Source organism: Triticum urartu, chromosome 2A (assembly GCF_056163025.1).
Source record: "Triticum urartu cultivar PI428250 chromosome 2A, HENAU_Tu73, whole genome shotgun sequence".
Taxonomy (NCBI): domain Eukaryota; kingdom Viridiplantae; phylum Streptophyta; class Magnoliopsida; order Poales; family Poaceae; genus Triticum; species Triticum urartu.
Window position 1 is genome coordinate 15,429,178 of NC_141874.1, and position 64,271 is coordinate 15,493,448.

General features: G+C 45.4%; 3 protein-coding genes and 1 pseudogene across 3 annotated transcripts; 2 read left to right on the plus strand and 2 right to left on the minus strand.

Moving 5' to 3' along the window:
* Positions 1-10,080: 10,080 nt before the first annotated feature.
* Positions 10,081-15,247, plus strand: LOC125535084 (glutamate receptor 2.7-like). Its single transcript, XM_048698141.2, has 5 exons — positions 10,081-10,415; positions 12,422-13,740; positions 13,838-14,153; positions 14,278-14,684; positions 14,762-15,247. The coding sequence occupies exons 1-5, from the start codon at positions 10,130-10,132 to the stop codon at positions 15,101-15,103; spliced, it is 2,670 nt and encodes an 889-aa protein (XP_048554098.1). The 5' UTR covers positions 10,081-10,129; the 3' UTR covers positions 15,104-15,247.
* Positions 15,248-15,249: 2 nt separating this feature from the next.
* Positions 15,250-19,481, minus strand: LOC125535082 (cysteine-rich receptor-like protein kinase 6; annotated as a pseudogene).
* Positions 19,482-32,960: 13,479 nt separating this feature from the next.
* Positions 32,961-34,639, plus strand: LOC125540655 (GDSL esterase/lipase At5g45910). Its single transcript, XM_048704249.2, is given in 6 exon segments — positions 32,961-33,268; positions 33,360-33,584; positions 33,704-33,849; positions 33,919-34,195; positions 34,268-34,463; positions 34,465-34,639. Coding segments are annotated over 6 exon segments (1,164 nt in total). The 5' UTR covers positions 32,961-33,006; the 3' UTR covers positions 34,523-34,639.
* Positions 34,640-57,994: 23,355 nt separating this feature from the next.
* Positions 57,995-59,621, minus strand: LOC125540653 (cytochrome P450 89A2-like). The gene has a single exon (XM_048704248.2). It carries the CDS (start codon positions 59,593-59,595, stop codon positions 58,174-58,176), a length of 1,422 nt encoding a protein of 473 aa, XP_048560205.2. The 5' UTR covers positions 59,596-59,621; the 3' UTR covers positions 57,995-58,173.
* Between the last annotated feature and the right edge of the window lie 4,650 nt (positions 59,622-64,271).

Below are 64,271 nucleotides of genomic sequence, written 5' to 3' on the forward strand. Positions count from 1 at the left end.
GAACAACGTATGTTGTTATGCGGTCTGACCGATAAAGATCTTCGCAGAATATGTAGGAGCCAATATGGGCATCCAGGTCCCGGTATTGGTTATTGACCGGAGACGTGTCTCGGTCATGTCTACATTGTTCTCGAACCCGTAGGGTCCGCACGCTTAAGGTTACGATGACAGTTACATTATGAGTTTATGCATTTTGATGTACCGAAGGTTGTTCGGAGTCCCGGATGTGATCACGGACATGACGAGGAGTCTTGAAATGGTCGAGACGTAAAGATTGATATATTGGAAGCCTATGTTTGGACATCGGAAGTGTTCCGGGTGAAATCGGGATTTTACCGGGTTACCGGGAGGTTACCGGAACCCCCCGGGAGCCATATGGGCCTTCATGGGCCTTAGTGGAAAGGAGAAAGGGGCATCCCAAGGTGGCTGCGCCACTTCCCCCTCCCCTAGTCCTATTAGGACTAGGAGAGGTGGCCGGCCACCCCTCTCCCTCTTTCCCCCTTTGGGGAATCCTAGTTGGAATAGGATTGGGGGGGAGTCCTACTCCCGGAAGGAGTAGGACTCCTCCTGCGCCTCTCTCCCTGGCCGGCGCCCCCCTCCCCCCTTGGCTCCTTTATATACTGAGGTAGAGGCACCCTAGAACACACAAGTTGATCCACGTGATCTATTCCTTAGCCGTGTGCGGAGCCCCCTGCCACCATATACCTCGATAATACTGTAGCGGAGTTTAGGCGAAGCCCTGCTGCTGTAGTACATCAAGATCGTCACCACGCCGTCGTGCTGACGGAACTCTTCCCGACACTTTGCTGGATCGGAGTCCGGGGATCGTCATTGAGCTGAACGTGTGCTCGAACTCGGAGGTGCCGTAGTTTCGGTGCTTGATCGGTTGGATCGTGAAGACGTACGACTACTTCCTCTACGTCGTGTCATCGCTTCCGCAGTCGGTCTGCGTTGGGTACGTAGACAATACTCTCCCCCTCGTTGCTATGCATCACATAATCTTGCGTGTGCGTAGGAATTTTTTTTGAAATTACTACGAAACCCAACAGTGGCATCCGAGCCAGGTTATTTATGTTGATGTTATATGCACGAGTAGAACACAAGTGAGTTGTGGACGATACAAGTCATATTGCCTACCAGCATGTCATACTTTGGTTCGGCGGTATTGTTGGACGAGATGACCCGGACCAACCTTACGCGTACGCTTACGCGAGACCGGTTCCCTCGACGTGCTTTGCACAGAGATGGCTTGCGGGCGACTGTCTCTCCAACTTTAGTTGAACCAAGTATGGCTACGCCCGGTCCTTGCGAAAGTTAAAACGGAGTCTATTTGACAAACTATCGTTGTGGTTTTGATGCGTAGGTGAGATTGGTTCTTACTTAAGCCCGTAGCAGCCACGTAAAACTTGCAACAACAAAGTAGAGGACGTCTAACTTGTTTTTGCAGGGCATGTTGTGATGTGATATGGTCAAGGCATGATGCTGAATTTTATTGTATGAGATGATCATGTTTTGTAACCGAGTTATCGGCAACTGGCAGGAGCCATATGGTTGTCGCTTTATTGTATGCAATGCAATCGCGATGTAATGCTTTACTTTATTACTAAACGGTTGTGATAGTCGTGGAAGCATAAGATTGGCGAGACGACAACGATGCTACGATGGAGATCAAGGTGTCACGCCGGTGACGATGGTGATCATGACGGTGCTTCGGGGATGGAGATCACAAGCACAAGATGATGATGGCCATATCATATCACTTATATTGATTGCATGTGATGTTTATCTTTTTATGCATCTTATCTTGCTTTGATTGACGGTAGCATTATAAGATGATCTCTCACTAAATTATCAAGAAGTGTTCTCCCTGAGTATGCACCGTTGCCAAAGTTCGTCGTGCCCAGACACCACGTGATGATCGGGTGTGATAAGCTCTACGTCCATCTACAACGGGTGCAAGCCAGTTTTGCACACGCAGAATACTCAGGTTAAACTTGACGAGCCTAGCATATGCAGATATGGCCTCGGAACACGGAGACCGAAAGGTCAAGCGTGAATCATATAGTAGATATGATCAACATAAACGATGTTCACCATTGAAAACTACTCCATCTCACGTGATGATCGGTTATGGTTTAGTTGATTTGGATCACGTAATCACTTAGAAGATTAGAGGGATGTCTATCTAAGTGGGAGTTCTTAAGTAATATGATTAATTGAACTTAAATTTATCATGAACTTAGTACCTGATAGTATCTTGCTTGTTTATGTTGATTGTAGATAGATGGCTCGTGCTGTTGTTCCGTTGAATTTTAATGCGTTCCTTGAGAAAGCAAAGTTGAAAGATGATGGTAGCAATTACACGGACTGGGTCCGTAACTTGAGGATTATCCTCATTGCTGCACAGAAGAATTACGTCCTGGAAGCACCGCTGGGTGCCAGGCCTGCTGCTGGAGCAACACCAGATGTTATGAACGTCTGACAGAGCAAAGCTGATGACTACTCGATAGTTCAGTGTGCCATGCTTTACGGCTTAGAATCGGGACTTCAACGACGTTTTGAACATCATGGAGCATATGAGATGTTCCAGGAGTTGAAGTTAATATTTCAAGCAAATGCCCGAATTGAGAGATATGAAGTCTCCAATAAGTTCTATAGCTGCAAGATGGAGGAGAACAGTTCTGTCAGTGAGCATATACTCAAAATGTCTGGGTATAATAATCACTTGATTCAATTGGGAGTTAATCTTCCGGATGATTGCGTCATTGTCAGAATTCTCCAATCACTGCCACCAAGCTACAAGAGCTTCGTGATGAACTATAATATGCAAGGGATGAACAAGACTATTCCCGAGCTCTTCGCAATGCTGAAAGCTGCGGAGGTAGAAATCAAAAAGGAGCATCAAGTGTTGATGGTTAACAAAACCACTAGTTTCAAGAAAAAGGGCAAAGGGAAGAAGAAGGGGAACTTCAAGAAGAACGGCAAGCAAGTTGCTGCTCAGGAGAAGAAACCCAAGTCTGGACCTAAGCCTGAAACTGAGTGCTTCTACTCCAAGCAGACTGGTCACTGGAAGCGGAACTGCCCCAAGTATTTGGCGGATAAGAAGGATGGCAAGGTGAACAAAGGTATATGTGATATACATGTTATTGATGTGTACCTTACTAGAGCTCGCAGTAGCACCTGGGTATTTGATACTGGTTCTGTTGTTAATATTTGCAACTCAAAACAGGGACTACAAAATAAGCGGGCACTGGCAAAGGACGTGGTGACGATGCGCGTGGGAAACGGTTCCAAAGTCGATGTGATCGCGGTCGGCACGCTACCTCTACATCTACCTTCGGGATTAATATTAGACCTAACTAATTGTTATTTGGTGCCAGCGTTGAGCATGAACATTATATCTGGATCTTGTTTAATGCGAGATGGTTATTCATTTAAATCAGAGAATAATGGTTGTTCTATTTATATGAGTAATATCTTTTATGGTCATGCACCTTTGAAGAGTGGTCTATTCTTATTGAATCTCGATAGTAGTAATACACATATTCATAATGTTGAAGCCAAAAGATGCAGAGTTGATAATGAAAGTGCAACTTATTTGTGGCACTGTCGTTTAGGTCATATCAGTATAAAGCGCATGAAGAAACTCCATACTGATGGACTTTTGGAACCACTTGATTATGAATCACTTGGTACTTGCGAACCGTGCCTCATGGGCAAGATGACTAAAACACCGTTCTCCGGTACTATGGAGAGAGCAACAGATTTGTTGGAAGTCATACATACCGATGTATGTGGTCCGATGAATATTGAGGCTCGTGGCGGATATCGTTATTTTCTCACCTTCACAGATGATTTAAGCAGATATGGGTATATCTACTTAATGAAACATAAGTCTGAAACATTTGAAAAGTTCAAAGAATTTCAGAGTGAAGTTGAAAATCATCGTAACAAGAAAATAAAGTTTCTACGATCTGATCGTGGAGGAGAATATTTGAGTTACGAGTTTGGTGTACATTTGAAAAACTGTGGAATAGTTTCGCAACTCACGCCACCCGGAACACCACAGCGTAATGGTGTGTCCGAACGTCGTAATCGTACTTTACTGGATATGGTGCGATCTATGATGTCTTTTACTGATTTACCGCTATCATTTTGGGGTTATGCTTTAGAGACGGCCGCATTCACGTTAAATAGGGCACCATCAAAATCCGTTAAGACGACGCCTTATGAACTGTGGTTTGGTAAGAAACCAAAGTTGTCGTTTCTTAAAGTTTGGGGCTGCGATGCTTATGTGAAAAAGCTTCAACCTGATAAGCTCGAACCCTAATCGGAGAAATGTGTCTTCATAGGATACCCAAAGGAAACTGTTGGGTACACCTTCTATCACAGATCCGAAGGAAAAACATTCGTTGCCAAGAATGGATCCTTTCTAGAGAAGGAGTTTCTCTCGAAAGAAGTGAGTGGGAGGAAAGTAGAACTTGATGAGGTAACTGTACCTGCTCCCCTTACTGGAAAGTAGTACATCACAGAAAACTGTTTCAGTGTCACCTACACCAGTTAGTGAGGAAGCCAATGATAATGATCATGAAACTTCAGATCAAGATACTACTGAACCTCGTAGATCAACCAGAGTAAGATCCGCACCAGAGTGGTACGGTAATCCTGTTCTGCAAGTCATGCTACTAGATCATGATGAACCTACGAACTATGAAGAAGCGATGGTGAGCCCAGATTCCGCAAAGTGGCTTAAAGCCATGAAATCTGAGATGGGATCCATGTATGAGAACAAAGTATGGACTATGGTTGACTTGCCCGATGATCGGCAAGCAATTGAAAATAAATGGATCTTTAAGAAGAAGACTGACGCTGATGGTAATGTTACTGTCTACAAAGCTCGACTTGTCGCAAAAGGTTTTCGGCAAGTTCAAGGGATTGACTACGATGAGACCTTCTCACCCGTAGCGATGCTTAAGTCCGTCCGAATCATGTTAGCGATTGCCGCATTTTATGATTATGAAATTTGGCAGATGGATGTCAAAACTGCATTCCTGAATGGATTTCTGGAAGAAGAGTTGTATATGATGCAACCGGAAGGTTTTGTCGATCCAAAGGGAGCTAACAAAGTGTGCAAGCTCCAGCGATCCATTTATGGACTGGTGCAAGCCTCTCGGAGTTGGAATAAACGTTTTGATAGTGTGATCAAAGCATTTGGTTTTATACAGACTTTCGGAGAAGCCTGTATTTACAAGAAAGTGAGTGGGAGCTCTGTAGCATTTCTGATATTATATGTGGATGACATATTGCTGATTGGAAATGATATAGAATTTCTGGATAGCATAAAGGGATACTTGAATAAAAGTTTTTCAATGAAAGACCTCGGTGAAGCTGCTTACATATTAGGCATTAAGATCTATAGAGATAGATCAAGACGCTTAATTGGACTTTCACAAAGCACATACCTTGACAAGATTTTGAAGAAATTCAAAATGGATCAAGCAAAGAAAGGATTCTTGCCTGTGTTACAAGGTGTGAAGTTGAGTAAGACTCAATGCCCGACCACTGCAGAAGATAGAGAGAATATGAAAGATGTTCCCTATGCATCAGCCATAGGCTCTATCATGTATGCAATGCTGTGTACCAGACCTGATGTGTGTCTTGCTATAAGTTTAGCAGGGAGGTACCAAAGTAATCCAGGAGTGGATCACTGGACAGCGGTCAAGAACATCCTGAAATACCTGAAAAGGACTAAGGATATGTTTCTCGTATATGGAGGTGACAAAGAGCTCACCGTAAAAGGTTACGTTGATGCAAGCTTTGACACTGATCCGGACGATTCTAAATCGCAAACCGGATACGTGTTTACATTAAACGGTGGAGCTGTCAGTTGGTGCAGTTCTAAACAAAGCGTCGTAGCGGGATCTACATGTGAAGCGGAGTACATAGCTGCTTCGGAAGCAGCGAACGAAGGAGTCTGGATGAAGGAGTTCATATCCGATCTAGGTGTCATACCTAATGCATCGGGTCCAATGAAAATCTTTTGTGACAATACTGGTGCAATTGCCTTGGCAAAGGAATCCAGATTTCACAAAAGGACCAAACACATCAAGAGACGCTTCAACTCCATCCGGGATCTAGTCCAGGTGGGAGACATAGAGATTTGCAAGATACATACGGATCTAAATGTTGCAGACCCGTTGACTAAGCCTCTTCCACGAGCAAAACATGATCAGCACCAAAGCTCCATGGGTGTTAGATTCATTACAGTGTAATCTAGATTATTGACTCTAGTGCAAGTGGGAGACTGATGGAAATATGCCCTAGAGGCAATAATAAAGTTATTATTTATTTCCTTATAATCATGATAAATGTTTATTATTCATGCTAGAATTGTATTAACCGGAAACATAATACATGTGTGAATACATAGACAAACAAAGTGTCACCAGTATGCCTCTACTTGACTAGCTCGTTAATCAAAAGATGGTTATGTTTCCTAACCATGAACAATGAGTTGTTGTTTTATTAACGAGGTCACATCATTAGTTGAATGATCTGATTGACATGACCCATTCCATTAGCTTAGCACCCGATCGTTTAGTATGTTGCTATTGCTTTCTTCATGACTTATACATGTTCCTATGACTATGAGATTATGCAACTCCCGTTTACCGGAGGAACACTTTGGGTGCTACCAAACGTCACAACGTAACTGGGTGATTATAAAGGAGCATTACAGGTGTCTCCAAAGGTAGATGTTGGGTTGGCGTATTTCGAGATTAGGATTTGTCACTCCGATTGTCGGAGAGGTATCTCTGGGCCCTCTCGGTAATACACATCACATAAGCCTTGCAAGCATTACAACTAATATGTTAGTGGTGAGATGATGTATTATGGAACGAGTAAAGAGACTTGCCGGTAACGAGATTGAACTAGGTATTGGATACCGACGATCGAATCTCGGGCAAGTAACATACCGATGACAAAGGGAACAACGTATGTTCTTATGCGGTCTGACCGATAAAGATCTTCGTAGAATATGTAGGAGCCAATATGGGCATCCAGGTCCCGCTATTGGTTATTGACCGGAGACATGTCTCGGTCATGTCTACATTGTTCTCGAACCCGTAGGGTCCGCACGCTTAAGGTTACGATGACAGTTACATTATGAGTTTATGCATTTTGATGTACCGAAGGTTGTTCGGAGTCCCGGATGTGATCACGGACATGACGAGGAGTCTCGAAATGGTCGAGACGTAAAGATTGATATATTGGAAGCCTATGTTTGGACATCGGAAGTGTTCCGGGTGAAATCGGGATTTTACCGGGTTACCGGGAGGTTACCGGAACCCCCGGGAGCCATGTGGGCCTTCATGGGCCTTAGTGGAAAGGAGAAAGGGGCGGCCCAAGGTGGCTGCGCCACTTCCCCCTCCCCTAGTCCTATTAGGACTAGGAGAGGTGGCCGGCCACCCCTCTCCCTCTTTCCCCCTTTGGGGAATCCTAGTTGGAATAGGATTGGGGGGGAGTCCTACTTCCGGAAGGAGTAGGACTCCTCCTGCGCCTCTCTCCCTGGCCGGCGCCCCCCTCCCCCCTTGGCTCCTTTATATACTGAGGTAGAGGCACCCTAGAACACACAAGTTGATCCACGTGATCTATTCCTTAGCCGTGTGCGGTGCCCCCTGCCACCATATACCTCGATAATACTGTAGCGGAGTTTAGGCGAAGCCCTGCTGCTGTAGTACATCAAGATTGTCACCACGCCGTCGTGCTGACGGAACTCTTCCCGACACTTTGCTGGATCGGAGTCCGGGGATCGTCATTGAGCTGAACGTGTGCTCGAACTCGGAGGTGCCGTAGTTTCGGTGCTTGATCGGTTGGATCGTGAAGACGTACGACTACTTCCTCTACGTCGTGTCATCGCTTCCGCAGTCGGTCTGCGTTGGGTACGTAGACAATACTCTCCCCCTCGTTGCTATGCATCACATGATCTTGCGTGTGCGTAGGAAATTTTTTGAAATTACTACGAAACCCAACATTATTTAGTAACACTGATATTCTTGAATAATTATGTAGTAACACTAATATTTTTGAACAAGTAGTTTGACCATAGTTTGACCAGATTTGACCAAAATTCAAAAAAACTGTAATAATTATGTAGTAACACTAGTATTCTTGAATAATTATTTAGTAACGCTAATACTTCTTGAATAAGTAGTTTGACCTGATTTAACCAAAATTCAAACAAAAAAATTGAAATTTGAGCATAACTTTTTTTCCTTTTAGAATTTGAGGATTCTAAAAATTTGCAAACAGGTCGTAGGTTGTCAAAAATCGGATGCGGATTCTCGTGCTGAACATTTTGATATATTATACGTTTTTTTCGACATCGTATGCAAAAGTTATAGCCGTTTTACTTTTTCATGACACTTTTTTGCAAAACATGTCCAAATTTAAGTTTTTTTTATTTTCCTAACTAGTAGATGTAGTAATATAACTACATCTCGAAGAATTTTAGTTTTTGAAGTTTTTATCATTTTCTTTTGCTTTTTACAAAACTGAAAAGGCGATCCACAAGGGGAGGGGGGGTAGAATTTGAAAATGGGACCTTTAGTCCCGGTTTGACACACGAACCGGGACTAAAGGGTGCAACACCCTTTAGTCCCGGTTCGTGTCTCTAACCGGGACTAAAGAGACTGTTGCACCCTTTAGTCTCGGTTCGTGTCTCAAACCGGGACTAAAGGGCTCATTTGAACCGGGACTAATACCTTTAGCCGCATGAACCGGGACCAATGCTCACATTAGTTCCGGTTCGTGACTGAACCGGGACTAATGGGGTTATCTGGCCCGAACGAAAGCCATGTTTTCTACTAATGTGTTCTTAAGAAATGGCCGTGTCTGGTCCATTCATCAAAATATGTTTTTACAAGATCCCTATCCACAACAATTTTTTACTTCTGCTTTCCGCGAACGAATAATCATTAAGTCCTCTTTTCAGACAGACATACAAAGACACCCGCCAACTGTCGAATATCCAATAAGAGGTTCCATTGAATGAATAACGAATCTGAATCCCATACTCGATCTCATAGATCCCTATAGAATTCAGTGGGAAGTCGTATTTGATGAAAGTCGTATGTACTCGGAGGAAGATCTTTCCAATCTTTCGAGATCCACCCTGTAGTATGGGGTGAAAAAGCAAAAAAAAATGATTTCAGCCTTTATAAAAAAAAGGATTCTGGAACCTCTTTCACGCAATTTCGTTAGTCATTTTTCATTTCAGTTGGAAAATGCAGTCGGCTTTATTTATACCTTTAATTCAGGATCTTTAATTTATTGACAATCATGTAAAGATTATTTGGATTTGAAAAGCTACTTGTGCAAGCATCTAGAATTTTTTAAAATCCAAAAACCTTTTCTATTTATCCATTTTAATTTCATCATTAAATAGAAACCCTCCTAGCTGTAAGAAGCTGTGTTGCTGGTTGACGCGGACCGAGGAGAAAGGAGGCTCAGCAGAAGAGGATTGCCATGGTTCGTCCATCGCATTATTGCAAATTCTAAAAATGTAATTTTTTATATTTTTAGTTAAGTATTTACTTAGGGCGACGAAGAATCTACGAGGAGACTACACCACGTGCTTTCCAGCGCTAGCGCTGGGGGCTTGCCCCGGCAATCGAGCGCCCACGTGCATCACGTGAGGCGCATGCAGTGCAGCTGTAGACACAGCCAAGCTGCTACAGTGCACGTTCGTCGGAGCAGCCTGGGAGCTGCTGCGTATATACAGTATATAAACGAAGGAGGCACGAAACGAAAACCTAGGAGTATTCAACATGTCAGACGACCTCGCGTTGAACGGAATGCGCATGCGTGCGTGCGTGCGTGCGTTCCGATCGATGATGGGCCGTCGATTTGATATGAATAGTGCAGCGCCGAGGCATCAGGCTTTACATCTTTCTCTAATACACTAATAATCATGCGCGCCGGTGCAGATGATTAGCTTTGGATAATACTGCTGCGGCATCCTCGTATAGTATAGCGGAACGAGAAACAAGAAGGGAAGAAGATAGGTGATAACGCCAACTCCACACCATACTTTACTACCAACCTTATCCGCCTGCTTGCATGCATAATGGCTTCTTCCCGTAGCTCTCACCGGCTCGCCGGCGTCCTCTTCCTCTTACTCGTGGCGGGTCGCGCCACGGCAGCGACGATGGCACCGCCGCCACCGCCGCTCAAGACCGTTCCGGTCAATGTTGGGGTGATCCTGGACCTGGCGACGGTGCTGGGGAAGAAGAGCCTCCTCAGCATGAGGATGGCGCTGCACGACTTGTACGCCGCGCACCCAGGCTACACCACGAGGGTGAGGCTCCACGTCCGGGACTCCAACCGCGACGTCGTCGCCGCCGCGTCTGCAGGTACGTCCACCCTCCGCTTCCGCTTCCGCTCTAACTCTAGTGTCGCATCCATGCATGAGTTAATACCATGTAAAACAGACATTTCTGCCCTAAAAAAGATATTTCTGGTAAATGAATTTCCAAAAAATGAGAGAAAAGGTATTTCTTGAAAATTCAGGAGCAGGACGTCTGTATACAATTGTACACAATAAAAAAATCATTGGCTATTCTCAAAAGAAAAAAAATCCAGTAGCCGTACATTCTTAGATGGATCTTAAAATTGCTTCTTCTCCTTATTTTTATATAAAAGATCTTGTTGATTTTGCTGTTTTAGTTCCATTTTGTTTTTTTCTCCTAATGTTTTAGGGCATCCCGACAATTATATACTCCACTCTGCCTTACATTGTGTTAGAATGGAGTACATGTTTTTATTTAAGGGCAGGTAATATTTGCACCTCCCTACTTAACCATGAGATTAAACCGCCCGCTAAATCACCACGACCGCACCACTATTGCTGCTCAAGAACCTCGGCGTGGCCCTACGATAACCGCCACGAAATCATCTAGAAATCCCCGTAAACATGGCAAATTCCATAACAACCTCCCAAAATCCTCTATCCCCAACTAGAAAATTGCCCGCTACATAGTTGCCGAGAGAGGCCACCACAAAATCGTTTCTTCTGCAATTTCAAGTGATATGCTCGACTCCACCCCCCGCCACATCCATCCAAAAAATGAAAAGAAGAAACCTCACTTCACCCCATCGATGCAAAAAAAGAACGGAAATGTTACATGGCGAACATTAGATAGGAGGCCAACTATGGCGAACACCTTCCCCGCCTTATTACGAGAATGGCAGTTTTATGAATAACAAGATGGCGATTTTATTATTGGGATGCTGACATTTTTATTATTATTGGCATGGAACTTTTTTTTATTATCAATATGATGTTAGTCTTATAATTTAAGAGGATGGCTATTTTATTTTTATTGGCATGGGAATTTATATTTTTTGCACTGACATGACATTTTTAAAAAAAATTTGCGCGCGGACCACACAAAGGGAAAAAAATACAGCATGGCATTTTGTTTTTGGTACTTGGAAAAAATAAAGAAAAATGTTCTCCAAAATATGGTTTTTTTAACAGTGAAGAATCTCCATGGAAGAATTCATAAATTTATTTATTTTAGACCACACAACACAGTTTTCTTTAATCATGTATTTTTTGTAAATTTATAAAATAGCACGCATTTTTGTAAAGTAGCATGACATTTTTGTTTCATAATATCCATATCATGGAAAATATACATTTTTATGTTTTTCTCTGTGTTTTATAAGAAAATATGTATTTTCTCTCTGTCATGGCATTTTTCGAAGAAAAAAACGGTAAAATGGGCCTCTTGGCCAATGGGGTTCAGCCCCCCAGTTGAGAAGTTTTCCGTCCGTTCTCTATCATGGCAATTATACATTTTTATGGTCGTCCTCGCACGTAGACCTCAACGCCGCTCGCTCGCTCGCCGTGCTCGGCGTGTTGCCCCTGCGTGCGTGCGGCGCCACTATGCAGGCCGGCGATGCTGATCCCCGCCGTGGGAGGCCACCCTTTCACCCACCAAACTACAAGCGATAAGAGGCGAAGCGGCCGGCCATGACCACCTCAGGAAAGGCGGCGGAGCTCCTACACGACGACCTCAGGAAAGCGCTCTTCCTGCCCCCGCTCCGCCAGCTCTTCGTCGTGCTTCCACATTCCGCCAAACACGTTCCGAGCGTTGTGATACGCCCCGGTTTTGGCTGGCTTCCCCTGCTCGTTCCTCTTTGCGCGGCCGCACGCTGGGCTCGGGCAGCCGCATTTGGCCCGCCCGTTCCCTTCTCCTCGTCCACGCGGTGTGCAAGCGCCACTGGCGAGACCGGATGTTAATTATTGTTGACTCCTAATTTCGCGTATTTTTTTCAAGTGGTCTTCTCACCCCATGTACCAGATGTGATGATTGTTTTGCTCAACTGATTTGATCATCCTTTGGTCCTGCAGCAACAGATCTCATCGACAACGAGAAGGTCGGGGTGATCATCGGTCCGCAGAACACTTTACAGGCAGAGTTCTTGACCTACCTAGCCAACAAAACCAAGATTCCTGTCATCACTTCCTCTGCAACAGGTGATTCAGTCAATCAACATCATGTTCCCTACTTCCTCCGGGCTTGTGTCAAGGGCTCCTTCCAGGCAGCTCCAATTGCCGCCTTCATCCAGGCCTATGGCTGGAAAAATGTCGTTCTTGTCTACGAGGACAACACTTATGGCGTCGGCATTCTTCCGTCCATTACTGACGCCCTTGAAGCCGTCGATGTCCGTGTCATTAACCGTTCCGCCATCCCTACTTCTTCCCCCGATTACCGCATTGATGAAGAACTGTACAAGCTCATGACCATGCAGACACGTGTCTTCATCGTCCATATGTTGCCAGCCGATGCTTCCCGCCTCTTCGCTCGGGCTTCAGCAACCAATATGATGACGGAGGGGTATGTCTGGATTGTCACAGATAACATTGGCATTGTCCTTGATGTGCTTCCCCAGGATACCATTGACACCATGCTGGGTGTTGTGGGTTTCCGGCCATATGTAGCAAAATCTGCGAGGGTCAGCGGTTTCACGGCTCGTTTCGTCACTCGATACAGAGCCAAATTCCATCAAGATCCTGATGTTAGGGTGGCAAGACCCACCATCTTCCAATACTGGGCATATGATGTGGTATGGGCAATTGCGTCCGCAACTGAGAAAGCCATAAATCTAAGGTCTACTCCACGCAACTTAGTAGATGACCCGGAAGTATCTCTTGCTGGACAAGAACTTCTCAATTCCATAATGGATGGGGAGTTTGATGGATTGGCTGGGAGATTCAGGTTTGTTGATAGGAAGTTGCCGGTTCCAGCATATGAGATTGTGAATGTGATTGAAGAGAAAACTAGACGCATTGGGTTTTGGAGCCCTGTTTCTGGACTATCACCTTTTCTCAACTCTAGCACTCGCCCAGTCCAAGATAGACCTAGGTTACGCGCTGATCAAGTCCTGAGAACTGTCATTTGGCCAGGAGATTCAACAACAGTGCCCAGAGGCTGGGACTTCCCAGTAAATGGCAAGATACTCCAGATTGCTGTGCCCGTGAGACGTGATTTTAAGTTTTTTGTGAATGTCGAGGCTAGTCCTAACTCCAGTGAACTTGTTGTCAACGGCTACAGCATTGATGTCTTTGAGGCTGCTGTGAAGAAACTACCATATGCGTTGCGCTATAAGTACATTCCCTATGACTGCGCTAATTCTTATGACAAGCTGGTATCGGAGGTTTACTTCAAGGTTAGCCTCAACCAACTTGTTTCCTTGCCTTTGAATGTGAAGCGTTCTTCATTTCACACTTAATAATTTCCTCTCTGTTTTCATGTTTTGGTGGCAGACGTTTGATGCAGCAGTGGGTGACGTGACAATCATTGCCAATCGAACTAGGTATGTGGACTTCACAATGCCATACACAGAGTCTGGTGTGTCGATGCTTGTCCTAGCTAGGAAAGATGAAGATGAACCAACCATGTGGGTCTTCTTAGAGCCGTTAACGAAGGACCTTTGGATGGCTACAGTAGCCTTTATGGTCGTCACTGGGCTATTTGTATGGATGATTGAAAATCCTATAAATGAGGAATTCAAAGGTTCCAAATGGAAACAGTTCAGCACTTCTTTCTACTTTGCATTCTCCACCTGGACTTTCACGCATGGTATGCCATTACGATCAGCCTTGTTTTATACAAAACCGCAAACTCTGCACATCTTTATACTAAGCATTGCGACTTACTGACAATGTTATTTATTTCGCTCTATTGATATGTAATTCCATGACAGATCAAAAGTTCAAAAGCCTTCAGTCAAAAGTTATTGTGGTGTCCTGGTGCTTTGTAATGCTAGTTATAGTGCAGAGCTACACAGCAAGCTTGTCATCAATGTTAACTGCAAAGAGGCTCCAGCCTTCAGTGACTGACCCAAGGCAACTTTTGCACAATGGTCACTATGTTGGATACCAGAATGGCTCATTTGTGCACTCAATGCTGAGGAGGCTTCGATTTGAGGAGCGCTGGATAAAGGTTTGTAGCACGCAGGAGGAATATGCAAAGGCATTGAAGCTGGGATCAAAGAATGGAGGAGTATCTGCCATCTTTGACGAGACACCATACATAAATTCTTTCCTCTTGAAGTACGGCAAAGGGTTCCAGAAGGTCGGTCCCATTGACAGGACAGTCGGTTTTGGTTTTGTAAGTTCCTTGAACCTAAGCCCAAGTCTTGGAGCGTGCTGACTTGGCTTCACCTAAGATGTCATACCCTTGTGCAGGTTTTCCCTAAAGGCTCTCCGTTGGTGGAGGATCTTTCCAAGGCCATGCTGAATTTGATAGAGGGGCCTGAAGGTTCTCATATTGAGAAGAAGTGGTTCAGTGATCCGATTCTGTCACTGGATTATGGCAGTCTGGACACAGACTCCTTGCGCCTCAGCTCACGGAACTTTGAAGGTCTATTCATCATCAATGGATGCGTTTTAGGTTTGATGATTCTCATAAACTTGTCGAGGCGCGCTTATGCAAAATTCACTGCCAAAAGAAACACTGTTTCTGCTAGTGATGACGAGGCTCAACCTTCGCCGAATGGCAACGGCGTGCCTGCTATCCAGTCCCTCTAGACTGGTGGAGAGTTTCCAAAAAGAAGTTATTTGTGGGTTTGAGTAAGCATATCTTTAATAGTATTAAGTATTACCAGAGAGGTTAGAATTTGCAGTTTAAATCATAAGAAAGGAACACAAAATTATCACAGTTTGTAACCGACTTACTATGACCCCACCACATTTTATTTGTTCATCTGTGTCTGTGTTCTTGACCAAAGAGTCTCAAGAGACAAAAATCCGCTATTTTTTGTAACATATTAACATCCAGCAGTGTGTTTTCGGGCTTAAGATCCATATGCACAACAGGAATGCTGCGTAAAAAGAGTAAACCATCGCAGATCCCCTTAATTATGTTGAATCGTGTGTCCCAGTCCAATGGGATATCTACTTCTGAAGAAGAGATACTGAACTACTGAAGTACTACAAGATAATGACTTGAATATCATTTATTTGTAAGCATGCTAATAGCAAAAATATGATCACAAAAACAAATTGCTTTTTTTTCGAAAAGGGGGAGTTCCCCGGCCTCTGCATCAGAGTGTTGCATACGACCATTTTATTAACCAAATAAAAGTTCGAACAAGGTTCCAAAGTCTCCAACTGACAGAACAAAAAAAAGAAAGCTCACACAGAGCTAAAAAGGCTAGAAACACCAACTAGCCAAGAAAGAAAAGTCACAACCGGCTGGCTAAAGAAAGATAGGTAAACTAATTGCCTATCCTATTACATGACCGCCATCCAAACTGGTTGAAGATATCCCGAGCTACCATCTCCCAGTGGACAGATCCAGTAACCAAATGCTCCCTGGCCTCCGTCAGAGTGAGTAGCGACCACGAGCGGATCAGTGTGGTGGCTCGGAAAATAACCTGGAAAAAGTGAATACGTGATATTCTGTTAAACACCAAATCATTTCTTCAATTCCAGATAGTCCACAGCAAGGCGCAAACTCCAACACGAATATGTCTCGCTAAGTCTGGCTCAATCCCATTAAGCCATATCCCAAATAACGCATTGACAGAGTTCGGTGGAATAATCTTAAAAGCAACGTGGACCGTCCGCCATAGAACTTTGGCTAACGGGCAATCAAAAAAGAGGTGTTGAATCGTCTCATCCCGATCACAGAAACTACACCTAGTAGGTCCTGTACAATTACACTTTATCAAGTTGTCCTTGGTTAAAATAACTTGCTTATGGACAAACCACATAAACACTTTTATTTTCAAAGGCACTTTAACCTCCCAAACATGCTTAGAGGTAGGAATGGAGAACGAATTAATAACATCAATATACATTGATTTAACTATGAAAACTCCAGACCTAGCCAGCTTCTAGCATAATTCATCGGGTTGTTGAAAAAGCTGAACCTCCATCAGTCTCCTAACTAGACGGAGCCAAGCTTCCCAACGATTGCCCGCTAGCGACCGTCTGAATTGAATATTAAGGGGGATAGATTGAAATACCGTTGCAACGAACACCTCACGTCGTTGAACAATACGATATAAAGACGGATATTGAATGGCCAAGGGTGTCTCTCCGAGCCAAGTATCCTCCCAAAAAACGCGTACTAGCACCGTTGCCAATAATGAACTTTGTCCTATTAAGAAAGGACTGTTTGACTTTCATCAGTCCTCTCCAAAAAGGCGAGTCGGTCGGCCTGACTGTAACCTGGGACAAAGTTTTTGTGTGGAGGTACTAAAATTGGGAGCTGCTCTGACCCATCGATTCGAACAAGGTCCGCCAGAAACTCCGGTTTAAGCTCGGGATGTGCGGCACCATAAACTGCCACCAAAACCCAGTTGAAACCATCTACTTTAGACCTGACTCGAAACCTAACCCCGAAGTCGCCCATCACTACACTTCGGACTTCAAGCGAATCGCATCTCACACCCAGCAAGATACCACCCGATCTTCCTCCCGGGGAGAGACAATGCCAATCGAAATCAACACCACCCACAAGAGAGGAAAGAAACTGGGGCGCAAAGTTAGCTCGTCCAGTTTCCGAAAGAGCAACAAAATCTAAACGTTGCTCCAAAGATGCCTCAGCCAGAAACCTTCTTTTAGCCAAGTCCTTCAGACCTCTACTATTCCAGAAGATTCCTTTCATCGATCATCATAGAATTTTTTGGTGGTTCGAATCCTAGCACTCCTATGTACTGCAGAATCAGGATAAATCTTCCGTTTCCAGTTGCGCTTTGGTTTACTAGGTTCAGTTTTCCGGTCCTCATAACCGGGTTCAACGGTACTAACAACTGCATCATCTATGGGCACATCATCATCCCTAGACTCATGGTTGGATGGTGCTAGATCCACACACAGATTATCCAGCACCCTGACCCCTAACGCATCAATCTCATCATCATTCATTGGTTTTACCGCTGCGAGATTACGAATTGTCTCTAAGGCACACTCCGCCTCCAAATCTAAAAGATCATTCACCGACTTGGAAATCTCACTATCCGTAGCCCATAGTGAAACTCCTAATTGGTTTGCATTATTTATAATGTCTTCATTAGAAAAAATGCAATAAAGAATTAGATATGTTGACGGACATACCAGTAGAGATCGCAGCATCATGAAGCTTGGCCGCCCTCATAGCGCACCTCTGCTGCATGTCATCCACCTCCGGGAGCTCCTGAATGCGAGCACTCATCCGTCTCTTGCTAGGTACAATTGTAACTTCTTTTGATCATGTCCAGTGTTGTACCTGAATATAGTGTGACGTAGATTTATGGCCAACCTCCAGTTCACAGTGTTATCATATAGGAGTATTAGAATCTTGAACATGGATGCAATTTGAAACGGGTAGTATGATATACCAAAAATATTATTCATAAGGCTTCCCTGTGGTAAATATTCATAGCATATTGCACTTTGAACAACGTCAGCAATAGTATATCTTCAATTGTTCTGCACCACTTTCTTTAGACTTCCATGACAGTAGCCAACCAATCTTACAGCATTTTCATGTTGGAGGGCCATAATACTTTGGACCTCATTATTGAATGTTTTGTCTTGTGGAAAGGGCGAATTTTCGACAAGTTTCTTCGCAGCAATGGTTTCCCCATCTGGCACAGTTACCAGTTCAACCTCGGACTCTTTGGGTGACATTTTTGAGCAACTTTTAGAAAGACAGAAACTGTTAAAGCACAATCACACCTCATGAATGGTTCTTAAAGCGCCTTTACGAATTTTACGATTCTCTGAGAAATGATCTGCGATATTTATTCAGAAAGTCTAACGGCAGATCCTTTCGCAGTGTGCTCAGCGCTCGGCCTGCTCTCTTCAGCTCTACCTCTGCTGGCACTAGCTAGTAGGTGTTTCTGATGATTTAAGAAACTTCGATGTGAGTTCTCATTTACCAGAGCAAAGAAAAATTTCTACAAGCTATGGGTTGTCAAAATTCTCGTATAGCAGAGCAAAGATAGATATATATTTTTTCATTTTTTGGCGAGACAGCAAAGACAGATTAACAATACACAAGACTAAACATACATGAATTGTTTGTAGGCTAAGTCATAAACATGTTTTTTTCCTCTGAAATAGGAGCTCTTATTGATTCGTTCATTAACATAGGGCAATAAAATAAAAGTATTTACAAGTTGAAAAGAAAATAAATCACAAACGTGTGTTGTAGAATGTAGTACATTTTTGACAGAACACATGTATGGAACCGATAAAAGACCAAATACGTGTACATAATGTTACAAAAACCAACCAGGTTTTGCAAACACATTAATGGGCTAGTGGCGGGTAGAATTGAATCCAAGGAACAATCAGAAAAAATAGCCTTTCGGCACAAAAGTGGTAATTCCTCCATCTTCAAGACAGGTTTCTTTGGGTGTTTGCCAAGTTTGTTCGTCTGTTCAGTCATGAATGTACCATCCTTGCTACCAATAAACGAGACTTCTTTGAGTTCAGATAGAAAATCCAGGCCATCAAGAGCATATGTTGTCCCACTGGAACAGTCAAGCTTGAGCAGCTCAAGATTTTTCATTGTCTCTGATCCAAATTCCACTGATAATGAGCTGGAGTTGCAACCAATCTCGAGGATCTTGACCTTTTTGTAGGCGGCCAACACGCTTGCATCTATCATGAGGATAAAATTGAGGCGGGTGATGTTCTCTGGCAGGGTGACTATGGAGGTGCCTCTGACATCCAAAGTCTGCAGTTGCCTCAGATGATCCATATTGCCTGGCAGATGGTGGACCTCACACCGTCCTCGTAATGAGAGGAACTTGAGGCGCCGCAGCCATTTTACTATTTTTCCAAGATCATCATAATCTAAACCAGATGCATCCTCTAGATCAAGCACCCGAAGAAGAATCATATTTTCAGGGATGAAGAAAGATTCCCACTTCCCAAACACTGTTAGTGACCTTAGCCGCGAGAAATTCATGCTCTCAAACACAATTCTGTCTCTATTCCAGTCGTGTAATATGATAAGGTGACGTCCTGTGCGCCAAGTGGTTAGGGCACAATTAGGCCCCAGCTCAAGAGGATTCTCTCTGGAAAAAGAGGATGTTGACTATTTTGTTAGACCCTTTACACGAGGGGGCAGGTGGTAGGTGATGAGTTACACGTGTCCCACAATTCATATATATTTATGTACTAGTCATAAACCTTTGCTTGAGCTATAAATTATACAAACATCATATAATTTCAGAAAGTTTGTGCGTTACTACTTTATTTGATAAAAACTCCAAATATCCGGTCACATGATAGCTAGATAGAGGGTCATTAGATTCTTCACTAGAGTGAAGACATGTTATTCTACAAATCCTTGAGGAATTTTACGAGACAAAACTGAAAAGGTCAGCAATTAATAGTTTTCTAGCTTCATATTTTCAAAGATGTGCATTACATATTCATAATAAATCATTAGTAAATACTTTAACTTGTGAGCTAGACAAAAATAACAAGTGTTTAGGTCTATAATAGCAAATAGTTCATCATTGCAGCTCCATGTTTTATCAATTTACGTGGCCTATACAAATAAAAATACTTGTTAGTGAAATTTTCAAGGTGTGCAGTGAACATCTAAATATACTTGTGGAAACCTATTCCGAATTTTCTGCAGACCTAAACATGTTTTTAGATTAGAAAACGAAACCGATTTTCCATTTCTATATTTGAGGCACCTTACCTTCTTGCAGAGGGCACAACCAGAGTGCTCGGGCGACAACTGCTTGAGCTCTAGTATCTAGTACGGGCCCCGATGCAGGAGCTTTCTACTTCGGGTTGCTGCGCGGACACGATGATCTAGCTGCCTTTCATCCTGTCCGGAAGGAAAGTCCTCAAAGCATGCCAATTGGCCATGTTTGGCAGGTCTTCCACGACGACGAGGTACCTCCCATGTTCGACTAGCTCCTGGAAGTCCCTGAAGAGAACTTCCTGGGTTCCCTGCATCATTCTTAGCACGTCTGTACCTATGGCTGCACAGAACTGAAGCATCAAGCTCCGGATGAAATCTTGGGGACTGAATGGAGGCATTGGCTTCGCCCAGGCGCGGTGGGTGAAGGCTTTGGTAGATCTCTGGGTCAATGTAGCTCTTGGTTATGAATCTTGATTTGATGTGATCGATCCTGTGGATGGAGTTCGAACAATTGTATCAGAGCTAGGTCGATTTGAAGATGCGCTTGCCCCGGGGAGGCGACCCCTACTAGCTCCTCGTGGTGGGTGATACAGTTGCTGGTGTAGCGACGAGGAGGAGCGGGTGATATAGTTGCTGAGTGATGCAACGAAGAGGAGGAACAAGTGATCGTCGTTCGTTCGACCGACAAGGAGGGAGACGGCAGGTTGTCGTCGGGAAGACGATGGAAGGAGATCGTTGATGTGAGAGGTAGTGCCAAGGTGCGGCGCTGGAGCTCATCAAGATCGTCGTCCGGGGAAGTCGAATGAGTCAAGGAGTCATGCGAGTTGTGTGGCAATCTCAACCCAATTTTCATGAAGAATATAGTAAGAATGACCTCCCAGCTTGCATCCAGAGTTGTGTGGCAATCTCAATGCATTTTTGACCATGGAAATAAGTTCTCCCTCCCCTCGTTTGTGAGAGTGAGGGTCAAGGGAATGCCAGTTTTTAATAGCTTCATGTCGAACTGAATCGTCCAGTTCTCATTGATGGCCAGGTTGGCCACACGCATGAAATCCTCCCTTCCCCAACAAGGGATGCATTGAGCATGATAAAAAGAAAACATAAATTAGGTGAACTTATCATGTAGCATACCGTCCATCCCATGAAAGCATAAAAAGAAAAAACATGAAGTAAACGGAATGTTAACATACCGCCAACTCCACGAAGTCGTCGTGAAGATCAACACAAATCTCATTGGAAGTTAGGTGATCTTCGTGACAGTCACCAAGCCTCGTGTCGCCACAAATGTGGCATGCATCGTTCATTGCCTACATTCATGTTATGAAATAATTCTAAATGTTACTCCGCAAACATTCAGAATTATTTGCGGCTAAAATGTTACTCCACAAACATTCATGTTATGAACTAATTCTAAATGTTACTCCGCAAATATTTTAGCCGCAATGTTTGCGGCTAAAATGTTTGCGGAGTAAATCAGAAACTTTTTAGCCGCAAACATTCTAACTATAAATAGAAGGAACTAATTAATAGCCGCAAACATTCTCACTATATTATATATAGGTAGATTTTGCTTTGATTTATTACGATTTAGAAATTTGATATGCTATGTGGAGCACACTGACAATCCATTCATCTATATCTCATACATGTTCTGATTTATTTTACAATTTGCTATGCCTGATATCGAATAGGATAAATGCAGGGTAATTAGGTACTAGCTAAAACAATGATATATATTAGGAGTTGGCTCTGAGTAAAACATGGATTACAATGATTCATATTTCTTTCTAGAATATATATGTTCTACATCAACCAATAATATAGGGTATGCACGGACAGCAAATTTGGGCATGACTTATGCTACAAAATCAAAACATTAAGTATCCAAATTGTTGCGAAACGGAAATTAATCAACGTTTCACAATATTGCAAACACTTCTTTTAAGCCCCGTTAATCTACAATCTATATTGACGGGCATATAATCACCAACATTAATCTACAATGTAACTTGAATCAAATATAATGACCTGCACACTGCTTGATCACGAGGTGGACGAGGGATTGGTGGCCTCGGCTAAGGAGGAGGTTGGTTGCCGGCGGCGATGTCCGCCCCCGCTGCTGGAGGAGGCCACGACCGCGGCAAGGGGGGCGCGACGGAGGACAGGGACCCCGTGGACAAGGGGAAGCCTCGGCGAGGAGGCGGGCGGGCCGCGATGGAGGACGAGGGATGCCGCGGTTAGGGGGACGGGCCGCGCGAGGGGGGCGGATGTGGTGTAGGACGGGGGCGGCGATGGGGGATGGACCGAGGTGGAGGACGTCGGCGTCGTAGGGCGGGCGTGGGGCGCAACGGAGGAGGACATACGTTGTGCTTGGATCCAGATCTGTTTTAGGTATGTAACTGGCAGTAGTCTACCAACGGCGGGTGCCGACCAAGTATAGTTAAAGTTGCTGTGGCGAGCAGCACTTAGCACCCGCCAGCCCAAACTTGTGAATAAATAAGCACCGGGAATAACCCGCCACTAAGCACTGTCGGGTCGTGGGCACACCCGCGGAAACATACTTGTGGCAGGTCGGCCATTCCGCTCGCCACTGCTTTAGCTTTTGTAGTGGCGAGCAATTACGGACACCCACCACTAGTTAGGGTTCACTTATAAGCCCTTTCCCAGTAGTGAAATGAGTAAAAAGGTAAACGGAAAATATTTTTGTATTTTTGTTAAAACGTTTTAGAAATGGAGGAGATGAAAATGAGAGGCAAATGGGAAATAATGTAAATGCAAGGAGATAAAAGTTTATGTGATGGTACTTGTTAGATGTTGATGATGTCTCGCCGGCAACTGAGCAAGAAATTCTTTCTGCTACTTGTGATCTGCGTTAGGATTTCCCCGAAGAGGAGAGAATGATGCAATACAATAGAGATAGGTATTTTCCTCAGTTAAGAACTAAGGTTATCAATCCAGTAGGAGAACCAAGCAACAACTCGTTAACAGCACCTGCACACAAACAACAAATCCTTACAAGCCAACGTGAACAAGGGGTTGTCAATCCCTTGACGGTTAAGAGCAAGATTAAATTGTGTAGTTTTTGATATATAGATCAGACAAAAATACAAAAATACGCAGTAAGGTATTTTTAATTTTAGTATATGATAAAAGATAGACCCGGGGGCCATAGTTTTGCTAGAGGCATCTCTCTTAAAAATAGCATATGGTGAGTAAACAAATTACTGTTGGGCAGTTGATAAGAAGAAAATAATTATGAAGATATCCAAGGCAATGATCATATATAGGCATCACGTCGGAGACAAGTAGACCAAAACGATTATGCACCCACTACTATTACTCCACACATCGATCTCTATTCAACATGCATCTAGTGTATTAAGTTTATGAAAAAATTAAGTAAGATGATATGATGTAGACAAGATAAACTCACATATAAATAAACCCAATCTTTTTACCCTTAATAGCAATGATACATACGTGTCATGTCCCCTTCTGTCACTGAGATTGAGCATCGCAAGATCGAACCCATTACAAAACACATCTCCCATTACAAGAAAAATCAATCTAGTTGACCAAACCAAATCAATAGTTCGAATAGAAATACGAAGCTATAGTAATCATGCATAAAAGAGTCCAGAGAAAACTCAAATAATAATCATGGATAGATCTGATCATAAACTCACAATTCATTGGATCCCAACAAACACACCGTAAAAATTCATTACATCGAATAGATCTCCAAGAACATCAAGGAGAACATTGTATTGAAGATCAAAGAGAGAGAAGAAGCCACCTAGCTAATAATTATGGACCCGTAGGTCTGTCGTAAACTACTCACCCATCATCAAAAGGGCAGCAAGGTTGATGTAGAGCTCCTCCATGATCGACTCCCTCTCTGGTAGAGTACCAGAGAAGGCCTCCAGACATGATCTCGTGGTTCTGGACTTGCGGCGGGGGGAAAAGTCTTTTGGGTGTATCTCTGATTTCAGGGGAATATGTGAGTATTTATAGATGTGGAAATAGGGTTTGATGTGCCACGAGAGGCCCACAAGCCTGGCCCCTAGGGTCTGTCGCTCCCTCCTGGCTCTTCTGGCCATCTCCTGAACCTTCTAGGGTCTTTTTTGGTTTAGAAAAAATCAATTCAAAGTGTTTTTTCCGTTTTGACTTCGTTTGATATTGATTTTCTGAAAAGCCAAAAATGTGTAAAAAACAACAACTGGCACTGGGCAATATGTTAATAGGTTAGTCCCAAAAAATGATATATAATTGCATATAATGACATGTACAACATTCAAAATTGATAATACAATAGCATGAAACAATAAAAAATTATCGATACGTTGGAGATGTATCAGTCATCTCCACTCTACAATGTCAAAGCAAGCACTATAAACCCTCACTACCGATCACGAACAATCACTATCGAATTCCAACAGGACACGAGTTTTTTTTACCTTACTGGCATTTCATCGAGGATTTAGCGGCCGTGTTTTTTGCTGCCGCCGCTTGCGCCGGAGCAGTCGCCATAGGGGCAGCCGGAGTTGCCCATGAGGCGTATGCCTTGCATGAGCCGGCGCTGCGATCTTCTTCGTCTTTTTCTTGGTGGCCGCCTCGACGAGCGCCGCCGCTGCCATTGGCTTTTGGTAGGTGCGGCGGGAAGGCGGCCTGCCGTTGCCGAAGACGCGGTGGCCACGCCGGACACCATTGGCGTGGTTGGAGCCGGCGCTTGGACGTGGTGGTTCTTTGTCATCCCCAAGCTTTTTTTCGCCAACGGCGACGGCGTGTGGGTGGATTCCGGTTGCGATTCACCGGCGCCGGCGGCCGGCGGAGTAAGCGGGGGGTGTTGGCTATCCATTCCGTCCGGCTCAGAGGTCATCGGTGGCGGCATGGAGGCCGGCGGCAGCGGCGGTGAGAGGTAGTGCGGCGTGGGAGGGAGAGACTCAGTTTTACTTGGCTGCCTAAAGTTGGAGTAATTTAGGGATTTTTTTAGGGTAATAGGAAGTTGGAGTAAAAAAATTATTTTGTTAACTCTTTTAGAGGATCGGCTAGGTCCGGTTTAAGGGACTAAAAGTTTGGTACTCCCTTACGGCCTTTTAGGGGATCGATTAGAAATGCCGTCACACTCTAAACCTATTTTTTTGGCGGCCACTACAAATCAGTCGGTTGATTTTAGAAAAAGATCAACAGCCTAGATAGCCGTCCGATCTAGAGCGCCTAGTCGTTCGATGCATGCTCGCAGAAATACATAGCGTGTCTTCATCCTCTTGATGTCTACTACACAACCTTCTTCTTGTAGACATTGTTGGACCTCAAAGTGCAGAGGTTTGTAGGACAGTAGCAAATTTCCCTCAAGTGAATGACCTAAGGTTTATCAATCCGTAGGAGGCGTAGGATGAAGATGGTCTCTCTCAAGCAACCCTGCAACCAAATAACAAAGAGTCTCTTGTATCCCCAACACACCCAATACAATGGTAAATTGTATAGGTGCACTAGTTCGGCGAAGAGATGGTGATACAAGTGCAAAATAGATAGTAGATGTAGGTTTTTGTAATCTGAAATAATAAAAACAGCAAGTTAAGAAGTGGTAAAAGTGAGCGTAAACGGTATTGCAATGATAGGAAACAAGGCCTAGGGTTCATACTTTCACTAGTGCAAGTTCTCTCAACAATAATAACATAGATAGAACATATGACAATCCCTCAACATGCGACAAAGAGTCACTCCAAAGCCACTAATAGCGGAGAACAAACGTAGAGATTATGGTCGGGTACGAAACCACCACAAAGCTATTCTTTCGGATCAATCTATAAAAGAGTTCGTACTAGAATAACACCTTAAGATACAAATCAACCAAAACCCTAATGTCACCTAGATACTCCATTGTCACCTCAAGTATCCATGGGCATGATTATACGATATGCATCACACAATCTCAGATTCATCTAACCAACATAAAAGTACTTCAAAGAGTGCCCCAAAGTTTCTACCGGAGAGTCAAGAACGTGTGCCAACCCCTATGCATAGGTTTCCAATGTCACGAAACCCGCAAGTTGATCACCAAGACATACATCAAGTGTTCTCATAAAAGACTCAATCCGATAAGATAACTTCAAAGGGGAAACTTGATTCATCACAAGAGAGTAGAGGGGGAGAAATATCATAAGATCCAACTACAATAGCAAAGCTCGGGATACATCAAGATCGTGCCATAGAGGGAACACGAGAGAGAACATGAGAGAGAGAGAGATCAAACACATAGCTACTGGTACATACCCTCAGCCCCGAGGGAAAACTACTCCCTCCTTGTCATGGATAGCGCCAGGATGATGAAGATGGCCACTGGAGATGGATCCCCCCCCCTCCGGTAGGGTACCGGAAAGGGGCCCCGATTGGTTTTTGGTGGTTCTGGAGGCTTGCGGCGGCGGAACTCCCGATCTATCTTGCCCTCTGATGTTTTTAGGGTATATGGAGATATATAGGCGGAAGAAGCACGTCGGTGGAGCTCCGAGGGGCCCACGAGGCAGGGGGCGCGCCCAGGGGGGGCCCTCCACCCTCGTGACCTCCCCGGAAACTTCTTGGAGTAGGGTCCAAGTCTCCTGGATCACGTTCGGTGAGAAGATCACGTTCCCGAAGGTTTCATTCCGTTTGGACTCCGTTTGATATTCTGTTTCCTCGAAATACTGAAATAGGCAAAAAACAACAATTCTGGGCTGGGCCTCCGGTTAATAGGTTAGTCCCAAAAATAATATAAAAGTGGAAAATAAAGCCCAATATAGTCCAAAACAGTAGATACAGTAGCATGGAGCAATCAAAAATTATAGATACGTTGAAGACGTATCAGGCATCCCCAAGCTTAATTCCTGCTCGTCCTCGAATAGGTAAATGATAAAAAGAGAATTTTTGATGCGGAGTGATACTTTGGCATAATTTCAATGTAAATCTTCTTAATCCTGGTATGAATATTCAGATCCGAAAGGTTCAAGACAAAAGTTCATATTGACATAAAAATGATAATACTTCAAGCATACTAATCAAACAATTATGTCATCTCAAAATAACATGGCCAAAGGAAGTTCATCCCTACAAAATCATATAGTTAGGCTAAGCTTCATTTTCGTCACACAAAGATGTTCCCAACTTCTATACCCCCGATGACAAGCCAAGCAATTGTTTCATACTCAAATAATCTCAAACTTTTTCAACCTTCACGCAATACATGAGCGCGAGCCATGGACATAGCACTATGGGTGGTATAGAATATGATGATGGGGATTGTGTGGAGAAGACAAAAAAGGAGAAAATCTCACATCAACGAGGCTAATCAATGAGCTATGAAGATGCCCATCAATTGATGTTAATGCAAGGAGTAGGGATTGCCATGCAACGGATGCACTAGAGCTAAGAATGCTCAACAAAAGAAAACTAGTGGGTGTGCATCCAACTTGCTTTCTCATGAAGACCTAGAGCATTTTGAGGAAGCCCATCGTTGGAATATACAAGCTAAGTTCTATAATGAAAAATTCGCACTAGTATGAACAAGACAACTTATGAGACTCACTATATGAAAATCATGGTGCTACTTTGAAGCACAATATATGAGACTCACTACATGAAGAACAAGGTGCTACTTTGAAGCACAAGTGTGGAAAAAGAGATAGTAGCATTGCCCTTTTTATTTTCTCTTTTTTTGGGCCTTTCTTTTTTTTCTTTTTGGCATTTCTCTCTTTTTTTTGACTGGGAAATGCTCTAATAATGATGATCATCACACTTCTATTGATTACAACATAATGATTACAACTCGATACTAGAACAAGATATGACTCTATATGAATGCCTCCGGCGGTGTACCGGTATGGTGCAATAAATCAAGAGTGACATGTATGAAAAATAATGCATGGTGGCTTTGCCACAAATACGATGTCAACTACAAGATCATGCAATGGCAATATGACAAAAGTAAAGCATGTCATGATGATGATGATGGTGGTGGAAGCTGCATGGCAATATATCTCGGAATGGCTATGGAAATGCCATGATAGGTAGGTATGGTGGATGTTTTGAGGAAGATATAGAGAGGTTTATGTGTGAAAGAGCGTATCATATCACGGGGTTTGGATGCACCGGCGAAGTTTGCACCAACTCTCAATGTGAGAAAGGGCAATGCACGGTACCGAAGAGGCTAGCAAATGGCGGAAAGGTAAAAGTGCGTATAATCCATGGACTCAACATTAGTCAAAAGAACTCATATACTTATTGCAAAAATTTAGAAGTCATCAAAAATCAAGTACTACGCGCATGCTCCTAGGGGGATGGATTTGTAGGAAAAGACCATCGCTCGTCCCCGACCGCCACTCATAAGGATGCACAAGCCAGGTACACTTCATGCTTCAAATTTGTTACACAACTTTAACCATACGTGCATGCTACGGGACTTGCTAACTTCAACACAAGTATTTCTCAAATTCACAACTACTCAACTAGCATGACTATGATATTATCACCTCCATATCTCAAAACAATTATCAAGCATCAAACTTATCTTAGTATTCAACCCACTAAAAAGAAAGTTTCACATATCTTGAATACCAAGTATATTAACATTAAGCAAATTACCATGCTATTAACGACTCTCAGAATAATCTAAGTGAAGTATGAGAGATCAAGTTTCTTTAAAACAAACCACCACCGTGCTCTAAAAGATCTAAGTGAAGCACTAGAGCAAAAATTATCACGCTCAAAAAGATATAAGTGAAGCACATAGAGTATATCAAGCTCAAAAGATATAAGTGAAGCACATAGAGTATTCTAACAAATTTCAATTCATACATGGCTCTCTCAAAAGGTGTGTACAGCAAGGATGATTGTGGTAGACTAACAAGCAAAGACACAAATAATACAAGACGCTCCAAGCAAAACACATATCATGTGGTGAATAAAAATACAGCTCCAAGTAAATTACCGATGGAAGTGGACGAAAGAGGGGATGCCTTCCGGGGCATCCCCAAGCTTTGAATTTTTGGTGTCCTTGGATTATCTTGGGGATGTCATGGGCATCCCCAAGCTTAGGCTCTTGCCACTCCTTGTTTCATAATCCATCAAAAGAATTCACCCAAAACTTGAAAACTTCACAACACAAAACTCAATAGAAATCTCGTGAGCTCCGTTAGAGAAAGAAAACAAAAGACTACTTTAAGGTACTGTAGTGAACTTGTTCTTTATTTGTATTGGTGTTAAACCTACTGTATTCCAACTTCTCTATGGTTTATAAACTATTTTACTAGCCATAGATTCATCAAAATAAGCAAACAACACACGCAAAACAGAATCTGTCAAAAACAGAACAGTCTGTAGTAATCTGTTACTAACGCAAACTTCTGGAACCCAAAAAATTCTACCAAAATTAGACGACCTGGAAAATTTGTTTATTGATCAGCAGAAATTGGAATCACTATTTTATCACGTTCTGGTGATTTTTGACAATTCGGGCACTGAGTGCAAAGATTCTGGAAATTACAGCAAGATCAAATAACTATCTTCCAAGAAGTTCTAATAGGTTTAACTTGGCACAAACACTAATTAAAAGATAAAACCACATCTAAACAGAATCTAGATGGATTATTTATTCCTAAACAGAACCAAAAACAAAAAACACAAAATAAAATTGGGTTGCCTCCCAACAAGCGCTATCGTTTAACGCCCCTAGCTAGGCATGATGATTTCAATGATGCTCACATAAAAGATAAGAATTGAAACATAAAGAGAGCATGATGAAGAATATGACTAGCACATTTAAGTCTAACATGCTTCCTATGCATAGGGATTTTGTGAGCAAACAACTTATGGAAACAATAATCAACTAGCATAGGAAGGCAAAACAAGCATAACTTCAAAACCTTAAGCACATAGAGAGGAAACTTGATATTATTGCAATTCCTACAAGCATATATTCCTCCCGCATAATAATTTTCAGTAGCATCATGAATGAATTCAACAATATAACCAGCACCTAAAGCATTCCTTTCATGATCTACAAGCATAGAAATTTTATTACTCTCCACATAAGCAAAATTCTTCTCATTCGGAATAGTGGGAGTATCATAGGAAAGTCGAATACTATAAATTGTTTCCATATTAAAAGAGTAATGTTCAGAGAAGGGGTAATCATAATCATGACAAGTTTTATAAATATAATCATCACTACTTTTTATAGCATAAGTTTCATCACAATAATCATCATAAGTAACAACTTTGTTCTCATCATAATCACTTTGCATATCAAAACATGCAAGGCTAAAAATATCATCATTATTAAACATAGAATCCCCAAGCTTGGGACAGACATTAATTGCAGAAAATATATTCTCAAATATGTCATCCTCATCAAACATAGCTTCCCCGAGCTTGGGCCTTTTCGTATCATAAGCATAATCACTCTCATCATTAATAGCATGGATAGCACCAATAGTATAGCAATTATTATATTCTTCCAAGCGTGTGCCAAAAAGATTTTTAAGATCATAAGAAGTATCATTATCTTCCCAATCATAATCATCACAACAAGCAATAGGCATAACGAGATCATCATCAAGTGTATCATCTTCATTTTCATGAGGCACAACAATAATAGGAGCAACTTTATTTGGGAGAGATACCTTTTTACCTCTTTTCCTTTTTATTTTCTTCTTCTTTACCACATCGTGTGTGGGTTCAATCCTCTTTTTGGAGCTCCTTATTAATGAGATTGGTTGAATAGGAGGCTCCTCCTCGTTGCCTGATTCATCATAAGAGATAATAGGAGGATATTGGGAAGTCTCTTCCCTTTCATTAGTATTCTCTTCATCTTCTATTTGTTTCCTTTTCTTTATGTAGTTGGCAATATAAGGATTTTTAATGCAATTCACCGCACAATACATATAAATATTCTCTAGATCAAAATCAAGAACTCTATCAAGATTAAACTTTGGAATACCCTCAGTTATACGTTTCATTTCTTCATAACCCAAAAGAAGGCTAAGCTCTTTATGATGCTCAAGGGTAATCAAACTATCACAATGTTTGGACACGACTTGATCATGAAACAAATAGCATTGGAGCTTTAAATGACCATGTTCATTGCAAAGTTCACAAGGGGCATGAAAAATATTGAATCTTTCAGCACATTCATCCAGACTTTCTTGCAACAATTTAGTTTCTAAGTACTTACTTACAATATCTATCTTCCCTATTCAGTGTGTACTTGCAAACCCAATCTACTCCACAAAAATTGACATGTTTATAGGAGGTATTTTCATCATAATTAGTGCAATCATCATTAGCATCATGGATATTCAAAGAATTCGTACTAACAACATTGCAATCATGCTCATCATTCAAAGATTTAGTGCCAAACATTTTGTAGATTTCTTCTTCTAGCACTTGAGCACAATTATCCTTTCCATCATACTCACGAAAGATATTAAAAAGGTGAAGCGTATGAGACAAACTCAATTCCATTTTTTTGTAATTTTCTTTTATAAACTAAACTAGTGATAAAACAAGAAACTAAAAGACTCGATTGAAAGATCTAAAGATATACCTTCAAGCACTCACCTCCCCGGCAACGGCGCCAGAAAAGACCTCTCAATTGTACTACCTCTCCTCCCGCCTGGCAGTGCTCACTTCGTCGGAGTAGTAGCCCCGGTAGCAGGCTAGCATCGCCCATTTGCCGGAGTGTTGATCCTCGGTCACAACAACCCATCCGGAGCCGCCAGCGACCACTGCTCGCAGCACCGGGAGCCATCTAACTACTGCTCATAAAAATGGCAACGATGACCGCGCCAAAAAAGCTCCAACACAGCAGCTTCCATGGCAGCACAACGCGGCGTGAAGCATCGACGACGCTCCATTGCAGCTCCGGGTGGCGCTCCATTGCAATCCCCGACGGCGCTCCATTGCAACCCCTGACGAGCTTCAACGACCCCATGCGTGCTTCAATGCATCTCTGGCGTGCTTCATTGCAGCCCTGTCGGAGCTCAGCGACACCCGCGCGGCGCCCCATTGCAGCCTCCCGCAGTGCTCCATTGCAACCCCGTGCACTTTACTGCAGCACCGCGAGCGGAGTACGCCGCGTCGGGACGCCGGTGAAGCCCCATGAGCACGTCGCACCACGAGCGTCGACGCCCCCGGCGAGATCCACGGCCAACCGGTGCTGCAAGGCCAGCTGCGACCTGCCTGCTACAAGGGGTCAGCTCACTGGTGCATCGGGGCCGCCGCCGCCACCGCTCCAGCGGGAAGAAGATAGAGAGAGGGGACTCTTTGAAGGTAGGGGGTGAGAGTAAGGTGCGAGAAGCAGAGGCGATTTAGCAGAGAAGAGAAGGGGATGGGGATCAGCTGATTTGGTGGAGGAGAGAAGAAGACACCCCGAGAAGAAAGGATAAGGTGTGGGCGGTGGGTGGTCCCGTTAAAGACGCGTGGCGCGCGACGGGCACGGCTTAAATCGCGAGAAAATCAGTCAGTAGATTTTAATTGTTTTCCTTTTTTTTCTATTTCTAGTGGCCTCTTTTACGAACGCATCAGTGGATGATTAGGACTGCGGTTTGACAAACAAACACGTTGGTCAGCACCACCGCTGCTGTGCCCACGTTGTGCCAGTCGGTGGATCCAGCTACGAGATGCGGCATTGGCGGGCGAGAGGCATATGCAATCCTCATAGTTTAACTCCAAACTCAGGTAGAGATAAGCAGAGTAGCTGTTTGTTTACTTGTAATAAGCCAACTTGAACATCGTCTTAATTACGTCTGTCTTCTTCTGCCCATGTTTCAACGTCGTTCACCCTTAAACGGTCAGGATGCACAAGCTAGTATGCGCCGGTTGGCTCCTGCTCCTGTCCCTCTCGTGGTCCAAGCCGGTGGTCTCTTCCCGCTCCGGTGGCCCTCGCTACCAGACCATCTTCAGCTTCGGCGACTCCTTCGCCGACACGGGCAACAACCCCGTCGTCTTCGGATGGTACTCCGTCTTCGACCCCGTCACGCGGCCTCCCTACGGCACCACCTTCTTCGGCCGCCACACTGGCCGCAACGGGGACGGCCGGCTCATCATCGACTTCATCGGTATGTTCGTGCACCTCCGTTGATTTCCGGCCGGCCGGTCACCAGAATATGTACCAGTCGATGACTGTAGGCTCTTTGTGGGACCGATTAGCTGAAAACCTGGGCCTGCCGTATGTGCCGCCCACCCTAGCGCACAACGGCAGCTTCCGCCGAGGTGCCAATTTCGCCATTGGAGCCGCCACCACCCTCGACGCCGGTTTCTTCCACGAGAGGGACATTCCCGGTGGCTCCAGCAAGTTCCCCCTCAACACCAGCCTTGGCGTGCAGCTGGAGTGGTTCGAGTCCATGAAGCCTACATTGTGCCGCACAGCTCGAGGTTACAATTATACACATTAATAATTTCATATGCATCGTTGTTTCATATACATTCGTAACTATCATTCTAGCCAAGTCAACGCTTGATGGGAACTCAAATGATATGCATCTTGCATCCAGAGTGCAAGAAATTCTTGGGCAGATCCCTCTTCTTGGTGGGCGAGTTCGGAGTCAACGACTATCACTTCTCTTTCCAACGGAAAACGGTGCAGGAAGTCAGATCCTTCGTGCCAGATGTTGTCGCCAACATCTCCATCGCCGTTGAGGTACTCTCTCTCTCTACTCTAGCTCCTACAACTACGAGCACCATGCTAAACCATTGTTGGTGTCAACAGAGGCTGATCAAGCATGGGGCGAGGAGCCTGGTGGTTCCCGGCGTGATCCCGTCCGGATGCTCGCCGCCGATACTGACCAAGTTCGCCAATGCCCCACCGGCAGCATACGACTCCAAAACCGGCTGTCTGACAGCGCACAACGAGCTGGGGCTGTACCACAACGCGCTGCTGCAGGCGGCTCTCGGGAAGCTCCGGGCCAAGCACCGCAACGTCAAGATCATCTACGCTGATTTCTTCGGCCCAATCATGGAGATGGTGGAGTCGCCGCACAAGTTCGGTTAGCACCGCCAACTCAACTGAAAGAATCTTCGTTAGTTGCTTAGCACATAGCGTTGATGGATGATTGCAGGTTTTGAAGAGGACGTACTCATGGTGTGCTGTGGAGGGCCTGGAAGGTACGGAATGAACGCGACGGTTCTATGCGGCGATGCAGCCGCGACGACGTGCCGGGATCCCTCTGCTCGGCTGTACTGGGACGGCGTCCACCTGACAGAGGCGGCTAACCGGCACGTCGCCGATGTCTGGCTGGGCGAGATCAACTCGTCCAGTCAGCCGCAAGCAGGGCCCAAAGGGGCCATGTCGACTGGGCCGTCACAAAATATAGGGGCGGGAACAGTGATGAACTAAGTGAGCTGAAAGATAATTTGTCCAGTTCATTGTTTGATACACGGCATCGCCATGTAATTTGTTATCCGAAGGGATGAAGCTGCAGGGTCAATCAGCCTCCTGTTACGTTTCTTTTACGGTATTTTTTTATGCGAAATCTATGTTCAGCTTCATGTTTGTGTTCAGGTCAAAATCTTATTCTCGGTACATGGTGAGATTTCTTTCGAGCTCTGTTCGTGAGTCTCTGGGGCCACCTGGGAAGCCTTGACAGGGTTTCTTCAAACCCGTGCTAACTAGATGGGGGAGACGTCTCTTCTGACTTGTGTTCGCAGCGCTTGCTTGCACCCTGTGAACCATGCGTAGGATGGTTATTGAGCATGTCTTTCTTACGCAGGCCTTTGACTCTATCTTCAAATTTCTTACATTTTTGTAGCACTGACACCCGCTCTATAGACAAGGGGGTCGCGGCGTGATGACTGCTAACGCATGTCGTCACACTTCGCAGCAGATTTTCTGTTCTACCGGCGACTTGGACACTTAGTGGTCTTTTTTTCACTTTCTTTTATAGTTGTTTTATGGACATGTTTATGTTGATGCCCAGTAGAATATTTATGTTTTCGCTGCGTCATGTGAACTTGTTATATGGAGGTGGCGATTGCTTTACTTACAAAAAAAGTAGGTGGAAAGCCTGTTTCAGGGAGTATTCTGTTTTCATGTGTGTCTTTCTTAGGCGGATAATCTTAGAACACTAACTTATCATACAATTTTATTCCCGAGAAAAAGTATAGCCCATTTTTAAGATGTTAATGTATTTAACCGACCGCATTGCAGTTGAGTGATCTGTCAAGCACAATTCTTAATGCTTCTCTATTGCACAATGCTGATCTAATTGTTAATATGTTTTCTTCTTCCACATGTAACCAAAGGAATAGTAGGTGTCTTCGCAGATTACCAAAAGCAAGCCATTTATTGCTTTGTCTGAATAGAATGAGAGAGGAAGCTCTCAGCAATTTGTAAGATATGTTGGTACATGTTGAAACATAATTTACTTTTTTGTGAAATGTATAAGAAATCATGAAATTAGAATAAAATAATACAAAGTTGTGGTAATATTGAATGTTTCTAAAATGAATCATTATATGACTGAATGTTTCTGAAATTGATTTGAACAACGACTGAAGCACAACTGAAAAGGTGAAATATTTGTGAATGATTCATGGACCATGATTGAAATAGGGGTAAACATGTTTGAAATCCATTGGTATTAACGTACATTCACCGAAATATTTCAAAAAAAGTGGGATTTACCAAAACATTTGAAATATTTATGAATGGTGTCTGGAACTTGACTGAAATAGGTGCAACTATTTTTTGAATCCATTGATTTTAAGAATGTCCACTCAAACATGGTTGAAAAAAACAAAATCTTAACTGCAACATGTTGAAAAGACTTGTTGTCCATTTTCATCATATTAGAAATCAATGTAGTTCTTAACAGGTGACATGGGAATTTTCATCATATTTGAAGTTGACATACATGGGAATTTGAGAGTGATGTTAGGTTTCTCGTGTTAGAAGTATAATTATGTTTAAGTTACAGATTAGGAGTTGGAGATAGAATAGGATTAAATCGTGTATGACTTGCCCTCTACTCCAAGTCTCTCTCCCTCATGTTGTACTCTATATATACCCCTACGAGGGCCAGATCAATGACACAACACAATATCCGTCCAGCCTACAATTTCCACATGATATTAGAGAGGTTTGTCCAACGACATCGATCCTCGGGCCTTCCACAACTTTCGCAGCGCGCCGCCCCCGGGAAGGCGCGGCACCCGATTTAATCAATGATTAGATCGATTCTTTAGATTAGTATAGGCCAAAATTTCCTTTAGCCACGAAATAAATTTGATCAGACCCCATCCGGTGAAAAAAATATCCAGGAAAATCGATGAGCGGCTGCCGACCTCCACCTACAACTCTGATGAGCGGCGCGCCATCTACTTCAACGTGCAGGCTCCGATGTGGACAAACAGGTGCTTGCAATGTCGTAGAGATCGGCAGCCCGGGGATACATGACTCCGCGGCTCCGGCTATATGTACGGCACGCATGACGCATCTGCCTTATCCAGCCGGACTGCAGGCCCAACGCGAACTTCATCGACTCCATCTGATCAGCGCGTACATGAACAGCGAGCACGGCGGCTTGCGTCTACACCAGCACACGCCATCTTCATCGATGCATCATGCACGTAATCTGTGGGGTTCCATCTGATCCATGCACCACGCTCCACGCACACGCACTACGTGCATCCACGCACATCCTGATTTGCATCGCCAGCCGATCACGGGAGGGCGAAGTTCCGCGCACACGGCATCGACCTCACAGCGCAGCACTGCGCATCGACGGGTCTTCTGCATCGAAGCTTCTTCAGCATCTCCATCGTGCCATCAGCCCTAAAATCCCCGGCTCGCCCCGAGCATGCCTGACGAACAGATCGATAGATCCATCTATCTCGCCACCAGAGCGTATCTCCCCTCTCGTTAGGGTTTCGTGTTTCTCTCGGGGCGATCTGGTCGCGGCCGTTGAGTCTTGTCCCTTCCCTGCCGCTGGTTCCCGTCCCGTCTCCCTGCTAGGAGTGACCAAGGGGCGCCCTGGGGTCGCCGCTCGCTCTTGGCCTGGTTCGGGACGCAGCGAGGTTTTAGGGTTCCACCTCAGAAACCCGATCTGTACGTCATCGGGTCAGTGATCTAGATGGCTGCTGAGGGAGCTTCGAGCTCCTCGGGGCTCAGCGATGTTGAGAAGATGATGCAGGAGCTAGGCCTCTGGGAGGAGGATCTGGACGACGTCGTCTTCGACGAGAAGGATGCTCCGTCGGAATTGCCAAGGTGGGTAGCGTTGATAAAGGTCAATACAAGCAAAACCTACAGCCAGACCTGGTTCTACAGGAATATGCGGGCGGCCTGGGACGTGGCCCAAGAAGCGAAGTTCAAATCATTGGAGGACAATCTGTACACTGTCCAGTTCACATGTTTGGGGGATTGGGAACGCGTTATGCATGAAGGCCCGTGGAATTTTAGGGGAGATGCGGTGCTGCTAGCTCCCTATGATGGTATTACAAAACCCTCGACGATCAAACTCGAGAGTATTGATATTTGGATCCAAATCCATGATGTGCCGGATCTTTATGCTCATCTAATCCAGCCCCTGGCTTCTAAGGTTGGTGAGGTTCTCTTTGCTGAAACCCAGTCCCATGACTTCACCGGGAATTTTTATCGTGTCTGGGTACGAATCAATGTGCACAAACCTCTCAAGAATGCGGTATCCATGGTTAGAGAGGGGAAAAGGCAGATTTACAAAGTAAAGTACGAGCGGCTCCTTGACTGGTGCGCCGTCTGTGGGATGCTTGGTCACTTATACAAAGAACATGGTAACGGGATCCACCCACCATCTGCATTAGTGTTCAAGGAACTCAGGGCTGATTGGTTTATGAGATCGGGTAGAGGCCCTGGAGAGGGCCGCGGTCGTCGTGGCGGTCGCCGGTGGCCGATCCGGAGGCAGATCAAACGGAGGCCGATCACAAGATCGGGAGGATTTTGTCAGCGTGTATGGTTCTGGAGCAGGGCGTGGGTATCAATCATACGAACCAGCAGAAGTGGCTAGTGAGATGGACACTGATGACTTAACCAGGAAGAGACAAGACAGACAGGAGAAACACAAGAGTGGCTTAGCTTCTGTTGGTATGCCACCTGACACCGCTAGTGGCATGCATCTAGCGATTGTTCCTATTGGAAGCAATCTGTCGAGTCCTCCTCCCCAGAGAGACCCGAAGAGGTCTCAGGTAGATGATGATGGTTCAGATGGATCGATTTCGGCCGTGAAGAATTTGGCGGGCTCCTTCGAGGAGCGCCGCCGAGCCCAATGAGTGCCCTATGTTGGAACTGCCGTGGCGCTGGCAAACCGGCGGCAGTTCGAGAACTTCGCGAGTTCGCGAGGAAGTTTGCCCCTGATGTGTTATGCATTGTTGAAACACAGATAAGTGGTGTGCGGGTTGAAGCTTTTGCAAACACGTTGGGATATGATCATGCATATGCTATTGATAGCCAAGGGAGAAGTGGAGGTATGGGTATTTTCTGGAATAACACTATAGATGTTCAGATTTTAGGTGACTCCGTCTATCACATTGATGCTAGAATTCAGGAGGCTGGCCAAGATCCTTGGAGGTTGACCTTTGTATATGGTGAGGCTCAAAATCATTTGAGGAGCCAAACTTGGGATCTGATGAAAGGTTTATCATTTTTGAATGACCTTCCATGGCTCTGCATGGGGGATTTCAACGAAGTTCTACGTCCGGAAGAACATCAAGGTGCTGCTAATCGTAGTAATGCACAAATTCAAGCCTTCCGAGATACTGTTGATATTTGCATGTTGATGGATCTGGGCTATCAGGGCTGCTTTTGGACGTTTGAGAAGAAGGTGAGGGGTGGCTCATACACGCGCGTTCGCCTTGATCGCGCACTAGCAACGCCGAGTTGGATGGCAAGGTTCTCGCTAGCACACGTTAGCCATATCACGTCCGCGTCTTCAGATCATGGGCCTATCTTGCTGGAGACGGACTCGCAACAGCAACGATCAAACCAACAGTTCCGGTACGAAGTGATGTGGGAATCACATGAGGAGTGGCGAGACACGATCATCTCAAGATGGAATGCGGTGACGCCGGGGTATGGAGTTGGAGATTTTTGGGACAAGCTTCTCTCAATCTCGAAGGATCTCGCTGTTTGGGGTAAGGATACTTTTGGGAGCGTGCGAAAGCAAATTAAAGAAGCTAAATGCCAGTTAGAGCAGCTCCGGAGTGACCCGGCACGGACAGGGCCGACTCACATTGAGTTGAAGATTAATGAGAAGCTGGTGGAGCTTTATCATCGAGAGGAATTAATGTGGCGTCAGAGGTCGCGGTTGCAGTGGTTGTCATCGGGAGATAGAAATACAAAATTCTTCCATATGAGATCCAGCATGAGGCGGAAACGAAATATGATCAAGGCCTTGCAAAACTCCCTAGGAGTGCTCACAGATGATCCGGCTGAACTGAGAATTATGGTGACAGATTTCTACAAGTCCCTATACACCACAGAGGGTGTGGCCGGGATGGAGGAGGTTCTTATGCATGTCCCTGCGAGGGTAACGCCGGCTATGAATGAGGAGTTGTGTGCTCCGTATACCAGTAATGAGGTCAAGGCAGCGCTCTTCCAAATGTTCCCAACGAAGGCACCCGGTCCGGATGGTTTCCCCGCACATTTTTACCAGCGCCATTGGGAGATCTGTGGGGACGAGGTGACAAAATTGGTTCTCAGGATTATAAAGGGAGAGGAGAGTGCAGAGGCAATTAATGACACTGTCTTAGTTCTGATCCCAAAGGTAACAAGTCCGACCCACCTCTCTCAATTCAGACATTTTAGCCTTTGTAACGTGCTCTATAAAATTGCCTCAAAAGTCATAGCTAATAGGCTGAAGCTCATACTACCTGACATTATTTCTGAAGAACAGTCAACATTCGTTCCCGACAGATTGATATCCGATAACATTATATGTGCGTACGAGTGCTTGCATTTCATGAAGAGGAACCGATCAAAAACCAATAGCAGTTGTGCACTGAAACTTGATATGATGAAAGCATATGATCGCTTGGAGTGGGATTATCTTCAGGCCATAATGCTCAAGCTAGGTTTCTCGTCTGCTTGGGTGGACATTATCATGGGGATGGTGAAATCAGTATCATTTTCTGTGTTGTTGAATGGGGAAAAGCTAGAGCAGTTTAAACCCCTCAAGGGGTATTTGACAGGGAGATCCGATCTCCCCCTGCCTTTTCTTACTTGCAGCAGAGGGCCTGTCGTGCCTTTTAAAGTCCAGTTCTCAGTCGTCTGCGTTTGGTGGCATCAAGGTGGCCCCTACAGCCCCAACTGTTAGCCATCTATTGTTCGCAGACGATAGCTTGTTGCTTTTTAAGTCAAGTGTGGAGGGAGCAGAGTTGGTATCAAACCTACTGGGTACTTATTGTGGAGCCTCGGGACAGAGAATAAATCATGAAAAATCTTCTGTTTTCTTTAGCAGAGGTTGTCCAGATTCTCTTAAGCAAGGTGTCATGCAAAGACTAAATGTCCATAATGAATCTTTGAGTGACAGATATTTAGGTCTGCCAACGGAGGTCGGTCACTCAAAAAATGGCACGTTCAAGTACCTTCGAGACAGAGTGTGGGAGAAAGTAAGAGGATGGATGCAGAAAATGCTTTCGGTTGGTGGAAAGCAAGTCCTCATCAAGTCGGTCGCACAAGCGATCCCAGTGTTTTCAATGTCTTGCTTTAGACATCCTAGAGGAGTTTGCGAGAGTGTAACATCCATCATACGGCAGTTTTGGTGGGGCAGCAAACAAGGAAGAAGGAAGCCATGTTGGGTCTCGTGGGATGTCATGACAAGGCCAAAGGACTAAGGGGGGCTGGGTTTTAGGGATCTTGAGATCTTCAACGTTGCCCTACTGTCAAGACAGGCTTGGCGTCTTTTACAAGAACCGGACTCCCTAAGTGCTCGCATTCTCAAGGCAGTCTACTACCCATTGACGACCTTATTGGAGGCGGAGTTAGGCCCCCATCCATCGCAAGTCTGGCGAGCTATTATTGATGGAAGAAATGTATTGAACCATGGGATCATCAGGCGTATTGGCGATGGAGCAACGACCAGAATTTGGCATCATAACTGGCTTCCGAGAAGTGGCCTAATGAAACCTTTTCCGCCTCGGGTAGCTGATCCACCGCAAATGGTAAGCGATCTGATCGAACCAACCATGGCATGCTGGAGAGAGGAGGTAGTACGCCAAGTCTTTGTTCCCGTTGATGCGGAGGCAATCACTATTGGAATCTGGCACTTTGCCATCTGCCATGGCAGATGGCAAAGGCATGGTCGGCGGATGGCAAAGGCTTTGCCATCACCCAGCAGATGGCAAACAGTTTGTCTGAAACCCTACCGACAAAGGCTTCTTTGCCATCTGCTGGCTAATGGCAAAGAGCCTGTGGCTTTGCCATCAGCTGGCAGATGGCAAAGCCTCTTAACGGGGTTAGCCCCGTTAGAAGGCTAACGGCATACTTTGCCGTCAGCCAGCAGATGGCAAAGGCTGCAGGCTCTTTGCCGTCTGCCAGCAGATGGCAAAGTATGCAGGCTCTTTGCCATGCGCCAGCAGATGGCAAAGGCTACATGCTTTGCCGTCCGCCAGCAGATGGCAAAGTATGCAGGCTCTTTGCCGTGAGCCAGCAGATGACAAAGGCTGCATGCTTTGCCGTCTGCCAGCACATGGCAAAGAGCTTTGCCATCTGCTGGCAGATGGCAAAGAGCCCAAATAGGCCAGACCAAATTTTACGTGTAGATGACACGTGGCCTCTTTGCCATCTGCCATCTGTCAGCAGATGGCAAAGTGATTATATTGCCCCATTTAATTTTGTTTTTTCTTATATCAATTCATTTTCACAGAATATCAAACACAAATATATTTATATGACCAATATAGCATATTCAACACATATTACCAATAGTCATGAACACATATATCCAATACATGTTACCAATAGTAGCAAGTTTCATCCATACATATACATATTTTCATCAATATTACACAGTTTCATCCATAGGTAACAAGTTTCGCAAGGTCAAAACAAAAACTAAATACAAGCACTCCATCAACCCAAGCTTCCGTGATCTTAAGCAAATCTGTAAAATGGGAAAGAAGAAAGTTAGAAGAAGAAGACTGGAAGAAGAAGATTATTATGAGACGCTTGTAAGCTTCTAACGTCTCTACGTCTCATCCATAAGCTAAGCATATGAAGTCATTTAGGACCTAAAATATGTCATTTCTTAAGCATATTATATCATTTTAGAGCTAGCTAAGCATATTAAGTCATTTTGGAGGAAAAGATGCTAAGTATAGGTCATTTTAGAGCTATCCTAGGTTAAATATGTCATTTTTAAGCTAGCTAAGCATATTAAGTCATTTTGGACGAAAAATGCTAAGTATAGGTCATTTTAGAGCTATCCTGGGTTAAATATGTCATTTTGGAGCTAATTAAGCTTATTATGTCATTTTTGAGCTAGCTAAGCATATTGAGTCATTTTGGAGGAAAAAAAATGCTAAGTATATGATTATGTCGCTAGTATCCATATGGCAGAGAACCCAGGCCGACATGACTAGTCATAGAACCAAGGTGGCACAAACGTACAGGGACAGGCATACATGACCCAGCAATGCATGTGTCGGTCATCAGCGAGTGCAACCAAGTCATAGCAAGCTACAAGGACTTCGGTGATACACCGCGTGACATTTCCCCGTAGGGACAGACACAGGAGCAAAGAAGGACACATGTCGGTCAATCCATGTGTTCCGGAGCAGTAGCGAACTACCATGGCTCAGTGGAAGCACCAGGAGGCATTTCCCTGTATGGAAGGCTACCAAAGGCACACGACTAGGTGTCGAATCCCACACATACAATGCATTTCAAACATACACACATTATGCACGATATGTGTAGATACAACATGGCATCACAACAAAACCCTATTAAGCAAAACACTTGGGAAACTTACCGTCATCACGGAGGTGTAGGTGTAGGTGTAGGTGTAGGACCGATCGCGCCAGTGGCAGACGGAGAAGGATCGGTCGATGCTTGTCGGGAGTTACGCTGCACCAAAGATTATTTCCAATGTATCGTTAGCATGATGCAACTCAAATGTGAAGACTAGTAACTAATGACTGTTCAAATGAAACTCACCGTGCCCGCCGGAGCAATGACTGGCATCGGCGGAGGGGTCTGGCCGTTCTTCTCGCACATGAACTGCACATTTGGTTTTGACGAGTCAATCATATTAGTTACTAATGAAAGGAACATTGCGTGCATGATTTAGCTAATATGCAGAAGAAACTTACCACGAAGAGCTCGTACATGGCCCGGTTAGCCAAGTCGTTCCGGTTCCTCTCCTCCTCCAATAGCCTAGCCGTCCTCTCCTCATTCTCCCGGTCCCTCTCCGCCAACTACCGGTCCCTCTCCTCAAAAGCAACCTGGGTCTTCGCTCTCTCTGCCTCAATAGCAGCCTGCAACACCACTCGTTAGCATTGTAATCATTGACGGCCGCAAACACAATGTAATGGAGGAAAGGCTACTGAGTCCGTATAACAAACCTGGAATTCAATTTCCACTGGTCGTAAACGAGGCGGTATTTCAGGATCAGAGCTGGTCTGGCGCTTCTTGATCTGCGGGAGAGTGCTACTACAACGTATCAGTCCATTACCAATGGCTAACGATCCATGGGACCTCCCGCCACCAGATATCATCACCAGCTATGGATCAAGAGGCCGGCTCAGGTTAAAGTCCGGCCCTTTCCTCGCCTTCCCCTGCTTAACGTACTGCACCATCTTGTGGTGGGAGGCCTTGTTGCTGAAGTTCTCTGCATTTTCGAGGTCAGACTCAAAGAATGCCTTGGCCTTCTTGTACGGTGCAATATTGGACATGCCATAAAGGTCGAACAGCTCTGGCACTGGAGCCTTGTTGTGTTTTGACTAAAAGAGAGGAACAGAGTATTAGTTAAGGACTCAAACTAGCACAAAGAATGAATTTGCATGAATCATCAAGCAAACCACACATACCCAGTTTTTCCCGTACCCATGTAGGTTGACGCTGCCTAGATGGTGTGGCACACCTTTCATTTTGAGACGCTTCTCCTTTGCAATGTTGTGGGCGACGCGCCATTGGGGAGAGCACCACTCATCCACCAACGCCTCCCAGCAGTCCATCTTGTCCGCACACCATCTCGGGGGCACCTAAGTTAAGCAAGAGAAATTTGAGCGCTACGCCTACGAATCAAATCTTGGAAACTAAGTACAAGGCCTTAAGAATAGGTAATTACCTTCATGTACTTCTCCTTACTCAGATACTTGTCCCGGCACTTCTCTTTTCTCCTCCTAATACCAGTCTGTGCTAAGTAGTATCGAACAGCCTGCGTCCGAGCCTCGTGCCGAAAGTTTCCAAGTAGGCGCCTGCACTCGGCGTCGATAACCCGAGCCGCGGCCTCCTCCTATCCCTCAGCACACCTGTAGAAGGTCTGCAATCAAACAAGAAAACACGGATTAGAAGGTCTGCAATCAAACAAAAAAACACATGTAGAAGGTATGCAATCAAAGAAGAAAACACAACGTAAATGGCAAAGGAGAAATTACCCAAAACGTGGCGATCACAATGTCGGCCACCGTGTCGCACTCGACATCGCCGACCCTATGCTCCGGCGAGGCCGGGGCAGCCAAGTAGTGCTCCCAGGTCATTCCTAGCTCTGGAACCCGGCCCTCACCGGGCAACGTGACCCACCCCGGGAAGCACTGGCGACAAATCACACCAAGGACAGTGTTGGGCCTGCGTACACCATCTTCGTGTGTCCAAGAACTACAGTATGACAAGGCCAATGCATTAGATATTCGAAGAAACGTCAAGGCAAAAGGTTAAAAAAGAGTAAATGCACTTACTTCTCCCCGTTAGGCGCAATCAACCACCTCTGGTCGGGGGTCGCCGGGGTGGGCGGGAGCTTTGTATGACCACGCTGGTAGACTTTGCACCCCTCAACCCACTCACCCTCGCTATAGCTATCAGGACTATAGTCTGCACCCTGAACACGACCATGTGCACTCGACTCCGTCCAGTCCTCCGATGGGCTCGGCTCCGACTCAGCGTGACCCCGTCTGAGCTCCGGAGTCTCGTGGGGCGAAGACTCGGTGGCCCGAGGCTCGTCGGCCGTAGGCGCGCCTGCCATAGGCTCGTCGGCCGGAGGCTCGTGGAGTGGAGTCCGAGACGGGTCCACCTCAGATGGCTCGATCTCAGACGGAGCAGTCCTGTGGTCGGGTGACTCAGCTAGGGGTGGCGGCGAGGAAGGCGTAGCAGCCTTCCTACCTCTCCCGCCGCCACGTCCACCTCTAGCAGCCTTCTCCTTCTTCTTACCCCCCCTGGACCTCTCCCGGCCGAAGAAGAAGCGACAGTCGCTGGACTCTGCAAACTAAGATCTAGCGCTCTCCGGAGGCTATGGGGGGGGGGGGGAATGGAACTACCCCTCCCACCACGCGCCGAGGTAGGAGCCTCGGAGCGCTCTCGACCCGCGCCCACCATCTGTCAACACCTGAAATGACAAAGAGTAAACGAAATTAGTACAATATAAAAAAATGAATACCTGACATGAATAATAATATATATATATATAAATTCATTTTAGAGGAATAAATGCTAAGTATAGCTCATTTTAGAGCTATCCTAGGTTAAATAGGTCATTTTTGAGCTAATTAAGGTTGTTATGTCATTTTTGAGCTAGCTAAGCATATAAATTCATTTTGGAGGAATAAATGCTAAGTATAGCTCATTTTAGAGCTATCCTATGTTAAATAGGTCATTTTTGAGCTAGCTAGGTTAAAACTTGAACTAATTAATAATATATATGTATATAATAATAATGGAATACCTGACATGAACTATAATATTAATCTTCATCGTCATCATTAATAAATGCATCATCATCGTCTATATATGCTTCGGGGTCAATAAATGCATCATCCTCATCACTATCAGTAATGACGTGCTCATCATCATCATCAATAAATTCATCAACATCTGGAAGGCCTCCTGTATGTAATCAGTCAAGCATTGACAGGTCATCCGCAGCAGTAACCTCTTCTTGTTCCGGCTCTTCTTGTTCCTGCTCAGGCTCGGATTCACTGCCGCTGTCTACTTGAATGTTCTGAGGTGAGCGGTTCTTGAAACGTTTTTTGGAAAGACGTGTTTCTTGGAAAAATTCTCCTTCATATGTGTCTGGATTAATGTGAGGTTCATAATCCTCTTCATTGGGGGGAGGTGGTCTAACACGTGGCGGCACTTCATAAACGACATCCCAACCATCGAGATTTGGATCACTTTGGCAGGCCAACGGTAGATAGAAAACTTGGGTTGCCTGTTGAGCCGTAATATAGACATCGGGAACATCCAAATGGGTGCTTTGTTTGATTTCGACTAGCCCTAGATGTTCATGAGTCCTTCTAGTCTCTTTCGGCTGGAACCAATGACATTTGAAGACTACGACGTTCGGTGGGTTTGCACCATAGAATAGAAGTTCATAAATTGCTTCAACTCTTCCATAATACTCGGTATCTCCTTCGCCGATAGCAGAGACACAACAATTTGTAGACTTTCAGTCGGCCATAGATAGCTCTTTGCCATAGGTACGAAAGGGATACCCGTTGATGTCGTATTTGTCAAATGAATGGACCTTATAGTGAAAACCATTAGCGACTTGTCTCAATTCGGCGTCCATAGACTCTGAACTAGCCTACAAGTTCAGTACGAAAGGATTGTTGCATTAGCCAGAAATTAGAAGAAGAAATGAAATGTTCTAATGGAAATTACCGTTTGTTTGAACCAAGAGATGAAACCGGGATAGCCGCCTCCATGCATTGCTAGAAGCTCATACTCTTTGACGGAATCCTTTTGGATAACCGCTCCATACGAGAATTTGGCGACGTATCGACTGTATCAAATATCCGGGAATAAGAGCAGTTCAAATGAAGTAGAGGTTGTGAACCAATGTACCGAGAACTTACTCGATGTACGGCCGCACTTCTGTTAGATTGTTGAAGATATACAACGTAATGGTCCGCCATTCGTCGTTATCCAACAATAAGGGAGTATAAGCACCGGCTGGTGCGAGCTTCCCTTTGAATAGGCTGAGGTTGGATCCACCCTTTTTAGGGTCGCCAACATTGTACCGAGGCTTCGGATTATGCAAATGACGATTTTTGGCTTTGTAGTGTGCTGTCACGAAGTTTGCCGCCTCCTCAGTAATGAATGCCTCGGCCATCGATGCTTCAATTCGATGTTTATTTTTACATTTTGCTCGAAGCGTCTTCTGCATCCTCTCAGTTGCGTAGCACCAACGATTCTGCACGGGCCCCCCCAATCGTGCCTCGGTCGGGAGATGCAAAATCAAATGCTGCATTGGATTAAAGAAGCCAGGTGGAAAGATCATCTCCAACTTGCAGATCAACTCCGGCGCCAAATCTTCCATTTCTTCTATCAAGCCAGGCGATAATTCTTTCGCACATAGAACACGGAAGAAATAGCTCAGTTCTGCCAGTACTAGCCATTCATCCTCAGGGATAAAGCCACGCAACATCACCGGCATTACCCGCTCAAGCCATATGTGCCAATCATGACTCTTGAGACCAAATATTTTCAATTTTTCAAGGCTCGCCCCCCTCTTTAGATTCGATGCATACCCATCGGGGAACATGAACTCCTTTTTCACCCACAGGAGTATTTCCCTCATAACCGGCCTTCCAAGATTGAACCATGCCTTTGGCTTCGCCTAGTTCTTCTTTCCTTTTGGTTGTTTCATGTTTTGTAGCGGTCTATCACATAGAGCCTCCTGATCGACTCTGGCCTTAGGATTATCCTTCGTTTTCCCCTCTATGCCGAACAATGTACCAAAGATGGCCTCGCCGACATTCTTTTCAGTGTGCATCACGTCGATGTTGTGTGGGCAAAGGAGGTCTTTGAAGTACGGCAGATCCCACAAGCATATCTTGTGGGTCCAGGCGTGTTCCGTATTATACCCCTTGAAATACCCTGGACGCTCTGGATCCGGCTCGAGAGTGTTTAACTGATCCAGGGTCTGTTGGCCTGTCAACGCAGGTGGTGCAGAGTTTTTGACATCTCTACCTTTGATGAAGTTCTTCTTGTCTTTTCTGAACTTATGGTGAGGATCCAGGAACTGTCTATGCATGTCGAAGCAAGAAAACTTGCCACCCGCCTGCAGCCGACGAAACTCAAGAGCTGCCTTGCATGTGGGGCACGGGAACCTTCCATGCACACACCAACCAACGAATAGCGCATATGCCGGCAAGTCATGCATCGAGTACATGTACCACACACGCATTAGGAAGTTTTTTTTGTAGCGGCGTCGTATGTCTTGATCCCATTATCCCAAGCTTCTTGTAGTCATGCATCGAAGACTCCAACATATCATTGAAGGCCTTTGCAGATTCCTCCATCTCATCGTCCGAATCCCGAGCATCATCAAAGTCTTGCACCATGTCTTCCATCCCGGTACCATGCTCGTCAGTGCGACGACGGCCCTCCTCAGCTCTGGAACGTTGGGCAGACTCACCATGAAATGTCCACATCGTATAACCGGGCGTAAAACCCCACTTCTGCAGGTGTTTGATCATTTCAAACTCTGACATCTTACGATAGTTGTCGCACTTGACACAGGGGCACCAGGTTGTTTCCTGTCCATTTGCAAATGCGGCTCTGATAAACCCCTTGGTTTTTGTCATCCATTCAGGGGTCATGTCTTTCTGACTAGGGTGACCGGTGTACATCCACGCACGATCACTCATCTTGCCTGGCTACTGGACACACAAGAAATACATACATAATTCAGCAAACCATATATTCATCAGTTAATAGAGTTTCTCAGTTTTATTACATCCATGCAACCTAGACGCTAATAGGTAAAGATAGGTCCTAATCCCACCCGAGTATGTGTAGATTGGGTTCGTTTTCCCATGCTCTGCTCCGGATCCGACACAAAATTTTGGCAGCACCTCCCCGTTGTTCTCCTGATACACGTCTCGGCAATAAGCAGAGAGGATGTGTACCCGGAGAACAACAGGGAGGCACTGACGAAATTCTGCATCGGATCCGGAGCAGAGCATATGGGAAAACGAACCCAATCTACACATACTCGGGCTGTCCATGGATAACGTTGGACAATTCGAAAGAATCACGGTTATAAATATGCAAATGCATGCATATTTATAGATGTAACCCTTTCGAACGGGAGACGCATAGTGGTCACGCATACTGATGATTCAATCTACCTATAGCTAGCATGTTTCATCGGCACGAAGACCGGAACATAGAAAATGATTGGGGGAGGAGGAGATGTCATTTGTGCTCACCCACGAACGTCGGGGCAGAGCTCGTTGAACGCACGGGGAGGTCGTCAAACACCAGACCCTCGCAGCGACGAAACAACTGCACATTTAAATCCACCCGATCAACACAAATATACATGCCTTTCAGCGTGCACTTAAATAGTCTGTCCACTGTACAATGTGATTTTTTTCAGTAGGGGTATAGGCAAGAACTCATAGACATCTTACCTTGGGCAAGAAGTGCTCAAGCGAGGAAACGAGAGTGACCAAGGCTGGATCAAGCCCAATCTCCTCCTTTACCTCCCTTAATGTTGTTGCTGCATCATCAGCATCACCCTCCTATGACTTTCCTCCGGGCAATGCAACCTCCCCTGCAAATCTCAAGTGGAGAAAACAAAATCAGATAGGGTTTATCCAGCTCGTGTCTAGGTTGGTATCTATTTGTGAACCTGATTGTTCAAATATAAAAGCTAAGTAAGCCAAACCAGCACTAAACAGAAAAAGCTAGGTTAAAAATCCTCTTAAAATTATAGGCCAGCCTCTTAAAATTTCTTTCTCAGATAAATTCATGGGATAACTTATATTCAGATTTTATCTGAATTCATGACGAATGCGTAACTAGGCACGTAAAGTTTGAACAAACAAGTATGAAATGAGTAATTTGGAATCTGCGGAGTAGCACATAGCAGTGCCAAACAGGTCAAAATGCTTTCTGCCACCAATTTATTATCTAAAACGGAAAAACAAAGTGGACATGAAATAAATTAGACGGCATGCACACCCGCTATTGTGTAAAGCATGCGTGTGTATCTCTCCTTTCCCCTCTGATATATCTCATATGAAACTGTACCCGGAGTGGATGAATTAGCTTTCTATATATGCGACATAAGAGAGCGAGGAAACATAAGGAAGCACTCTCTTAAAGAGGATTTCAAGGAATCAAGGAAATATGAGCCAAAAAGATAAGGCTAAATTAACCTTCTATATATGCGAAATAAGAGAGCGAGGAAATATAAGGAATGAAAAAGAGGCTAAAAAAAAGATGTTGCATGTATAATTTATAAGGAGGAGAGGGACATGCACGTTGAATCATCTTTCATGATCAAGAATGAAATATAGTAGAAATAGAATGCAAGTATGGCGGTAATGCAAGTAGAAACAGATTCCAAACTGCATTACAACTATGGTGTTGATTGGGACCTAATCCGTTGAGCAACGGTCTTGATTTCGGTATCATGGCGGAAGAAGCCGTGCTCTCAGCCTACTAATGGAACCAAGTATGATACTTATATTCTTACCAACAGAAATATAGAGATACACATTCTGTGCTATACCCAGGTAATGGTTTTGGTTGGGGCTTAAGCTTTGGGAGAGATGAGAGCAAGATACGTGATAAAGGCAAGGTGGTTGCTTTTCTATTTCCTGCTTAACTTCCATACATAGGTACATCTCTTTTTATAAGCCAAGGATATAAGCGTGGTGATCAAATCCTGCCTTTAATTCTAGATTCTCTATGGAGTTCCATACAGAAAAATAATGTATGCAAGGGGGTTGCTTCCAAAGAGCTGACCAAGATTTATATTTATGAGGTTTGCAAATTTTAAATCTTTGAGAAACCACAAGGTAATGGGATTTCAGAATAACATACATATTTTTGAATTTTGAAAAATATAAGTCTTTTGTTGGCAGCTAATTAATATTTCGGATTTACAATTTAGCTTGTGTAGGTGCATTTCCCTTCCAAAAAAGTTTCAGAGTTTTTTTATTTGTTTTGAAATTAGTAAATTATTTTGTGCATATAGGGTGCGCTGGCTTCACTCACTACTTTATTCAAAACTTGTAATCAAGCAAATACGTAAGACAATTCAAACTTCGGATCACAAGGCACAAAAAAATCCCACTTGCACTAGTGTCATGCATATCTTTTTTTTTGCGAATATATCTGATTTGGTTGGGTTCTGAAAAAGATAGCCTTCTTAGACTGTAGTCATTACTCCAACAGGTAAACTTGTACATGAAAACAAGTTCTTGTAGTTAGGGGTTTAAGCAAATCTTTAGCAGTTTCTACAAGAACGCTTTCACTACACATTCCATGCATATCACGTGGTCATTTCCATGCATAGAAAATAACATATACTAGTATAGACAGATTTATGGACCGATTTAATACAAGAGGCCAAGTTACTGCATTGGATCGCACACGTCATTCAGGAGAGCCACACCATCTTTGATGCCGTATAGGGAACCGATGGAGCATGGCCCCAAGAGATTGGAATGACTTGCAAAGGAGGTTATGGCCCTGTTTATTTGGGCTTTTACTTCTGCTTTTGCAGCTTTTCTATTTTGGTAAAAAAGACACAAAAGCTCCTAAATATGGGTTTTTTTGCTTCAGATTGTGGCTTATAAATCAATATTGTTATATGATGGTATAAGCCAAAAGCCGAAGCAAAAGGCACCCATTTAGAAGCTTTTTTACTTTTTTACCAAAGCGAAAAGCTGCAAAAGTAGAAGCAAAAGCCCAAACAAACGGGGCCTATGTCCCGGCTTGGGTGACATCCATGTAACTTGATTTTTAACCATTGATTTCATGCTCAGTATCTCACTGTTTAGATAGGCCCTCATTGATTTCAATGATGCAACAAACAGTTCTAGTAAATATGTAATGTAGGTTTATATATTTATGATACGGTGGTCGGGGAGCTAATGCAAGTAGGGAATCCACTTTGTAGCTAATTAGATCAGTGAGCTAGCTGCTCAATGACTACATATTGATCACATCACCGGCTACCTCCACCCATAATATATCCATCTCTAGATGCTTTAGAAATGGATTTAGTTGAGAACGATACAATAGTCGATCTACTCAAAAGAACGTAAAATAGAGCAACACTAATCTTGGCCAGCTAAAATTAAACAAGAAAAACACATTAAGGGTGCAAGGGAGATAACATTTAAGAGAGAAGGGAAGAGATCCTGCTGGGGATTCAGTTAGACTTGAGAGAGGGGAGACGGTTGCTCACAGGAGGATGGCGCGGTGGCGGGAAGGGGGCGGCGCCGCGGCCTGGCTCGGTGGAGGGGCGGGCGAAGGGGCGGACTAAGGTGGCGGGGAGGGCCGCGGGGCACGCCGCGGTGGCCGGGAGGGCCGCGAGGAGAGGGCGGCGCTGCGGCCTGGAACAGTGGAGGGGCGGGCGCATGGGTAGGCTGCCGTGGAGGGGAGGGGCGGGGGAGGGGCGGGCTGCGGTGGCGGGGGAGGGGCGGGCTGCGGTGGCGTGGAGCGGCGGGCCAGCGTCGGGAACGTGGGGCGGGGGCGCACGGTGGTGGGCGGGTGAGGTGGGGAGAGAGAGAGGGTGGGTCGGGCTGGGAGAGAGAGGGGTGGGGCCGGGCTGGGAGAGAGGGGAGGAGATTTTTTTTGAGAGATGGGAGAGGAGATAGTCCCACCTCTTTGCCATCAGCCAGCGGATGGCAAAAGCCCACTTCTTTGCCATCAGCCAGCGGATGGCAAAGCCCCACCTCTTTGCCATCAGCCAGCTGATGGCAAAGAATCTTTGCCGCCAGCTGGCAGATGGTAAAGAGGTGGGGCTAGTGGGCCGTTATAGCGTCGTTATCCACTGGGCCCACCCACTTCTTTGCCATCTGCCAGCGGACGGCAAAGATTCTTTGCCATCCGCTGGCAGATGGCAAAGAACTGGCTGATGGCAACCAGGTTCTTTGCCATCCGTCAGTTCTTTGCCATCTGTTTTTTGTAAGCGGATGGCAAAGACGTTCTTTGCCATCCGCTGGCAGACGACAAAGAGATGACTGATGGAAAATTCCCTGTTTTCAGTAGTGAATCCTGAAGATCCCCCTCTGTACTAGACAAGTGGACGATTTTTGGGCATGGTCGGGCAATCCGAGGGGCCGTTTCTTAGTAAAATCAGCTTACAAATTGATCCATAAGTTGAAGATGAGAAGGGAGGACTGGCTAGATGAGGCCGAGGATATGTCCAGCAGAGAATCCAAAGGATGGTCATCTATTTGGGGATTGCAAGTTCCTTCAAAACTGAAAATATTCACATGGAGTCTGGCTCGTCACTCACTTCCTACCGGTGATGTTGTGCACCGTCGAAACATGTCATCATCGCATGTGTGTGCGTTATGCGGAGCAGATAACAACTGGCGCCATTCTCTTCTCGACTGTAACTACGCCCGATGCGTGTGGGCTCTATCAAATAAGGATATGGTGCAGCATATGTGTATGCAGAGAGACGAACAGGCAAAGAGATGGCTCTTTCTGATGAGCGAATCGCTTCCTCAAGAGGAATTCACTACCATGATTGTCACATTATGGGCGATTTGGGCAGCAAGGAGAAAGATAATCCATGAAGGAATTTACAAACCTCCATTCGCTACTCATGGTTTTGTCACTAGCTACTTGGCTGATTTGAAGCACATACAGAAACCTATTGACAGGTCACCGGCAACTCCAAGGGCTCGCCCTACTGCTTGGCAGCCACCACCGGATGATCATGTTAAGATTAATGTCGATGCGGCTGTGCCGCGTGCTGGTGGAAGGGGGGCTGTGGGAGCCGTTTGCCGCGATGCATCGGGTGTGTATTTGGGGGCCTCGGCAGTTGTTTTCAACAACATAGAGGCATCGGGTGTGTATTTGAGGGCCTCGGCAGTTGTTTTCAACAACATAGAGGACCCGGAGGTGCTTGAAGTTCTAGCTACCAGGGAAGCGCTGGCACTTGCCGAGGATTTGTACGAGCAGAAAGTTTTCATCGCCTCGGATTGCATGGCAGTGGTGGAGGCGATCAAAGGAGGAACGGCAGCAACATATGGAGCAGTGGTACATGAAATAACGGATAGAGCTCGTTTTTTCTCATCGTGTTCTTTTAGTCATGAATTTAGATCCTCGAACTTTGAGGCTCACAACCTCGCGAAGCATGCATTAACGTTGGGGACTGGCCGCCATGTCTGGTTAGGCCACCCCGGCGATCTTTTGTTCGTCCCTGTAAACATTGTGACGGTTGAATAAAAGTTTCGCGAGTTTGTCTAAAAAAAAAAGCTATTCTTCATCGAGCTGAGCGACAAAACTGCACCGAGCGATCTTCATCGACCCCGCGCCGCGACACCGAGTTGTACGACTACATCAAGCCTAATTTTTTTTCTTCGTCGAGCATATATAAGAGAAGCTACCATGGCATGCATCATCCACACGTCAGGCCCGTGTGGAAAGCGATGCAATTCTTCATCAACTTCTCCAGCACGACACGGCATTGACACCCCGTCGCCACGAGGGACGCCTTCAAGCGACACATCATCGTCGACACGCCGCTGCAACGCCATCACCGACACTTCATCGCCAAGGTCTTCATTAAAGTGGTCTTCATCAACATCTTCGTCAACACACCGCCACTGCCTTGTCCACAAGATAGACACCTAGCGTTCTCTGACAGACTTTTCTACAAGACACGACCATGACGACGGCATCGACCGCGTCATCCACGACAGCACGCCTGCATCGACACGGCATCACTACAGTAACGACCCTACACGGCCACACGGTTCTGGCAAAACTGTTGTGTGCTCGATGAGCTTCCTTCGGTCTTGGCAAAACTGGCGGACTCGTCGCTGACGGCACCCTCTGACACCCGCCAGGTGCATCGTCCACGTCTGGAGCTCCGTCATATTGCATTTTTTTGCGCCTCCGGCTTTGTGCGGCTTCATCATCTACGACGACCACACCCTCGACCACGGCTACATCACCATAATCGGCTACCACTACATTAATGGCTACGTCTACAGCAACTCATCGGTAACAACTCCAGTCAACAGCGTCCGCCTCGTCACTTGCGTCCACGATACTCTCGCTGTGACTGCTTCACTCTCTCCAGAAGGGGACGCAGTCACAGCCATAGGTGCCGACCCATCAGCCATCAGAGACGTAGTTGATGATGAAATTTAGTCGCAATCGTCAGCTTCACTCCTGCTACGACTGAGGGGAAATGTTAGAAGTATAATTATGTTTAAGTTACAGATTAGGAGTTGGAGATAGAATAGGATTAAATCGTATACAACTTGCCCTCTACTCCACTCTCTCCCTCATGTTGCACTCTATATATACCCCTACGAGGATCAGATCAATAACACAACACAATATCCATCCATCCTACAATTTTCACATCTCGGGACCACTTTCGCGAGCTACCTACCGCGTGCTGCCTCGCCCATGTGTCGCACGGCCACGAGGATTCGTCTGCCTCAAGTTGGGGAAACAGGTGATAGAGGCGGAGCGGCACCTCCGGTCGCCAGTAGCCGGCGACGTGGTGGTGGCACAGCCCATGGTGAGATGCGGTGGCCGAGGCTCGAGCGGCGGCCGCCGTCAATCTTGTTTTTAAAGTGGGTAGATTTCAGCACACATGACGCTAGAGCCCAGCCATGCTCCCATCCTGTCTCCTGCCCATCTGTTGTATACTGTTCGAATCTCTCTTGCCTGAATTGACATCAAGCATCTTAGTTAGTACCGTACAGTATGAAGACACGATCTAATTTGGAGGAAATGTTTCGGTAATCTCTGAATTGTGTTATTTGCATTCATGCATTGTCGGAACCAAATATCCTGGACAACGTCCTACTTACCTAAGCCACCTATGAGACGCATGCATGCATGCACGCACGCACGCAGAGAAGCTAACGAGTGGCAAGTCATGCATACAACGATGGTAGCCGAGTCAGCATATCTTAGCGGCCAGGAGCAGAAGCCAAGATATATGGCGGTTCCCTGAAACGCCACCCAAGAAGTTTGGCGTTTTCATCATGCCACATCGGCGCAAACTAGACAAGTGTGGGCTTGGGTGGATACACCGTTAGACAATTTGACTGTCAAATTTTTTTTAAGATAGCTTACCAAGTTGACCGCTTGGTGATACACCGTTGACCATGACGTCTCCCGTATAACCAAAACGCTAGAAAAGTTGTCATGACCTAAAAAGGTCAAATCCGTTTTTTTTCTAACAAGGTCAAATTATGTTAATCTTTGCGTGAAAAGTGAAAACAGTGATCCTGTCCGCGTGAGGGAGTTGGGCCAAGACACGACGTGAGTGTATGGGAATAGAATCTCCAGTCATGTGCGGTGGAATCATCACGGATCTCAGCAAACGACTCTTGGAGTGGTCGATTCGCCTTGTAGCTAGAGAAATTATTACGCATGCAAATCAAGCTGCTACTCGGTGCAGTGTGGAGCTACAGTCCCGGCCATGATCTCGAGTTATCGCTACGATGCATGCACATGCAAATCAAGCTGCTGCTACTCGGTGCAGTGCGGTTGGGCCAAGCAGGTGCAGGGCACCGAGTCCCGCACGTACTTTTTCTTTTGGTTTCCAATTTTTATTTTTTCGTATCTCTTGATTGAAAAGTTTAAATTAAATAATGTTGCAATATCCATGTTTCTTGTGACAAGGGCTTTGAAAAATAGATCCATTTGAAGTACATTTTGAGGATCTAATAAAAATGTGTTCAATTTCAACCTTTAAAACATAGTACCAGCGACCGACAGAATAACAACTTTAGTACAAAAAAATCGCTTAAAGTTTTACCTCTGAAACTTGATACAAGCGACCGAGAAAATCGATAGTTTCAGACAAAATCATAAGTTTCAAAGATTAAAACCTTTAATTTACCGTGTTCTCATGCATGATCAAACTACTTTTGCAGACCGCGAGACAATTAGGTGGCCGGGAAGGGCTGGGCAGGCGCGTGCTCCCGCAGCTGCGTACCCCTGCGAATTTCCGAGCTTCACGTACGGTGTATGATGCTTAGAGAAGTGCAAGCACAACAATAAAATACCATAAAATTCTAACAACCCGTTACCATCACGAAAGGAGAAGCATCTTATTTGTGAACTGCTACTACGTTCCAAAACAGATAGGTTTTCCCATTAAAAAAAGGAGGGCTTTTCAATGTTGCACCGCTTCCAATAAGTAACTTTGATTGATGATCCTCAACCTTCATACTAGGAAACTAGGAATATGCAAGTAAAGATCGGAAATCCAACTCGTTGCCTAAATTCATCTGCTTCCGCTTAGAAAAAAATATATTAAATTTTTTTTAAAAAAAATCTATTTTTTTGTGTGGTAGATAATTTGACGTGTGAGGTCCACTTCAAATTTCAACTCATTTGAACATCTGAGTAGCTCTCGGTAAAAAAGACAAATCAGGTCAGAACAGTGCGTGAACAGTGAACTTTTTTACAGACTCTGATTTTGTCTTTTTTGCCGAGAGCTGCTCAGTTGTCCAAATGAGTCAAAATTTGGAGCGGACTTCACGCATCAAATTATCTACCACACACAAAAACATAAGATTTTTTTGGAATTTATCTAGTTTTTTGTTTTGATTTTTTTCTGAGAGCGGGTGCAGATGAGCCCGGAAGCAGAAAAATCCAACTCAATAAAGATATGTTTCTTTGAAAGCGGGTGCAGATGAGCCCGGAAGAAGCAAGAAGCACACGATTTCTTATTACTGGATGCGAATATCACACACACAACATGGTCTGTGTGGTAAGCAATCTCAAACAAACTTCAACAGAAAATTAGAACCACACGTGCATGAAAAATAGAACCAGGCTTTCAGAAACCGGACACAAGTTTGTCAAAGATTTAAAAAGAAATCAAGTGCGTCTAGTGACACGCGCGGAGAGCGGCTTCTTCATTATTTTTATGAAGCCATCCTGCTCCGTCATGTCGACACCGCTGCTGCAGTCTTCCGCCGACAGCGCCCAGTCGAAGTTGTGCACGAGCGCCGCCAAGAAGCACTTGATGTGCAACATTCCCATGTTCACGCCAGGGCAGTGCCGATGTCCCGCACCGAACGGCATCATCCTGATCTCCTTGGGGCCCGGCGCCGGCCCGATGTCCTCGGCCTCGCCTCCGGCAAGGAACCGCTCCGGCCTGAACTTATCAGGGTCAGTCCACCTCTTGGCATCTCTTCCGATGTCGGCTAAATTGAACCGCACGTTCAGGCCGTCCACCGGCACAGCGGTCATGCCGCTGATCGCTTTGGCGCCCTCGCCGTGGGCGCTGCGTAAGACGACCGGTACCGGCGGGTGCATGCGAAGGCATTCGAGGACCACAGCGTTCAGGTACGGCATGCCGCCGCGAAGGCTCTTGCTGGAGAGTATCCCGCCGGCGTCAGCCTCTTCGTCGATCTCGACGCGCAGCTTGTCCAGGGTCTCTGGCTGGTCGATGAGGTGGGCGAGGGTCCACTCGAGGCAGGCTGCGGTTGATCCCGTGGCTGCTCCAAGGAACTCGAACACAAGGCCCACCAGCTCGCCGTCTCGAAGAGGACGCCCGGGGCCGGAGGCATCACCATTGTCCTCTGGGACACGAAGATCAAGGAGCGAGTCGACGTAAGGATGGACAATGCCACCACAGAGCTGAGACTGCGACTGACTCCGTGCCGCGATCAGAGGGAGGTACAGCTTGGTCTGCCGTTTGAGCACGGCGGAGATCCGGCGAAACCCCCTCCAGTTCGCGAGCTTGGATAGCATCGAGCCATCGAACCCGGGGCTGAGCTTACCTGCGGTGACAATGGAGTCGCGTATCACGCGTCCAATGGCATGTCTCTGGCTGTCGTCCACAATATCGCCGAAGCACAGGCGTGTGGCCAGCGTGAACACAGCTTTGGTGATGGGCTCACGCACGGCCACGTCGCCTCCGCCGCCGCAACGGGCAGAGAGGTCTGCGACAAGGGCCTGGGCGGCCTCCTCATGCAGCGGGGCCAACGAGCCGAGGCGTGAGAGGATCTCAGCTGTGAGGTTGCACCGGAGCACTCGCCACTGCGGGCCGTAGCTCACAGTGGCTATGTTGTCGTTGCGTTCGCCATGGCGCCAGGTGGCCAGGGAGGTGGGGAAGCTCGCTGCCGGCCGGTTTAAGAATTCGTCGGCGTTCCCAATGAGCGCTCGATGAGCAACAGCTGGGTCGCCGACGTGGTATATGGTGGCCTGAGCATGGGCTCGCCTGGTGTAACTTCGCAGAATGACCATTCCGGCTAGGAGGCACAAGAGAACGGCCAGGAGCATAACGAACTCCATTGTTGAGTGAATGGTTTGGTGTGGAGTGCTGTGGCCTGTGGGTACGTAATACTTAGAAGCATGTGTCTTATATAGATCGATGCGTTCAAGTGAATGATTAGAATGTGGGTGCGGACAGCTGCACATTTACCTTTTGTGAGTGCGGACATCCTACACTGCATCCTCTAAATGGAGCTCATGTTCTTGGAGGCCGATATTTTTTTAAGTATGAAAATAAATACACATATACACAGAGACATAATGTAAACATGTGTAAATTTTCACAGTGAAATACATTAAAAGAGACATGCACAATAAAAGCAAATCCTACACTTCATTCTCAAAGTGCAGAAATTTTTTTGTGCATCTCGCAATCAAGGTATTTCATTGTGAAATTTTACACACATATATATTACGTCCATGTATATTTGTTTTCAGATTTTTTTAACGGAAAAGTTGAAATTTTGAACTTTTTACAATAACAGGTTTTTCAATAGGATGCGTTTCCATCGATAGCAACATGGTAATAATTATAGTTGAGCAACAACAGCGTGATCGATGTGGTGGGTGGTGGCCTGTGTTTTGGCTTTCGGTTTGTGAATTTTCTCGGCCATGACCGAGATGGCCGAAATTCGGTCATTTCAAATATTCCGGTAAAATCTCGGACGAAATTGTTAAACCAAAATTTGAATTTTGATTGAAATTTAACCAAAAAATTGAAATCAACTGATACCAAAGATAGAAGTCCAACATAAATCTGGGAAGTAGAAAATATAATGATTAGCAGACTAGCACCGGGGATTAAAATCAGCATAAAAAGTTCCCTGTACACAGTCCACAACAACAGGTTTCGCAAACAAAGACGTGCAGATCGCCATGGAGCAGCCTTCAAGAACAAACGGAAAGGAGAAGGTTTGTTAATTGCGTCGACCATCGAGCGAACAAGGCCTCACAGAAAAGACATGCACGTACCTCAGTCTTTAGCAGAGTTAGGGAGGAGTTGCGGACGGCTTCAGCGGCAGCCGGCAGAGGCGTGTGGCAGGGGTCGCGGAGGAGCGAACGATGCAGGAGCAGCAGGCGTGAGTTGGGGGGCCGACGGGGACGAGACATGGACGCGCGGCTGCTGTGCCCAGTGCGCAGCGCCGCCGCCGCACAACACAGGAGGAGAAAATAAGATTGTTTAGGGTTTGGGTGTTCGTTTCGATCGTTTTGGCTGAGGCAAGCGTAATGGGAAGCCTCCGGAAGCTGGGCTGGGCCAAAAAAATTCAAACTGGGCCGAAAAATTCAGCTGACAAAGACTTTTACCGGGCCCAAGCGAGACGGCCGAATTTCGGCCGAAATATGATTTTCTCGGCCGAAAATCAAAACCGTGGTGGTGGCCTGGGATCGCTTAGTTTACCTTTGCAGAAAGAGAGCCGCCAGGAGCATTGGGAGCTCCATTGTTGTCGCGCTCAAGTTAAGTAGACGATGCCCCATGTGTTGCCGTGTATACCTTGTGAAAATAACTGTATTATTAGGTGATAGAAAAGCAACTAAAAGAAATACAAAAGAATATGGGAATGTTCTTGATTTGCATTGTAGTTAGCAAAATGCCATTTTCTTATATAAAGAATAGGAATCATGAACTGTGTTGTTATGCTTCAAGTATAGGACACATATACAATATATGGCAATATAAAAATTAATTCAAATATATAAATTATAAGCGACATTTATAGCTTGCTAATGTGGCATAGTTGCATGGTTAAATTAATACAAAAGGTGCAACTTATGATAAACATGCATATATAGGTGCTGATATGGCATGGTTACATGCTTAAAAGAAATAGGTAATGGATTGCATAAAGAAATGTAACTTCAGACTTTTAGAATGGCATGCGTGAATAAGATCATCTCCAGCCGCGGTTTCAACAGGCCCTCCCCAGGCGTTTTTGCCGTGCCGGGGCCCAAAATTCGTCCCAGTCGCGCCCCCAGTAGCCCGTTTTTCGCCGGCTCGGGCCGAAACTGGTGCCGGCGGACCCAGGCCGAACCCAGCGCACTGGGGCACGCCTGGGGGCACCGGCACAAGCGAAAAGGGGTGTGGGGCCGCTCTGTCGGCGAGACGAGAGCCTCTTCCCGCCCTCGCCCCCCACTTCCCTCTCATTCCCTCCTTTCCTCCCGCCAATATCCCTCCCGCTCGCCTCCCAGCCGCCGCCATGCCGCCGAAGAAGTACGTGATCCCCCGCGCCGCGACCACCGCGACCGCCTTCATCACCCAGGCAAAGCAGAGGAAGCCGAGGGCGCCGCCGTCCAAACCACCGGGCATGACAAACGCCGAGTGGAGGGCGGAAGTTCAGCGACGGGAGGCCGAGGCGACTTGCTTGGGGATGATGAATCCACCAGGCGGCCACGCCCAGTACGTACCCTGGAGCCAGCAAAGCGTCGGCTCTCCGTCCGGTTTCTCGTCGCCGCCGCAACCATGGGGATACACGTCGTCGCCGGGCTACGCCGACGGGGACACACACGGTGGGTTCAACCCCAACGTCACATTTCCCCATGGACACCCAACCCAACAAACACACCGCAAAAAGAAGATTACATCGAATAGATCTCCACGAGAGAGTGGGAGAACTTTGTATTGAGATTCAAAAAGAGAGAAGAAGCCATCTAGCTACTAACTATGGACCCGAAGGTCTGAGGTAAACTACTCACACTTCATCGGAGAGGCTATGATGATGTAGAAGCCCTCCGTGATGACGGCCCTCTTCCGGCGGAGCTCCAGAACAGGCCCCAAGATAGGATCTCGTGGATACAGAAAGTTGCGGTGGTGGAATTAGGTTTTTGACTCCCTCCCTGTTCGTTTGGGCGTACGTAGGTATATATAGGAGGAAGGAGTACGTCGGTGGAGCTCCGAGGGGCCCACGAGGCAGGGGGTGCGCCCTAGGGGGGGGCGCCCCCCACCCTCGTGACCGCCTCTTTTGTTCCTTGGAGCAGGGTCCAAGTCTCCTGGATCACGTTCGGTGAGAAAATCACGTTCCCGAAGGTTTTATTCCGTTTGGACTCCGTTTGATATTTCATTTCTTCGAAACACTGAAATAGGCAAAAAAACAGCAATTCTGAGCTGGGCCTCCGGTTAATATGTTAGTCCCAAAAATAATATAAAAGTGGAAAATAAAGCCCAATATAGTCCAAAACAGTAGATAATATAGCATGGAGCAATCAAAAATTATAGATACGTTGGAGACGTATCAATTACCTTTCTGAAATAGACAGATTTGAAAAAAAAAGTATAACCTTAAAATTTTGTGACGATGTCCCTAGTGTTCTAATGTGCTAGTTTTTACAAATCTTCTTACTGTCTAACATATTCCTACAAAATACACAAATCAATCTTTTTCATCAAAAACGAAATTGTCATGTCAAATAAACATGCTAACAAATTAGCATATTAGATAAAATTCAGGTCAACAAACACGATATTCCCTCTATTTCATAATGTAGTGCATATAGATTTTCAGGAAAGTCAAACCTTCCAATCTTTGACCAAGTTTATAGATAAAACTATTTATATCTATGATACAAAATGTCTATTTGGTATTCTAAATGTATATGTTTTTCTCTGCAAACTTGGTCAAAGTTTGTAATGTTTGACTTGTCAAAAAATCTATACATACTATATTATGGAACTGAGGGAGTACACAGGTGTGATGATTATATCTCATGATTAAAGTACTAAAGTTACTATATTATGAAAGTTAGGGTTCGTGACTCTCGCCGGCGCCGGCGCAGGTCCGCCTCGTCTCCGGTGGCCCTAGGGCCATGGAGACGCGGTGGATCCTGGCAAGGGCCGGCGGGAGGGCTTCGTTTTTAGTCGTTTTTTCAATCTTGCTAGGGTTTGTGTCCTACTCAGAAAGGTGAGACGGCGGCGGCTCCCTGAAGATGGAATAAAGGTCTCCCCGCCTAGCCCCCATTCCGGCGGTGCGTCTAGCTTCGTTGGTGGGCGTGTGGAGGTGTGTCTCCGGCAGATCTATCTTTGGTGAATTTGCTCGGATTTCGTCGTTGTTCGTCTACGTTCGTGTGTCTTCAGTTTGGATCATTTCGATCTACGTTATTTTTCATCGGCGGCGGTTGCTGTTCTGGGGTGCTGATCCTATGTGGCCTTAGCACGACGACTTTCCGACTGTCTACTACAACAAGTTGTGCCCGGCTCCGGCGATGGAGGGGCGATGACGGCGCCGCGCCTTCGGCTTGCTTCGGTGCTTATAGTCGTCGCTAGGTGGTCTACGGATCTGGATGTAATTTTTATTTCTAGTGTTCGTTGTACTGCATGATTGAAGATAAATAGATTGAAAGTTTTTTTTAAAAAAAAACGTACAGACCTAGGGAGCAGGGGTTTGCTTTGCTCAATCTGCTAGTGCTCTAGCTAGACGGCGTGGAAATAATTGGGAGGCATGGGCAGCACGCAGCGCTGCCTGCCGCACATGTTGGTTTGCCTTTCCACGAAAGCTGTTTCCAAAAAGGAAATATAATAGAAGGGTGAGATACAAAAATGGAAGGATGAGATGCTGTCGGGAAGCACTCCGTAGTTGCTATATATATCTACCACCCACGAACTATTCCCTCCAAGAATGTATGGCCCCATAAGTGTGTGGTAGAGTATTAAGTCCTTATTTTTTTATACAAGAAGGGCCCCAAGAACCTTGATGCTGACTATATAT

Bases quoted from the DNA above. Each gene is read 5' to 3' on its own strand.
- LOC125535084 (XM_048698141.2), top strand. From the start codon at position 10,130: ATGGCTTCTTCCCGTAGCTCTCACCGGCTCGCCGGCGTCCTCTTCCTC. The intron at 10,416-12,421 runs GTACGTCCACCC...TTGGTCCTGCAG, and splicing joins CGTCGCCGCCGCGTCTGCAG to CAACAGATCTCATCGACAAC. The intron at 14,685-14,761 runs GTAAGTTCCTTG...ACCCTTGTGCAG, and splicing joins GGACAGTCGGTTTTGGTTTT to GTTTTCCCTAAAGGCTCTCC.
- LOC125540653 (XM_048704248.2), bottom strand. From the start codon at position 59,595: ATGGAGTTCGTTATGCTCCTGGCCGTTCTCTTGTGCCTCCTAGCCGGA.